We start from the raw sequence: 60,948 nt of genomic DNA on the forward strand, positions 1-60,948 counted from the left end.
TGTTGTCCCCAGGTAATCAATGCCATCGAGCAGGACTACCGGTTACCACCGCCCATGGACTGCCCAAGCGCCCTGCACCAGCTCATGCTGGACTGCTGGCAGAAGGACCGCAACCACCGGCCCAAGTTTGGCCAGATTGTCAACACGCTGGACAAAATGATCCGCAACCCCAACAGCCTCAAAGCCATGGCGCCTCTCTCGTCCGGGTACGGCCTGCCCTGGCCCTACCCCTTTCTGGGGCCCTCCCCTTTCCTCCTGGCTTCACCCTGGCAGGCCTCCTCTGGGTACCAGCCCTGGCCCCGCCCCTCCTCCTGGCCCCGCCCCTCCTGGGATCTCCCACCCAGGCTGCCTCCTGCTTCAGGCAGACACTCTCTACTGCATCTTGGAATAGGGAAGGAAAGGACTGGTGTTTGTCGGGCGTCCACTCTGCCCTAAGGGTGCAGGGGAGCACAGGGCTCAGACTGCCCAAAAGGGAAGGACATATCCTGTGTGGGTGGCAGAGAAATCCCTTTATAAAGCATGGGCAGAGAGGACATCTAAGAAAAGCTGCCAAGGGCCAGGTGTGGATTGTAATCCCAGTACTTGAAAGGCTGAGACAGGATGATTACAGGTTAAAAGCCAGCCTCAGCGACTTAGTGAGTCCCGGTTTCCAAATAATAAGACAAACAGGGCTGGAGGTGTAGCTTTGAGATAGAATGCACCAGGTTCAATCCCCAGGACAGGAAGGAAGGAAGAGAAAACCTGCCAAGGGATCTAGAATGCTGGTGAGGAGCTGTGCTCGTCACCGAGTTTCCTCCCTGGCTCCCTCACACTCAACCCAGGACCTCCGAGGTCCTCGTCCTGATTTGCATCCCTCGTGCCTGCTCACACACACATGCACACACGCACTCACTAAAGTTCTGCACACATACGCATAATATGCACAAGTGCTTCCTCACTCACACTTATGCACTCCCGTGCTTGGGTCCACGTCCTGGGCCAGAGACGGGCTGAGCCCATAGCCGCAGGCACGCTGGAGCCCCTCCCCTCGAGGTCCCAGGGCGTGTCGCTCCATCAGGCCACGCTCACCACTGCCTGCCTCAGGCAGCTCCCAGGCCACACGGCTGCGGACCCTGCACTGCACACCCTTTCTTCAGGACCCACAGTCCCTCAGGGTGCTGAGCGGCAGCCGGCAGGTGTCCTCGAGATCCAGCTCTGAGCCCAGAGACTCCCTGAGCCAAACTCCTCCATCCACCAAGTTCCTGTGGCCTAGAGATCCTCATGCTTGCATCCATGTGTCACTCCTCGCCGTGACCCTGCACCTCCTTGTCATCCCTCCTGACTGTGAACAAAATTGCTCTGAGTTTTGAGCCTCATGAAAGCCATTGCACACCTGGCCTGCCAGGAAGCCATCCCCCTGGCTCCACCAGTCCTGTCTGGATTTGGGGCACACATTCCACAAGCTCAGCCTCCTACAGCAGAAACCACAGTAGAGAAGAGCAGAGAGTGGCCCTGCGGGCAGCAAAGGTGAATGGCCACCACAGTCAGCGCAACCTGAGTCCTTCCTCCTGAAACCAAGAGGGAGCAGTGTCTTTCCCATCTCATGCCTGGGGTCCAGCGTCAGCAAAGCCTCCCCCGGACCGTTCAGGTCACCGGCTTTGAGTCCTGCACACACGCTCACGCTCACCTACTCACACATAGGTGCGTGCTGCGTGCGCATTTACATATGTTCAGCCTCATGCCCACGCTTACACTGGAATGCACATTTGCCTGTGTTCACTCGGTACATACACACGTGCACACATTCACACAGCCTGCAGGCAAGCCCATGCACGTGCTTACCCGCACAATCCCTGCAAACACGCGCCCTGACCATCTCTGTACCCACCCCCAGCATCAACCTGCCATTGCTGGACCGCACCATCCCCGACTACACCAGCTTCAACACGGTGGACGAATGGCTGGAGGCCATCAAGATGGGGCAGTACAAGGAGAGCTTTGCCAACGCCGGCTTCACCTCCTTCGACGTCGTGTCCCAGATGATGATGGAGTAAGTCCCTGGCTGCTTCCACTCCCCACAAGCCTGGGTAGGGGTTCTGGAGGGCAGACAGTGCCCTCAGGGACGAGGGGGCCAGGGGACCTGACAGCCAACTCTGGAGTCGCACCCAGAGGCACATCCAGGTCTGCCTGCCCCCTGCTGGCCATGTGACCCTGGCCATGTGACCCTGGGCAAGTCTGTGGTTCCCCGGCCTCAGTCCAGGGCTCTTCCAACACACCACGGTCACTCCCGCTCTGATCCCCTCACCCTGACACCCTCTGCCGTCAAGCCCTTGGGGAAGCCCAAGCAGCTCCTACCTGGCCCAGAGCCCCCTCCGGCCCCATACTCCCTAACACACATGCTTCTCTCCCAAAGGGACATTCTCCGGGTTGGGGTCACCCTGGCTGGCCACCAGAAAAAAATCCTGAACAGTATCCAGGTGATGCGGGCACAGATGAACCAGATCCAGTCTGTGGAGGTTTGACACTTGCCTGCCTCGGCTCCTCCAGGCCCGCCCCCTCTGCCGCGGGTGCTCCGTCCCCTGCAGGGTCAGCCCCTGCCCGGAAGCCAGGGGCCACGGGAAGAACCAAGCAGCGCTGCAGCCGCGAGAGAGACACGCGTCACCAAGAACACAGGCGTCTCCAACGATGGAATCAAAGGGAATGGGGGGAAAAGAAACTAGATCTGGGAGGGGGCGGGAAATTCAAGGAATATTTTTAAAAGAGGATTCTCATAAGGAAAGCGATGATGGTTCTTAGCGTGGGGAAAAAAAATAAGGGCTTGGGAGAACCCTGCGGTTAGTCCAGTCGGAGACCAAAAGCAGCCTCTCTCCAACTCCCTCTGGGTAGGTGACCTGGCCAGAACCAAGAAACACTGTCCAGAAATCAAATGTGAAGGGGAGAGACAGGGGCCACCCTTCTCTCCTGTGCCCGAGTTGCTCTTGGGGCCTCTGACAGCAGCCAGGCAGCAGGTGACAGGGCAGGTGGACAGACAGCTGCCCCAGGAACCAGCCTGGCACAATCTACCTGCCACTGGGAACACAGAAGACGTTTTCCGTCTTTGGAGAAGATTTTAGAAACTCCGGTGAGAGAGACTGTTTCTGCTGTGAGTTCATGGGGCTCAAGAGAGGCGCTATCCTCCCCGGTCAGGGCACATCGGACGGGCCAGGCTTCCTGAGGACACTGGGGCCAGCTCGGCGGCTCCACGGCACACAGCCCAGCGGCCCCACCAGGCCAGGCACCGGCTCCCGCCAGCCCCCACCTCCCGACAGCGGCCGCGGTGACGGTCATCAGCTACGACTGCCACTGAGAAGGGGTGATCTTGCATCTGGGTTTGTTTACAGCGATTCGTGGACTCCGGGGTATTTTGGTCAGGGGAGGTTTGGTTTGGGGGAGGGGGTTGTTGGTTGTTTTGGTTTTGTTTTGTTTCATTTTTTTTTATGACAATGAAGTGACACTTTGACATTTCCTACCTTTTGAGGACTTGATCCTTCTCCAGGAAGAAGGTGCTTTCTGCTTACTGACTTAGGCAATACACCAAGGGCGAGATTTTATATGCACATTTCTGGATTTTTTTATATGGTTTTCATTACCACCCTTCCCTCCTCCCACCAGACCTCACCAAAGCCAACTGCCACAGGCCACCTGGGCCATTCAGAGACTGGAGTGAGATTTTGGGAGGGTGGGAGGCACCAAGGCAGAGGAGCCTGCCACCCCAGACTGTTTGCAAAAGTGGCAGACTGAGCGGAGTGGCCTCTGGGGCTGGAAGGCCTTGCCGCTTCCCACCACCGTATCCCGTACTTCCTAGGCAAAGAGGCCCTTCTGAGGTTCCTGAGTGGCCTCAGAGGGCCAAAGCCCAGTTTCACCTCTGGGAGCCTGAACCAGGCTGCATGAGAGGCCAGGACCTGGATCATTCACTGTGATGTCCCAGCCCTCCAGAGGGGTCCTCGGAGACGTGGGCAGGCACGCTCCTCGCCTTCCCAGGGAGAAACCGTTGCGGCTTCCCCCAACCTCTTTCCCTCCGCCAGGCCTTTGCCCGGGCCTTTGAAGGCCTCGGCCTTGGGGTGACCATCAGCCGAGGGGTCTGGCCACAGACTCCCTCCTGTGGGCAAATGCAGCCCCCCCGAGCAGAACAATCGGTTAGTGAATTGAGTGGAAATAAACGCTTTAGTTACAAAATGACCCTGTTCTGTGTAAGTTCGAGAGGAGACCCTGGCACCCTTGGGACATTCCAAGAGTGACTCATAATGTTCTTCCAAGGTACCCTTCCTCTCTCGGGATTATAGGGGCCTCTAGAAAACACATGAAAGACAAAACAAAACGAAAAAATCCGTGTGGCCTTTCCAGTTCTGGCTCATGGAAAGCACTGGCAGCAGGAGAAGCCGGTTGGGCGTGGCCCAGAAGCCAGCGCCGGGTGCCCTGGAGCCGGGGAGCCGCTGCGTGTACACCAAGAGCAGGGAGTCAACAGGGCTGCATGCATACCTAGGCCTGAGGAAGGAGCTCTGGGTGTCAGGTGAGCTGAGGAGGGGTGTGCCTGACAGTGGAGTGTGTGGCCCCAGAGTGCCCATGGACGTCCACAGCCATGATGACCTCAGCCAGGCCCGTGCTGACTTCCTCCGGGACTGGGCTTCTCCTCAGTCCAAGATGGGAATTCTTTGTGTGGCAGGCAGGCGGGTGTGCTCTGAACATCAGGTCTGGCTGCAGAAGGAAGCCGAGGCATCCCATCTCAGGACCCTTCCCTTTGTCCAAAGAGCTTCTCTAAGAAGCCGTCCCGGGGAGCATGGTTCAGGCCACAGGCCACGGGCTAAAGGCCCCACATACAGCACAGAGCAGCCTGCCGTCTGTCGCTCACCTGTTCTCAGAGTCTGACGCAAGAAAAGGAAGGGATTAGACAGGAGCCTAGCCCCTGGGGGCCAGCAGAGCCAGCCACAGGGAAAGCTCTGGCAGGCTGCCCACAAGCCGCCCGCAGTGGCCCACTGGCCATCCCTCTGTGCCCCAAAGACACCCAGCACGGGTGGCAGCTGTCCCGGCACACAAGGTCACCTTCTGGCAGGAGCTGCCCCTGAGCTCTGTAGATTAGCTCTGTCTCCCCAGCCCACCCCCTCTGCCGTGGGTCCCCACAGGGGGCTGGCAATCGGTGCTTCCGTCAGATGGCTTCCTGTCCTAAGCCGCTAGGCTGGTGTCTGGTAGCCAGCAAGCCTGCTTGTCCACCCTCCAGGGCCAGAGGTCCTCAGTGGCCCTGAGCCCCAGCCTCCCAGACCATGGGTGCTATCCAGACCCCCTGGCTCCTCTTCAGGGTATCAGACAGACATCACTGTGACTGTCCTGGGGTGCAGGCACCGCTCCCACCTCCTCCATGCTGGTGCGGCCCCCACCACCTCTCACTGACTGCTCAGCGGGGATGGCAGGTCACGCTGCCAAGCGCCTTCCACTTACGCTACCCGCTCGCCTGGGCACCCGGCTTGAAGCTTCTTGCTGCCTGGTTACTAATCCTTTCCTGGCTCAGCCTCCCCCAGAGTCAGCCCCCTCCTGCCCAGTTTCCGGCTGCTCGACACACAGTTGGTTCTTAAGGAAGGAAAGCTGTCTGTGAACCTGGGCCAGGGCACCAGGAAAATGAGGCCAGCTGCTCTGGGAGGGTGTGGCTGGCAGAGCTGAACAGGGCCAGGCTGGAGAGAGAGCCACACCGCCACCCCCCCACACTCCTGCCCCAGAAGCCCCCAGGTGGACCGCTCATTGTTGGCTATTAGCGGCAGGCTTCTTCCTGGCAATGATATTCAGAATACCTTTCCTCTGGGAAGACACGGGCAGACCAATCAGAATAAGTGATGGCTTAGTGCTGGGCCCAATGCCTCAGAGCAGGGTGACAGAGGCCGTTGGGGACCTAAGAGACTCAGGGCAAGGCTGTTTACTACTCCGCCGGCCTCTTACCTTTCGCATCCTTATACTTGGTCCCCACCTAATCACGGTCCGAGGCTCTCCTGCGCCCCCTTGTGGGAAGTCACTAGCCTCGCACACCTCACAGATCAGAGGCTCCCACACCTGGCTGAAGTGCAGGAAGGACTTGATCCCCAGACCACCACCCACCCACCCCCTGTCCTCAGTCACTCCTGGCTCTCTCCAGCACCCTGTAGTTCCAAGATGGTACCCCAGATGAGACCCTCTCCAGGGAAAATCATGTGAATGCATGGTGAGGGCAAGATGCCACCTGATGCACCTAGACCCCAGGGTGGCAGCTCACTACTGTCACTAACTGGAGACATGGATCCGGGGAGGTGCTGCCCCTCACTGAGCCTCAGGTCCCCATCTGTAAAGCGAAAGCCCTGGGCTGGGTGAGCCAGGTCTGCAAAACACCTGGATCCCGTAAGGAAGGACTATTTTCCTCTTATATGTAAAAGAGAAACTGAGGCTGGGAGTGGCGTAGCTTGCTCAGGACCACACCTCCAGGGAGGAGCAGAGTGGGGCCGGGAGCCTTGACTTTCTCTGCTTCTAATGCCCACTGTGCCCTGCTCAATTAGACGGCATGAAGCACTTGGTGTCTGTCACTGGCTGTTAAGAGAAGGTTAAGCTTAAATGGGCCGGGGCTTTCAGAGAGGACTTCCAAAATGACGGTGGTCAAGGGAAGGGTTGTTCCAAGACGTGGCAGCTAGAATGGGCCAGGACAGTGAGAACTTGCCTCTGGGTGGATCAGTGCGGATTGACAGAAGGGGAGGCTGAGGCAGCTTGGGCGTGCTTACGGTTCAGTCGCAGAGTCCGCTGAACAAAGCAGTATGAGGGCAAGCATCAGTGCGGATTGACAGAAGGGGAGGCTGAGGCAGCTTGGGCGTGCTTACGGTTCAGTCGCAGAGTCCGCTGAACAAAGCAGTATGAGGGCAAGCATCAGTGCGGATTGACAGAAGGGGAGGCTGAGGCAGCTTGGGCGTGCTTACGGTTCAGTCGCAGAGTCCGCTGAACAAAGCAGTATGAGGGCAAGCATCAGTGCGGATTGACAGAAGGGGAGGTTGAGGCAGCTTGGGCGTGCTTACGGTTCAGTCGCAGAGTCCGCTGAACAAAGCAGTATGAGGGCAAGCATCAGTGCGGATTGACAGAAGGGGAGGCTGAGGCAGCTTGGGCGTGCTTACGGTTCAGTCGCAGAGTCCGCTGAACAAAGCAGTATGAGGGCAAGCATCAGGTTCAGAGGAGAGGAGTCGGCCCGGCCGTCAGAGGCCTCCCTGCTTGCCCGCTCCCCCAGGAGGAAGAGGCCCTGGCACAGCCCTCACCCCCTTTCCGTCCTCACTGATGCGGGTGATGCAAAGAGTCACTTCAGCTGCTGGGGCAGCAGGGCTGGATTTGGCTACCTGACTGTAATGCAGCATGTCCGTCCACCTTGTCCCTCCAGACCGCTCTGAGTGGTGCTGAGGCTAGTGGAGAGAGCCGAGCCTGGACGCTAGGCAGGTGGCCTGAACGCCAGCTCAGAAGGCCCATCTTGGCCTCATTACCTGGCCCTGGACAGCTCACCCAGACTCGCTAGAAGGAGCCTGGGGTCCTGTTCTGCTAAGAGCATTTGCACTGGGGAATCCAGAGAGTCTAGGGAGCCTGAGTGTGCTGTGTGATGCTGCCCACCCACCCACACGCTCCAGCCTTGACCCAGGCTCCAGAAAAGGCTCTTCCCATAACAGTTAGGGTGGGGCATGCCTTGGTGCTGTCTGGTCTCCCCTTCAGGGAAACTGAGGCTGGAGTCTCAGGAAAGGACCTGGCCTTTATCCTTCAACATGGGAAGAGGGCAGGCTCAGGGCATTCCCCTCTTGGAACGGTCTGGTCTCGGGAGGTTGAAGCCACAGGGATGGCGATGATAGCTGAACACTTAGCCTATGCAGCTGTTAGCCTCCCTGCTTTACCAACAAGGAGACTGGAATTCCCAGAGGTGATCCCAGAGGAACCCAGGCAGCCATCCACCTGCTGTCTTCCTCCCTCCCCACCACCTAGCAGTTCTCGAAACATTTGCCATCACCCACCCGGACCAGCCTCTCCCGTGCAACTTAGTGTTTAACTTTCAGATTCCCGGGCTCCACCCTGGCCCTCTAGTTCAGAATCCTCCAAATCAGGCCCAGGAGCCTCCCTTTCTGACGCCGGGAGAGTCCCCGGTCCTGAGATGCTCACTTCACTTCTGCCAGGACCATCTTTGCCCCAGTGTCTGCAGAGGGTCTGACACAGACAGGAACTAGGAAAAAGGTGGATATTGTGAGCTAAAAATGCCCAAACTCAGACACACACTAGGACCCTGGGAGTAGAGGGAGTCAGGCTGACCCTCAGGAATGTGTTCAGACTGAGCTAAGATTTCAGGAAAATTAGACAAACCCCCAGGCTCAGAGTCCATCTGAGTTTAGCTTCCCAGCATGAAGGCTGCCTCCAGAAAGCTGATAGAGCAAGAAGAAGCAGGAATTTAATACATCAGAGGGGCCGGCAGCCCAGCCAGGGCCGCCCTGCGGAGAGCAGTCAGGCCTGCTGTCACTCAACACCTGGCCAGGTGGGCCGGCAAGGGCAGGGCGGGGCTAGCAGCCCACCAACCCCTTCTCCCCAGATTGACAGGGCTTCCCCTGGAGAAGGCAGAGGGAGGAGGGCAGGAGCCCTCTGAGCAGAGGTCAGGGCCAAGGAGCTGAGCCTGCCAGAGGCAGAGTCCTAACATTCCGTGCATGAGAGATTCCAGGGTCCTAGCCGCAAAGTGCTACCATTCTAAGATGCCAGGGGAAGGCTGCCGTGCTCTTAAGATTCCGCCACCAAATGATTCTATGCTGCTTGTTCTTGGAATTTCAAGTTCCACTGTTCCTTGCTGGTCCCCAAGGCCCTGACAGTTCCAAAGCACAAGGTGGGGGGGGGGGGGGCAGTAGCCAGAGAGGAGGGGGCAGGGCACAGCTAGAACAATACTTAGAACAGGCCGGCCTTTGGAGGCTGAGGTAGAGAGGGGCCTTGGCAAGGGCCACGGACCCTCGGGAGCACCATGCTGGTCTCCTGCTAGAGGGGCAGAGCCTTCCCCGGTCCTCGCGGGACTAGGGGTCCCTGTGAGACGGGTACAATCATCCCAGGCTGTAGCTAAGGAAAGCCCCACACAGACCACAGCACCCGCTGGTTGGGGACTCTGACAGCCGAACCCAGGGCCAGGCTAGGGCCTTCCGACCTAGGGTGGGGAGGAAGTCATCTCACTCCAGAGAAGAAGCTGGAGGGCCAGGGATTTGCCTTGGGATTGCCCGCAAGGTATGTCCCCAGGCAGCGGGCATTCCTGCTCAGAGCCAGAGTCTCCACACTGGGCATCATAAGGGGCATCTGCAAACACCAGAGCCAGGTTCCTCTCCCTGCTCGGGAAGCAGCTCCCAAGGCTGCTGGCCCTGCCTCATCCCAGGGCCCCTTCTTGCCTTTCAGTTTTAACCACTGCCTACTAGAACTGGAGCCAGCCCCAGGAGGCCTGGAGGCCGCTCAGAGCTCAGCCGTCAGCCGGGCTCTTCCGCTTCCATGAACAGGGCCACCAACTCAAGCCCCTGAAGCCGACCCAGGGTGGGCGCGACGGGGACCCTCCCTCACAGCCAGCCTCCCTGGACTCCAGAGATGAGTGATGCCCAGCTGGTCCTAATCATAGCTGCTATTTCTCAAGCACCAACAGTGTGCCAGGCACTGTGCTTAACCTTTTATATGCAGTGTCTTGCTGAATCCTCATACAACCCTGTGAGACAGGTACAATCATCCCTCCCCTTCCACAGACTAGGAGGCTGTGACGTGCTGGCTCCCAGGTCACTCAGCCCGCGCGTGGCCTCTGGCCCCAGCACCCACCCTCTTCATCACTGTGCTGCTACCCGTGGACCACTCAGCCCTCCACCGGCCAGACCCTTTGCAAGTCAAAGCCCAGATACCTGGGGGACACACCCACCCTCTTTCTTATGCATGGCCTGAGCTTGTGGGCAGTGGGGGTGAACGCCTGGACTCCCCTCCCTCCCCAGGTGTGCCTCCAGCCTCAGCCACAAGCTACTCGCAATCAGGGCGCCAGGGCTGTCTGGCCGGACTTCACAGAACCCCACTTCCTCTGGTCATAAACGTGGGTTTGCCTGACAATGTGGAGAGCAGGGAGCGGTGCAGCTGGGGTTCTGACGGCTGTGGGTCATAGCCAGCTCCCCAGGTCCCCACTGCTGTGACGGAGGAAATCTCCCCAGCTGTATCTAACAGCACCCCCGACCCTGTTACTCCGATGCCTTTGTAGGAGTATTTTTAGCAGAACTTTTTCTTTTCCAAAATAAATGTGAATTGTAAAAATTATTACTTGGACTCGGTATTTTCTTTTGCTAAGGTTTATTCCTGAACAAACAAATAGGGGCTCCCAGAAACCCTGAGTGGGGGTTCTGAAGCATGACTGGGAGCTCAGGGTTGGGCGGGGTGAGGTGCTGATTTTGAGCACTAGCTGCTGCTCTAAGGACATTCATTTGTATTTGAAGGTTTTCCATGTGTTAGCCACGCGTCCTCACGGGGACCACACTGCCATGTAAGCCCTGTCTTCCTGTCTGTAAGATGGGGGCACCAACAGCTAACTCCTAGAGCACAGATGAGGGGTAAACAAGACGAGGCCTGAGAAGGGCTTCCCTGGCAGGCAGCCCACGGTGGGGAGGCCTGGCCCGTGCCCGTCACACACCCTGCAGGGCCACACCAGGGCCATGTCCAGCTCACACCACACACTCCACCGATGCTTGTCAAATAAATGTCAGCTGATGTTCTGCTAAAAGTAAAAGAAAGTTGGGTGTGGTGGTGCACACCTGTAATCTCAGTACTTGAGAAGCTGAGACAGGAGGAAGGCAGGTTTGAGGACAGCCTTGGCAACATATTGAGATGCCCAGCAACCTAGCAAAATCCTGTTTCAAAACAAAACAAAAAAATGGATGTATGAATACAATGCACCAATAAAATACATATGTAAATATATATATTTATTGGTGTATTGTATTCATTCATCCATTTACATTTGGCTGGGGTTGTGGCTCAGAGGTAGAATGCCTCTGGGTTCAATCCCCAGTACCACGGAAGAAAAGATGGAAGAAAGGGAGGGAAAGAAAGAACAGCCAGGTGGGGTAGCCCACGCCCATAATCCTAGTACTTGGGAGGCTGAGACAGGACGATCTCAGGCTCAGGGCCAGCTTCAGCAACTTAGCACAACCTTGTTTCAAATTTTAAAAAATAAGCCAGGTGTTTTGGCACATGCTTGTAATCCCAGCATTTGGGAGGCCGAGACAGGAGGATCACAGTTTGAGGACAGCCTCAGGACAGCCTTGGCTACTCAGTGAGGCCCATTCATGGCAGCGCACGCTTGCAATCACAGCGCTTGGGAGGCTGAGACAGGAGGATCGCACAAGTTCGAAATAGGTTTGGGAGTATAGCCCGGAGGTAGAAAAGCCCCTGGGTTCCACCCCCAGTACCACCAAAAAAAAAAAAAAAAAAAAAAAAAAATCCAAAGCCAGGCATGATGGTGCACACCTGTATTCCCAATAAGTGGGAGGCAGAAGTCAGGATGAAGCCATAAGAAAAATCAGTGGGGAAAGGCTTTAGGGAATTCTTGAGAGAGCTTGCAATTTTTTTGTTAGTTTGTTTGTTTTTTTGGTACTGGGGATGGAACCCTGGGGCATTCTACCTCCGAGCTAGACCCCCACTCCCTATTTCTTATTCTTTATTTTGAAACACAGTCTCACTGAGTTGGAAAGAGCCTCGCTAAGTAGCTTAGGCTGTCTGCAAATCACAACCCTCCTGTCTCAGCCTCCCGAATGCTGGGATTACAAGCGTGCGCCACTTGAGCCTGGCTAGCTGGCAATTTTAAAACAGAGAGTGGTTGGACACAGGAGAGCGTGTAACCTAGGATCCCACTTTATGAAGATCAGCCAAGTTAATCAATGGTGATGAAATTCAGCGAAGTAGTTACTTCTCTGGGGTGGTGCACACCTGCAATTCCAGCTGCCCAGGCGGCTGAGGCAGGAGGATCACAAGTTCAAGGCTGGCCTTGGCCACTTAGTGAGCCCTTACCTCCAAAAATAAAAAGAGGTGTGGCTCACTTTGGAAGCCTCCTTCAAAGCTACGGTGCTTGCTTAGCGTGTGGGAGGCCGAAGGGTCAATCCCAGTAACCAGGGGTTAAAATAAAAACTAGTTACTTCTAGGGTATGCGGACGGGAAGCTTGTGAAATGCCAGAAATGTTCTATTGCTTGATTTGCTGGTGGTTCCACAGGTATAGGTATCGGCATATGGAAAAACCAAGTGTAAAGATGTGTGCTCTCAGGGGGAGCCTCGCCGAGAAGAGGGCTGGGCAAAGAAGAAGCCGCGGTGGTAAGGGAGCAAGCGAGTGCTCATGGGAAAGAGCTTCCCGGCCAAGAGGACAGACAGCAGAAGCAAAGGTCCTGAGGTTGAGGGTGCCTGGCATCTTCAAGGAGCAAGATGGAGGCCAGGTATTTGGAGCAGGAAGAGCCCAGGGAAAACCAGGAAGACTGTGATAAGAACTCAAACTCTCTCAGCATGAGATGAAAGCCCATGGAGCATTCGAGAACCCAAGTGTGGCGGTCTGACCTTTCAAGGATCGCTCTTATTGCCCTACAGGGAGTTGGTGTTGTGTATCCGTCAGGCTCCTCCAGAGAAACAGAACTAGTGGGATATATATTAAGAGATTTATTTCTGGAGATGGGTTTAGACAACTTGGCTGGAAAAATCCATAATCTGTCGGGCAGCCCGGCGGGTGGGAAAGTCTCTGGCAGGAGCGGGGGCCCCGTCCATACGTGGGACTTCTTCTTCCTTCCGGAAACCTTGATTCTGCTCTTAAGGCCTTTCACTGATTAAATGAGACCCATGCAGATTACAGAGGATAATCTTCAGATGATTTAAGTCAGGGAGATTATCCTCTGTAATCTGCTAATCACATCCACAAAATACCTTCACAGCCACACCTGGACCTGGGTTTGCACCCCCGGGGCTCGCAGCCCAGCCAGGGAGGGCGAGGGCAGAAGTGGGGAGGCAGGAAGTCAGCTGCAGTCCCGGAGGGAGAGAGAAGATGGCGGCTGGGAAGGGGCTTGCAGGAGGAGCGGCGGGGAGAAGCTATTGGATTCCGGACAGAGTGGGAAGTAAAGCCGACATGGTTTGTGGGTGGACTGGATGGGGCATGGAGAAGGCCTCTGAAGTGTCCATCCTGAGCGACGGGGCGGCTACAGGAGAAGCGGGCAGCAGGGGGCTGAGGGCGGGCCGGGGGCTCCATTTTGGACCAGTTAGAGCTGCTGCTGCTGCTGGGTATCAAGTAGGCAGCCAGGTGTAGGGGTCTGGGGCTAAGGGAGCGATCAGGTGCAGAGACCTGGGAGACAGCCTTGGCCAGGTGAGTCTGGTCAAGTGAGAACACAGGGCTGAGAGTAGAGCAGGGGTGGCCACAGCAGTGCTGTCCGCAGGGCCAGGGGAGAGCCGTCCACGAGGATCTTAACGTGACCTATGAATATAGGGAGTGTTGGTTGGAAATTGGGAATGTGTGTGTGTGTGTGTATGTGTTTTACGGGGGATTGAACCCAGGGGCATTCTATCTCTGAGCTACACCCCCAGCCCTATTTTATTTTTTATTTGGAAACAGGGTCTAAGTTGGTGAAAGCCTCTCTGAGTTGCTGAAGCTGGCCTCAAATCTGTGATCCTCCTGTCTCAGCCTCCCAAGAACTGGGATTACAGGCATGCCCTCACACACCTGTCTGGAAATTGGGGGGGGGGGATTCTTAAGGTAGGGGCTTGACCTTCTCTGTGTGAAGGGAAGGACCGTGGAAGGTAGGGTGGATGGCAAGTCAGGAGTCAAGGATCTGTAAGACAGGAGGTTCGCCTGACCTGAGATAGAGCATTGCAAGGCTTTCAGGAGGGCAGACGAGGACCCAGCCTGGCACCCAGCAGGGCTTGGGAAGTGAGGCTCCCTGACTACCCCGGGAGGCAGGGAAGGACCAAAGGCCAAGCTAGGCCTTCCTTACATGGAGCCGCTCTGCCTCAGCAGAAGGCGTAAGCTGAGCCCCAGGAAGGAAGCCGTGGCATCCTGACGTCGCAGGGCAGCCAGCTGGCAGGGATCCAGACCAAGGTGTGAAGAGGTAAGGATATGGGCGGTCCCAGACTTGTGATGGTTCGACTTACAATTTTCTGGCTTAAAATGGCGTGAGCGCCGTGTGCATTCAGCAGAAATGTACTTTGAATTGTGAGTTTTGATCTTTTTCTCCGTGTGTAGTACAATACCCTCTGGCAATGCTGGGCAGCGGCGGCAAACCTAGCTTCCAATTACCCACTTAATCACAGGGAAACAACCAGTCTTCGACGGTGCCCTGTGCTGATGAGCCGTGATGCTCCGCAGGTAAGGCGTATTAAGCGTATTAATCTTCAGCTTATGATATTTTCAAATAATGACAGGGTTATTGGGGACGGGAAGCAGAGAGGGCTGAGTCAAAGGCTATCCCCTTATCGGCTGCCCTAGATACTCCTTTAAAACCTTCCTCCTGACTTATTTATAACACCGTCTCAGACCCAGCTGCCAGCCTCTGGATTTCTCTGCAAGAAGAACTCGACCTAACTGAGATGAAGGACTAGGAAACTTGTCTCATGGCTGTAGTCACCTGGCCAGCCTGCTATTTGCCTTTGGGTTGCCAGTATAGTGGAGAGGGCAGGGGCAGCTGGTAGAGAATGCCCCCTCTCATACACATACTGTGTGTGTGCGTGTGTGTGTGTGTGTAGCACTGGGGATTGAACTCAGGGGCATTCTACTACATCTGAGCTACACTCCCATCCCCATTTTTAATTTTTTTAATTTTTTTTTTTTTTTTTTTTTTTTGTGTGTGTGTGTGGTACTGGGGTTCCTGGAAGCCCTTCTACCTCCGGGCTACACTCCCAGACCTATTTTTACATTTTTATTTGGAAACAGGGTCTCCTAAAACAGCGCGCGCGGCTGGCTTCGAACCTGCGCGATCCTCCTGTCTCTGCCTCCCAAGCGCGGGGATTACAAGTGTGTGCCACCACGCCCGGCTCACATACCCATTTTTAAACAGTCCAGGCACTTTTTTTTTCTTTTTTTTCTTTTCTTTTCTTTTTTCTTTTTTCTTTTTTTTTTTTTTTTTTTGGTGGTACTGGGGTTCGTGGAAGCCCTTCTACCTCCAGGCTACACTCCCAGACCTTTTTTTTTTTTTTTTTAATTTGGAAACAGAGTCTCTTAAGCCAGCGCAGCTGGCTTCGAACCTGCGCGATCCTCCTGTCTCTGCCTCCCAAGCGCGGGGATTCCAAGCGTGCGCCACCACGCCCGGCCCATACATTTTTTTTTTTTTAATCTCTGAATGCTCACAACTTTGTACAGGATTTATATGTTGAAAATCACAAAATCCCATGAAAGAAATCAAAGATGTAAACAAATAGACATATTGTACTCATGGGTTGGAAGACTCAGTATAGAAAAAAGAAAGCCACTCTCAAACTTAGATACAGATTTGAAGAAATCTACAAAAATCCCAGAAATATTTTGGTGGTTTTGGTTTATTGTTTGTTCTTGTGGTACTAGGAATTGAACCCAGGGGCACTCTACCTCTGAGCTACATCCCGAGCCCAATTTTTTATTCTTTATTTTGAAACAGGGTCTCATTAAGTTGCAGAGGGCCTCACTAAGTAGCTGAGGCTGGCTGCAAACCCGGATCCTCCTGTCTCAGCCTCAAAAATATTGGGATTACAAGCATGTGCCACCACGCCAGACCCCAGAAAAACATTTTGTAGATGTAGACAAGATCATTATAAAATTTATTTCAAAGCTGGGTGTGGTGGCACACAATTGTAATCCCAGTACTTGGGAGGCTGAGACAGGAGGATAGCAGGTTCAAGACCATTTCAAAATAAAAAAATAAAAAATAGGGCTGAGGGTAGAGGTCAGAGGTAGAATGCCCCTGGGTTCAATCAAAAATAAGAAAAGTAGCCGGGCGTGGTGGCGCACGCTTGTAATCCCCACGCTTGGGAGGCAGAGACAAGAGGATCGCGCAGGTTCGAAGCCAGCCGCGCGCGCTGTTTTAGGAGACCCTGTTTCCAAATAAAAATGTAAAAATAGGTCTGGGAGTGTAGCCTGGAGGTAGAAGGGCTTCCAGGAACCCCAGTACCACCAAAGAAGAAAGAAAGAAAGAAAGAAAGAAAGAAAGAAAGAAAGAAAGAAAGAAAGAAAGAAAGAAAGAAAAGTAAACTAAAAAATGATAAAACTTTTAGCAAGCCAGGAGTGGTGGTACTCGCTTGTAATCCCAGCATTTGGGAGGCTGAGACAGGAGGATCACGGTTCATGGACAGCTTCAGCTACTACTTAGTGAGGCCCATTGCAACTCAATGAGACCCTGTTTCAAAATAAAGAATTAAAAATTGTGCTGTTGGTGTAGCTCGGATATAGAATGCCCCTGGGTTCCATCCCCAGTACCAAAAAAAAAAAAAAAAAAAACTTTTAGCAAACACCATAGGATAAAAATCTCTGGGAGCTAGGGCTAGGTAAAGAGTCTTTAGACTTAGCATGACAAGAATGATCAACAAATAGGAGCAGTGATTCATTAGAATATTTTTTATTTTTGTGCTTACTGTAATAAATTACTGCAAAACTGGTGGTTTAAAACAACAGAAATATACTCTCCCCGTTCTGGAGGCGGGACTCCTGAATTCAGGCCCACTGGGCCAAATCAAGTGTGAACAGGGCCGCGCTCCCTCTGCTGGATGCAGGAGAGAATTCATCCCTGACTCATGTCCCATGGCTGCCTCCGTCCCTTGGCTGGCGATCGCATCATTCCCACCTCTGCCTCTGTGGTCACACTGCCTTCTCTTCTGAGTTGAATCATCATCAACAGCTCTTACAGGGATACTTGCGAGGATCCATCCCAGTAATCCAAGATAATCTCATCTCAAAACCTTTAATCCATCTGCAAGTGTTTGCTTGGCAATGTAACATTTACAGGTTCCAATAATGAGCATATGTACCTCTTTTGAGGGACATTATTCAGTATACCGCAGCAGGGCTTGATAAAAAAATTTAAACTGTTGTTCTGCAAAAGCTCCTAAGAAATTTGGGCATGGTGGCGCATGCTTGCAATACCAGCATTAAGGAGGTGGAGACCGGAGGATCGTGGTTTGCTGACAGCCTCAGCTACTTAGCGAGGCCCTTCGTAACTCAGTGAGACCCTGTCTCAAGAATAAAGAATAAGCTGGGCGTGGTGGCGCACGCTTGTAATCCCTGCGCTTGGGAGGCTGAGACAGGAGGATCGCACGGGTTCGAAGCCAGCCTCAGCTACTTAGTGAGGCTCTCAGCAACTTAGTGAGACCCTGTTTCCAAATAAAATATAAAATAGGTCTGGGTGTATATCCTGGAGGTAAAAAAGCTTCTGGGTTCCACCCAAAGAAAGAAAGGAAGAAAGAAAGAAAGAAAGAAAGAAAAGGAGAGAGAGAGATGAATCCAGGTGTGGTGGTACACACTTATAATCCCAGCATTCAGAAGGCAGAGACCAGAGGGTCGTGGTTCTCAGACGGCTCAGCTACTTGGTGAGGCCTCTTGCAACTCAGTGAGACCCTATTTCTAAAATAAAGAATTAAAAATTAGGGCTGGAGGTGTCTCTCAGAGGTAGAATGCCTCTGGGTTCCATTCCCAGGACCACAAAAATAAATAAAAATAAAGAATAAAAAATTAGGGCTGGGGCTGTTGCTCAGAGGTAGAATACCCCTGGGTTCCATCCCCAGTACCAGGGGAAAAAAAATCCTAACAGAATCAAGACGAGCCACTAGCCGGGCGTGGTGGCGCACGCTTGTAATCCCCGCGCTTGGGAGGCTGAGACAGGAGGATCGCACAGGTTCAACTTAGTGAGACCCTGTTTCCAAATAAAAAAAATAGATCTGAGGGTCTGAGAGTATAGCCCAGAGGTAGAAAAGCCCCTGGGTTCCACCCCCAGTACCACCAAAAAAAAAAAAAAAAAAAAAGACAAGCCACTGACTAGAAAATATTTGCAAACTATTTATATTCAACAAAGGACTATATAGGGTATATGTAAAGAAACTTCAAAACTCAACAATTTTTTTACAATGGAGATTAAATCCAGGGGCATTCTTCCTCTGAGCTATACGCTCAGCCCTATTTCATTTTTATTCTTTATTTTGAAACAGGGTCTCAATAAGTTGAAGGCTTTGCTCAACTACTGAGGCTGGCTGTGAATCTCCAATCCTCCTGTCTTAGCCTCCTAAGTACTGGGATTACAGCCATGTACCACAATGAGTTTTAGCTTTGCTAAAACTTCACACTTTAAAAAAAAATAACTAGAGGCCGGGCGTGGTGGCGCACGCTTGTCATCCCTGTGCTTGGGAGGCAGAGACAGGAGGATCGTGCAGGTTCGAAGCCAGCTGCGTGCGCTGGCTTAGGAGACCCTGTTTCCAAATAAAAATGTAAAAATAGGTCTGGGAGTGTAGCCCGGAGGTAGAAGGGCTTCCAGGAACCCCAGGACCACCAAATAAATAAATAAATAAATAAATAAATAAATAAATAAATAAATAATTAGAGCTGGATGTGATGGCACATACCTGTGATCCCAGTAATTGGGAGGCTAAGACAGGAGTATCACAGGTTCAAGACCAGCCTCAGCAACTTAGCAAGACTTCTCAGCAACTTACAGAGACCCTGTTTCAAAGCCAAAAAAAAAGGGGGGCCAGGGTGTGGTTCAGAGGTAGAACACCCCCAAGTTCAATCCCCAGTACCATAGTCACACACACACACTCAACTAGACACAGGCAAAGCACATAGAGAGCTAGTCCCTGAAGAGGCAACACAGATGAAGAATGATCACATGAAAATGTTCAATATCATTAGCTGGTAGGAAAAGGCAAATTAAAGCCACTATAATGTATTATTACACATTCACTAAAATAACTAAAATAAAAAATAGTGACAATGCCAAATTCTGGAGAGAAAGATTTTTGAGAAAAACAACCACTCATGAACTGCTGGCTGAAAAGTAAAATGGTCCAGCCACTCAGGAACACAGCTGGAGTCTCAGCAAAAGCCAAGCATGATGCCGGGCATGGTGGCGCACGCTTGTCATCCCCGCGGTTGGGAAGCTGAGACAGGAGGATCGCACAGTTGCAAAGCCAGCCTCAGCTACTGAGTGAGGCTCTCAGCAACTTAGCGAGACCCTCTTTCCAAATAAAGCATAAAATAGGTCTGGGAGTATAGCCCAGAGGTAGAAAAGCCCCTGGATTCCACCCTCAGTACCACAAAACAAAACAAAACAAAAAACCAGCATATAACTGCCACTTGATCTGTCAATGTACTTCTGCACATTATCCCAAAGGAATAAAAGCAAGTCCACATATGGATGCCTACAAACAAATGTTTGGAGCAACTTCATTCATAATAGCCCCAAACCGAAAACAACTCAGATGTCCTTTAACGAGGGAATGGTTAGATTGGGCTACATCCATCCAGGGAACTGCTACTACCGATGGAGGGTGGCTGGCAGAGTTAAGTGCTGGGGTCGGCAGCTCTCCCCTGGCTTCTAGGTCAAGACTGATTTGGACCCGGCGGCGTGGTGGTGCGTGCCTGTAACCCCAGTACTTGGGAGGCTGAGACAGGAGGAGTGTAGGTTCTAGGACACCCCTCCCCCACCCCACAAGTAGTGAGACTCATCAACCTAGTTAGATCCTGATTCAAAATAAAAGTAAAAATTGGGCTGGGAATGTAACTCAGAGGTAGAATGTCCCTGGGTTCAATCTCCAGTAACACACACACACACACACACACACACACACACACTGATTTGGGATTCCAAAGAGGGATTGAAAATAGACCAATCAAGGCCCAGATTTAAGGACCAATCAGGTCCAGTGTCTAAGGGCCAATCAGAGGAGTTGCCAGGATATATAAGCTAGCCCTCTGAAAGCAAAAAAGAGCCACAGAAGAGCTAGAGAAGCAGAGGCCAGCACAAGCGCCCTAGCAGGGAGCGCTCGCGTGCGATGCTTACAGAGCGTCAGTCATAGTGGTCTGGTGGTGCCTCCTCTGCAGCAGTGGCAGCCAAGGCCTAGTTCAAGCACCAAGCACAGGAATCCTTCCCCTCTGCTGGAGCCCTGCTGCTTTTCTCTATCTCCTGTTAAACACTGTACCTTGATTCCTGCGCCTCCTAAAGCTAAATTCCCTCTCTCCAGCCTAACCCTTGGCCATTCCTAGTTCATACCACACTGAAAAAAAAAAAAAAAAAAAAAAAAAAAACCTGCAACAAAAAGAAACATGCAACAACATGAAGTGACTCTCCAGAGAATTGTGTGTGCATTGGGGGGATCCCAAAAGTTTACATACTGTCTGACTCCATTTACATAATATTCTTGAAATGACAATTTTCAAAAGTGGAGAACAGATTGGTGGTTGCCAGGGGCTGAGGAAAAGGCAGAGTCGGTGAGTAAATGGATGTGGCTAGAGGTAGGGAAGGAAGGATTCTCTCAATAATGAAAATGTTCTAGATTTTGACTATATCATTAAAAAGTCTTTTTTCTTTTTTCTTTTTTTTTTTTTTTTTTGACACTGAGGATTGAACCCAGGGATATTTTGCATCAAGTTATACCCAAGCCATTTTTATTTTTTTTATTTCTTTTTTTTTTTTTTTTTTTTTTTGGTGGTTCTGGGGTTCCTGGAAGCCCTTCTACCTCTGGGCTACACTCCCAGACCTATTTTATATTTTTGAAACAGGGTCTCTTACGCCAGCGCGGCTGGCTTCGAACCTGCGCGATCCTCCTGTCTCCGCCTCCCAAGCGCGGGGATTACAAGCGTGCGCCACCACGCCCGGCTTATTTTTTTTAATTTCTAAATAGGGTCTTGCTAAATTACTGAGGCTGGCCTTCAACCTGTGGTCCTCCTGTCTCAGTCACTGAGTACTAGGATTACAGGAGTGCACCACCATGCCCGACTATATCAATGTCTTGCTTTCAGTAGGTTTTTTTGTTTTTGTTTTTGTTTTGTGTGTGTGTTTTTTTTTGTTTTTGTTTTTGTTTTTTTTTTTTTTTTTTTGGTGGTACTGGGGTTCCTGGAAGCCCTTCTACCTCGGGGCTACACTCCCAGACCTATTTTTACATTTTCATTTTGGAAACAGGGTCTCCTAAGCCAGCGTGTGGCTGGCTTCGAACCTGCGCGATCCTCCTGTCTCCGCCTCCCCAGCGCGGGGATTACAAGCGTGCGCCACCACGCCCGGCGCTTTCAGTAGTTTTGAAAGTTGTTTCCCCTGGAGGAAATTGGGTAAAGGGTACACTGATTTTTTCTTACACTTGCTCTTCAAAAGATACCCCTAAAGATGGGCAAGGTGCTATATGCCTGTAATCTCAGTACTTGAGAGGCTGAGACAGGAGGATCACAGGTTCAAGGACAGCCTCAGCTACTTATTGAGACTCTCAACAAGTAGGAAGACCTTGTGTAAAAGAAAAAAGCTGGGGGATGTGGCTCAGAGATAGAATGCTCCTGGCTTCAAGCCCCAATACCAAAAAGAAAGAAAGAAAGAAAAAGACAACATTGAGAAAATGAAATGTCAAGCTAAAGACTGAGGAAAATATTAGCAATACCTATACCTGACAAAGGATTTGTATCCAGAATGTGTAGAGACTCAATGCCGACGGAGCCAGCAGCATGGGCAGGAGAGCAGGTGCGGGCTGCCCCTTGAGGACGTAAAGTGTTACAAGTGCTTCGGAAAACCGCCCGACAGTCACACCTGGGAATTCACCCAAGAGAAACGAAAGCGCTCATTCACAGAGAGACGCGCACAGAAAGGTATTTTCATAATATCCTCGATCTGGAAACAACCCAAACGCCCATCAACAGATGAGAGGATAAGCAAACCGTGGCACGTCCACACAGTGGAATAAAAAGGCACAAGCCACGGACGCACACACAGACAGGAGCCTCAAAAAGGGCATGCTGAGCCGGAGAAGAGAGCCACGAAGCCTGCGCTGTGTGACCCCCTTGGCGGAGCATTCTTGCACAGGCGAAACTAATCTCTAGTGACAGATCAGTGGCTGCAGGGGCTGGGAGAGGGGAGGGGACCGACTGCAAAGGGATAGTGGGGGGGAGGCTTGGGGGTGCTGGAATGCCCTATATCTTGATTCTAATGGCAGGTATAAATATGTCACCATCATCCAACTGGGACTAGACATGAGGCTCAGAGATAGGCCTCCTGCCTACCTTGCCCAAAGCCCTAGGTTCCATCCCGACTACTGCGAAAAAGAGAAGTAATGATAAATCCAACTATACCCTAATGAAGTGTTTCATTCTAGAAAAGCTGCAACTCAATACGGTTGATTTTTAAAAGACAAAATGCAGCCGGGCGTGATGGCGCACGCTTGTCATCCCAGCATTCGGGAGGCCGAGACGGGAGGATCTCCGTTCACGGGCAGCCTCAGCTACTCAGTGAGGCCCTCTGCAACTCAGTGAGACCTGGTTTCAAAATAAAAGAATAAAAATTAGGGCAGGGGGTGTAGCTCGGAGGTCAATGCCCCTGGGTTCCATCCCCAGACCCGCCCCCCCCCACACACACACACAAAGACAAAATGCAAACACACGTTTTGTCTCCACAAACATAAAAACATTGATGCTTCAATTTCCAAATGCTTCTGAGAGTCTCTAATGGCTTACTCTAAATTTCTGTATTTAATCCCCCCCCCAATAAGGAACAGTTCGCAAACTGCCCCCCATCCAAGGACCAAGGGTCCGGGGATGGAACCCAGGGGCATTTGACCTCCGAGCTACACCCGCTGCCCTATTTTTTTTTTTTTATCCTTTATTTTGAAACAGGGTCTCACTGAGTTGCAGAGGGCCTCACTAAGTAGCTGAGGCGGTCTGCGAACCGCGATCCTCCAGTTTCAGCCCCCCAAAGGCTGGGATTGCAAGCGTGCGCCACCAAGCGGCTCCAAGGACCACACTTGAGTAGCTCGGCCCTATCCCGCCCCGCCATCCCCCCCACCCACCGGGGCAGGCCGCAGAGCCCAGGCCAGGGGGTGGCCGGGGTCACTGGGGCTTGAACACGGGCTGGCGCTGCAGCCGCAGCACCCCGTAGGTGTTGAGGCCGGGCACGTCGAAGCCGGGGGACAGCCCGTGCCGGTCCAGGGGGTAGAAGCTGACCAGCTGGCCGTGCTGGGCCTCGAGCGAGAGCCAGGCGTCGGCGAGGGGCAGCGCGCAGGGGAAGCGGCGCGCCACGTGCAGCTGGAAGACGCGGCCCCGCAGGTGGCGCAGCGCCAGCGTGCGGAAGGCGGGCGGCAGCAGCGCCTCCACGCGGGGCCCGAACTGGCGCAGCCGCAGCTCGCCCGCCGGCCCCGCGCGCACCTCGTAGAAGGTGCGGTTGGCGAAGGAGAAGTAGCCGGCGAAGGGGCGCGCGCGGGGCGGCGGCGCGGGGCGGCGCTCGGCCTCCCGCAGCGCGCGCTCCATGGCGGGCAGCAGCGCGTCGTAGGCCCGGGCCACCACGTCGGGCCCGGGCGGCCGCGGCCCGGCCAGCAGCAGCACGAGGCCCAGGCGCAGCGCGGGCACCAGCGAGAAGGTGGCGGCGTAGCCGTCCAGGTCGCCGTCCTTGCGCACCACGCGGTAGCCGCGCTGCGCGTGGATCTCCCAGGGCGTGCCCGTCTCTTGGGCCAGGTAGGCGCCCGGGCAGGCCAGCAGCGGCGCCAGCAGCGTCCTGGCCGCGTCGGGCCGCAGCAGCCGCCGGGGCCCGCCGCCCAGGAGCGCCACGGCCAGCTTGGCCAGGTCGGCGGGCGTCGAGTACATCTGGCCGGACGGGCGGTACCAGCCCAGGTCGTAGAGCGGCGCCGGCCGGCCGCTGCCGTAGAAGCCCGCGGCCAGGCGGGTGCGCACCCGGGCCGTGAGGTCGAAGCCGGTGTCCGCCATCCCCAGCGGCTCCAGCACGTTCTCCGCGATCCAGCGCTGGTAGTCTCCCTGGGCGGTGTGGGCTGCCAGCACGTGGGCCAGGAGCGAGAAGGCCAGTGTGCTGTAATGACACCTGGAAGGAGCGCGGTGACGCTGGGATGAGGCCCGGGACGAGCATCTCCAGACCCTGATCAGTCACCCTTCGGTTTGCTCAAGCTGTCTGGAATGTCTCCCGCGTCTTTGGGCCCGGTAGAGCTAGGGAGGAAGGATGGTCAGGCCCAGACGAGGCCTCGGGAGGCGCTGGCTGTAACTGAGCTCCACATCCGGGAAGGTTAAGGCCTGGAGTGGAGCAGGGACTTGCCCGGGGTCACGCAGCAGGTTGGAGGAGAGGGGGGCTCGGCAATGCACGTGCAAAGTGCTACGATGAACCCTACGGGTCCTCCACAACTCTCCATGACCTACGCTATCAAATGCAAGGTTAAAGCCTTTGACTGGTGGAGCCCAGGGGTAACAAGTATGGGGCAGGGTCTCACCACCCTTCTCCTCCAGATGTGGCCTTCAGCAGCCATCGGTAAGAGCAGATGCAGCTTCGGAATCTCTAAAGTAATGTCAGGAAGGAACGGGATGGATGGAAATTCTCACACCTGAGGCTCTCCTGAACTCTACGCCCATCTCCTGGGCCTTGCAGACGAGGAAGGTGAGGTTCTCGAGGTGAAGCACCTGACCCAGGGCGCCCAGCAGGTTGGAGCAGAGCCAGGACTCCAGCCCGCAGTGCCCAGCACCTCCTCTCCGCATCACTTGGGATCTTTCTTCCTTAAGGGCAGTGGGGCCTGAGGTTGAGCATTTGGAGAGGCAAAGGGGATCTGAAAGAGGGCCCCTGCCCAGGGCCGGCAAGCCTGGGGGGGGGGGGGCCGCTAGGGCAGGAGTGTCGACTGTCCCCTGTTCAGACCCACAGCCCGCTGCTTCCAGAGCTGGGTGGCTTTGTTCAGCGGTCACCCAGCAATCCACTCCCAGTCATCGTATCCCATTCATTTATTTATTTTTTCTCCCCTTGGTACTACTGGGGGTTGAATCCAGGGGTACTCCACTTCTGAGCTGCACCCCCCCCAGCCCTTTTCATTTTTTTATTTTGAAATAGGGTCTGAGTTGCGGAGAGTCTCGCTAAGTTGCTGAGGCTGACTCGAATCTACAATCCTCCTGTCTCAGCCTCCCGAGTGCTGGCATTACAGGTGTGCGCCACCACGCCCAACTATTCTGTTATTTGTTCGCTGTTTCTCCTTCATCAGAGTGTGCAAACTCCCCAGGGAGGGACTTGGTTGGATTTGTTCGCTGCTGTATCTCAGTGTTTAGCACATTCTGGGCAGAGTAGGTGCATAATAAATGTTGAGTTATGAATGGAAGGATTCCCGCGGAACTGGGTTCTGAGCCCAGCTCTCCTGCCCTGCCCTGACAGCCTCTTTCCAGCGGTAGGATGGAGCTGTAACCAGTGGGCCCTGAGTGTCTCCTGACTGACCATGCGGCATGGAGCACTCTCCCAAGGGTGTGTGTCTTCGGGATGTGCCTCACACCCGGCTGGGCCTGGGCACACTCCTCACCTGGTTCCTGGGTCAGCCACCAGCACGTCGTCCTTGAGTAGACTCAGGGCCTCCTGGGTGCTGCCCCTCCACAGCAGTGACGTAGCGCGCAGCCTTCTGGGCAGCCCTAGGGAGCGGCAGTGGTGAGACCTGCTGGGCCTGGGTTTCATTGGGAGTTACTGGACTTCTGTGAGCCCCAGCCTTTTATCTCCAACAGCAGGGAAAGAATTCCTGTCTCCTGGGGCCGGTGTGAAGATGAGATGGGATCTGCACATGCTAACTGCTCATAAACAATTGTTAGGAGTTGGGGGTGTGGCTCGGGGGTAGAGTGCTTGCCTGGTGTACGTGATGAGGACCTGGGTTCATCCTCAGCACAGAAAATAATGATAATTGTTATTAACTGTTGAAAGTTTAATTTGGTGTGTGTGGGAGGGGGTGCTGGGGATTGAACCCAGGAGCCTTCTACCTCTGAGCTACACCCCCAGCCTGATTTTCTATTCTTCATTTTGAAACAGGGTCTCACTAAGTTGTGGAGGGCCTCACTAAGTAGCTGAGGCTGTCTGCGAACCATGATCCTCCTGTCTCAGCCTCCCAAATGCTGGGATTACAAGCGTGCGCCACCACACCCAGCTCATCTTTTTATTTTATTGCAGGTCTGGGGATGGAGCCCAGGGGCATCTGACCTCTGGCTACACCCCCTGCCCTATTTTTTATTCTTTATTTTGAAACCAGGTCTCACTGAGTTGCAGAGGGCCTCACTAAGTAGCTGAGGCTGTCCACGAACCACGATCCTCTGGACTCAGCCTCCCGAATGCGGGGATTACAAACATGTGCCACCACGCCCAGCTTTGTCTTTTTATTTTTTGAAACAGGTTCTCAGTGAGTTGCAGAGGGCCTCGCTACGTAGCTGAAGCTATCCACGAACCGTGATCCTCCAGTCTCCGCCTCCCAAATATTGAAATTACAAGCATGAGCCACCACACCCAGCCTGATGCATATTTAAACTAAATTATATATTTATATATATTATACATACCTGTTGTATAATATGTATATTATGCATTCATTATGTCTATATTCATATATACGTTGTATATGTATACTTTAGTTTTATTCTCCATTTGTATGGTAGCATTCTGTATATGCTGCTATAAAATCCCTTCCTACTTGCCGGGCGTGGTGACACACGCTTGTAATCCTTGCGCTTGGGAGGTGGAGACAGGAGGATCGCGCAGGTTCGAAGCCAGCCGCGCTAGCTAAAGAGACCCTGTTTCCAAATAAAAATATATTTTAAAAAATAGGTATGGGAGTGTAGCCCAGAGGTAGAAGGGTTCCCAGGAACCCCAGTACCACAGGAAAAAAAAAATCCTTCCTACTTAATGTTATATCTTTTTCCATTTTATTACAGAGTATTATTATAATTTTATGGCTATGTGGTATTTTATTGTCATCATTTACTTCACCATTCCCCTACTGATGGACATATTTCCCCCGCTGATTCCCATATCAATGGACATTGTTTCCATCTTTTGCTATTACAAACTGTGCTGTGCTGAAGAGCTGCGGACATACTTCATGCTACCATGGGTGAGGGCATCTGTGAGAGACTTTCCTGGAAGTGAAATTCTGAGTCAGGGCCTATACTTTATTTTTGCTGCAGGGAAGCTGGGGCCATGTGCATGCTCTGCTCTGCCACTGAGCTGCACCCCTAATTCCTACATTTCTGTGTGTGTGTATATGGGTGTATGTGTGTATGTGTATGTGTGTGTGTGTGTGTGTGTATGTGTGTGTGTGGGGGGGTGCTAGGGATGGAACCCAGGGGCATTCTACCTCCCAGCTACACCCCCAGCCCTATTTTTTATCCTTTATTTTTTAAACAGTTTCACTAAGTTGCAGAAGGCCTCCCTAAGTAGCTGAGGCTGATGGAGAACCTGCAATCCTATTATCTCAGCCTCCCAAGTACTGGAATTACAAGCATGCACTACCTAGCTTAATCCCTGCATTTTGAGTTGTGATAAATACTGCTGAGGGACTTCCACACTGCTCTGTCAACATAAATTTCCACCCTTAATGTGTAAGAGGACCTGTTTCACCATGACCTCACTGCCTCACTGTGTGTGTGTGTGTGTGTGTGTGTGTGTGTGTGTGTGTGTGTGTGTGAATGCTGGTGATTGGATCCAAGGCATTCTACCTCTGCGCTATAGCCCGGCCCTATTTTATTTAATTTTATTTTTAATTTTGAATCAGAGTCATCTCACTAATTTGCTTCCGGCTTTGCTAAATTGCTGAGGCTTTCCCAAACCCGCAGCCCTCCTGTCTGAGCCTCCCAAGCACTGGGCGCATAGGTGTGCACCACCACTCCCAGCTTTGGAGCAGGATTTTTATTTTATTCTGCGTTTCTTTTGTTATGAGACTGCGCATCTTTGCACTTTCCAAGTATTTTTAAGAGCCTTTTCTGTGAACTATTGATTCTGATCCTATCCTTACCCATTTCCATCTGGATTCGCAGATGATCTTTATATGTATATCGAGGGACACTAGATCTCTACTGTGGAACTGCTTACACACTCTAACTTATTGGCTTGCTGTTGGCCTAAGAACCTGATGTCGACCTGCAAACTTGATGCAGAGCTGCAGACCGATTGTCTATTTGATCTGAATTCCCAGCCTCGCCTTGCTTTTACCTTCCGAGATCCTTCTACCCCAGTGCTGCAGGTAAGGAAGTGTGGCCCGTTCAGGAAGCAGAGCAGGGCCCCCTAGGGTCCCCATCTGAAACGGTTTGTGTGGTGCCAGGTAAGTTTTGAGACTCACCTGAGAGCTGGCTGGCCATCCTTCGGAGGGTGACGGGCGAGGGCCTGGGCGCTGGACCCACCTCCTCCAGCCCCTCCTTTTGGCCCTGCTGCTCAGGGGCTGGTGCCACGCCCAGCGGGTTGCGGATGGTGAAGGTGCTGGCGTACCGCTCCAGAGGGTCGTCGAGAGAGGCCACGGTGCCCTCTTCCCACAGGCGGTACAGCATGAGCACGGGGAAGATCTTGGAGACGCTGGCGATCCTGTAGGCGTTGCAGCACGGGGGCAGAGGCAGCCTGTTGGCCCACAGCCACTCCCGCCCTCTGCCCACCCCCGCCTTCCACCCTGGCCATCCTCTGAGGGGGACATTCTCCAAAGACAGGGGGGCTGGGCTGGGCATTTTGTTTTGTTTTGTTTTTTGTGCTACTGGGGATTAAACCCAGGGGCATTCGGCCACTGAGCTACATCCCCAGCCCCATTTTTTTTTTTTTTAATTCTTTATTTTGAAACAAGGTCTCACTAAGTTGCAGAGGGCCTCACTAAGTAGCTGAGGCTGGCCGCCAACCTGCAATCCTCCTGTCTCCCCCTGGCTGGGATTACAAGTGTGCGCCTCCATGCCCGGCTTGCTTTGTTTTTTTGGGGTTTTTTTTTTTTTTTTTTGAAACTAAAATTGAACACTCCCAAGCTTATTTTTTTTTTTTAAGTATGAAACAGGGTCTCCCTGAGTTGCTTAGGGTTTCACTAAGTTGCTGAAGCTGTCATCCTCAAACCTGAAATCCTCCTGTCTCAGCCTCTCAAGTACTGGGATTATAGGCATGCACTGCCATACCTAGCTGGGTTGAACAAGTGTGTGTGTGTGTGTGTGTGTGTGTGTGTGTGTGTGTGTGTGTGCGCGCACACACGTGCGCATGTGTGTTGCTGGGGATTGAACTCAGGGCATTGGGCAAATTACTAGCTCCACAGGTTGTAAGAAGGATTGAAGGAGAGTGTATGTGCAAAATGCTAGTCAACACACCTGGCAGGGGGTAAGCGCTCAGGAAGTGACAGCAAATGGAATCGCTGGCACCCCGCCGGGCACTAAGCGGGTGCAGGGTGAAGGCTAATTCCCTCTGGACCCCTGGCCTCCCACAGTATTCCAGGGAATGGAGGAATTCACTTTGCATTGGAGCTTTTTGTTTTGTTTTGGTATTGGAGATTGAACATAGGGGCGTTCTTTCTTTGAGCTATGCCCCCAGCCATTCTTATCTTTTTAAATTTGACTTGCTAAGTTTCTAGGGCTGGCCTCAAATTTGTCATTCTCCTGTCTCCGCCTCCCAAGAACTGAGATTACAGGCGCCACCACACCTGGCTACTTTGTGGGCTCTGAGGGTCCTGCAGGCAGCACCCAGGGGGAGGATCCTGGGTATGCAAGCGTCCCGAGGTGCTTTCCTCTGAGCCACTGCTGCCGGCTCGCGGGGACCTAGAGCTAAGACTAGCATTATGGTTCCTGCGTGGCTCATGGAAGAGGTGGGGAGACAGAGGGGGCCTTTTCTAGTCTGAGAGGTTTGAGACCAAGGGCTCTAAAGGAGACCCCTTTCTCGCCTGTGTCCACTGTGGTGAGACATTAGACTCACTGACTGCTCTTTGAACTCCACTCTCCTAAGAATAGTCAGTGATAAAGGATAAGGGCTTAGCCAGCTGCAGGCCACTCTCCCTGAATTCTAGGTCAAGACTGATCAGAGATTCCAAAGAGGAATTGAAACGGACCAATCAGAGCTCAGAGCCAAGGACCAATCAGAGGAATTGCAGAGATATATAAGCTGGCCTCCTGGAAGCAGAGGAGCTGAGCAGTGCTGAGCCGGAGGAGCAGTAGTAAGGGAGGAGCGTAGCCACGGCCCTGGTGGCAGCGGTGGTAAGGGCGGTAGGCAAGCTCACGGAGCCGCAACGCCAGCGGACAGAGCTGCAGCCACAGATATTTGACCGCGCTCCCTGGCAGCAGGGTCAGCCTCGGCCTACTGAGCACCAGTGCGGCCACCCTCTCGAGACCCCTCCTCTGCGCTAGAGCCCCGTGGCCTTTCCCTGTCTCCTCCTGTTAAACGCTGTGCCCTGGTTCCTGTGTCTCTTAGGCTAAAGTATTTTGGCTCTTGGGGATGAGAACTGAGGTAGGTCACGGGTCTCAGACTGAGACCTTCTCACCCCACCCCAGCTGGTTTCTCTTTCATCAGGACCTAATCATGGCCCCCGGCAGCTTGGACCCCCAGCCATGATTTTCATGGGCCTGCCTGGCTCCTAAGTCCCTTGCCCCCTCCCGGCACAGGACCCTGGGGGTGGCCCAGCTAACCGGTACATGGTGTACTCATTGGGGGCCCCAGAATTGGGGTCTGAGCCATTCTTCTTCCCGAAGTTGCCCGTCCAGAGCACAGTGTCATTGTGGATGACGACTGCGGACATAGCAGCCAGGCCCGGGGCAGACATCGCCTGGCGCAGGATCCCATCCACCTTGAGGGAGGAGAACAGGAGGCTCAGAGTCACAGCCACACCCTGCACACAGCACCCAGTGATCCTCAGGCCCCAGGTCTCCAAGCCACGCCCATGCGGTGGCCCCAGCCTCACTCAGAGCCCCCCCAGAAGTCTGTTTTGACATCGGGCCGCGTCAGGAGATTCTGCTCAAGGAAGCATTTCCTTGGCAAAATAAAAAAAGGGAGAGAGGGGTTGAATCTAGATTTAATAGAACTAGAGATTGAACTAGGGGCAGTCTACCTCTTAGCTACAGCCACCCCTCTTTATTTTTCCGTTTCTGAAACAGGGTCTCTCTCTAGGTTGCCGAGGCTGTCCTCAAACCTGCGATCCTCCTGTCTCAACCTCCCAAGTACTGAGATTACAGGCATGCACCACCACACCCAGCCAGGGATTCACTCTTTATAAAGGGCCCCTGGGCCCCTTGGAAATGTTGAAAATGGCTCACTCTTTTCAGTGCTGAAGTATAAGGGTGATCCCACTGACGTTGCTGGATTGTGCCAGGCCTGGCTTTCCACTCATTAGTCCACGTAGCCTCACAGTAAGTCAGTGCCACTTCTCCCCACTTAACAGATGAGGACACTGAGTCCGTGGGATCTCGCATGACTTGCGCATGTGGCTGACGGCTGGCGGAATCAAGATTGGATCCTGTGCTGAGTGCAGCCCCCATTTTGCTGGTGGTGGTACTCGGGGTTGAACCCACAGGCACCTGCTATGTTCTTAAACTACCACGCACCTTGGGGATGCTCTTACGTACGCTGGGTGGGCCCTGGCTGCCTCCGGCTTCCGCCCCTGTGCCCTGAGCCTCACTGTCCCCCTGAGGACAGAGGCAGCCAGAGCCCGGCCAGTGCTCGGCAGCAGGCAGCTCTGGTAGTATTTATTGCTTGGGCGTTTGCAGACGGCCATCACATCCACAGTGGCTCTCACTGCTCCTTCCATGAGCTCCTCTCCCCTCCCTACCACCTGTTCCTCAGAAGGCAGTTTCAAGCCCCCCCACCACCACCATACTGCTGCTCAGAGGCTCCTGATTGGTTTCTTTTGTCTCTGTCTCCTAAGGCGACCAGCCCAGAGCAGAGCTGTCTTGTGGTGGGAAAGCCCTGCTGTGTGCGCCCATGCGTGTTTGATTGTATTCCAGTGGCCCCTGACATGGCTCTCATCCTCCCCCATCTCCTCGCTCCTCACCTCCACCTGTGGCCCCTGGGTACTCTGTGTGCAAGGTCCTCACCCCGCAGCCTCCGGGCCTTTGCACGTTCTGTTCCCTCTGCCTGAGCTCCCCTCCCACCCCACCCTGCGAGCTCCCTCACCACACACATGCCATCTGCGTGTCTCCTGCTTGTCAAGGTCCGAGCCAGGACACACTTCTTCCAGAAGCCCTCCCTGACTGCAAGGCCAGCTCCTCCATTCCCCCACAGCCCGTAAACTTTCCTGATCCTCACTCCTTCCCCATCACAGGAATATTTGCTGTCCTGACTGGTCCCTTTCACTACAGATCAGTGTCTCCCTCCCTCATCCCCTGGGCCAGGCACAGAGTAGGTGCTCAAGAAACCTTTGGAAGCCAGGTGTGGTGGTGCACACCTGTAATCACAGTGCCTGGGAGGCTGAGGCAGGTAGATCGAAGTTTTGGCCAGCCTCAGCAACTTAGACCCTATTTCAAAAAAAAAAAAAAAAAAAAAAGAATAGCCAGGTGCGGTGGTGGTGGTGCACATTTGTAATCCTAGTACTTGAGAGGCTGAGACAGGAGGGTCACAAGTTCGAGGACAGCCTCAGCAGGTAGTAAGACTCTCAGCAACCTAGTGAGACCCTATTTCTAAATAATAATAAAAAGGAAGCCAGACATGGTGGCACATACTTGTAATCCCTGTACTCGAGAGGCTGAGACAGGAGGACCTGCAGGTTCACAGCCAGCTTCAGTTACTTAGTGAGGCCCTCTGCAACTTAGTGAGACCCTGTTTAAAAATAAAAATAAAATAGTTCCGGGGGTGTAGCTCAGAGGAAGAATACCCCTGGATTCAACCCTGAGTGCTGTAAGTAAATAATGAAGATTAAAGATAAAAGAACAAAGCAGATTTGGGGGATGTGGCTCAAAAGTAGAATGCCCCTTGGTTCCATTCCCAGTAGCACAAGAAAAAGAAACACATTGAATGAATGAGTGAATGAATGAATGAATGAAGGCCACATTCAGCACGGAGGTCGTGCGCCTCCCCCAGGCCTCGCCCACAGCCCAGATCCCTCCTGGTCACCACTGACCTTTTCCAGGGCTTCCTTCAACACAGGGAGGGGGTGGGCCAGGGGCACGGGCTCAGGGTGCCGGGGACACATCCTCACCGGGGCGGAGGTCGGCTGTGGACCCAAGGGACCTGGACGGAGGGAGATCGCCTGGTGAATAAGGGCTGGAAATCGGGGCAAGAGACTGACTGGTCATCCTGGATGAGGGCAGCTGGCAGCCTGGGGACAGACCCCCGGAGCCAACAAGAGCCCCATCAGCAGAGGTTGGTATGGGGCCTGGTGCAGGCGCCGAGGGCAGCGGGCAGAGCAACAGACTGTGCCAGGAGGGGGAGGCCGAGGCCACGCTGGCCCTCCAGGTTCCCCTCCGGCCACAGTTCCTGGCTGGCAGCTGCCGAGCCCCTCCTGCTTAGCCAGCTTCCTATGGGTGTGGTCCTGGGCTCAGCTCTGGGGCAGGCTCTGCCCCTCTGTCTGTCTGTCCCTGGTCCACATGCTGACTATCCATGTGCGGGTGGAGAAGTGGACTTGGAGCCACAGCTAGGCTTCAGGCCTAAGGCGCCTGGACAACCCATCCCCTCGCCAGAGTGGGCAGCGGGCTGGGTCCCATCCTGCCTTTGCTCAGGCGTGGCTGTCCTGCAGCTCAGGGAAGGAGGCGGGGTGTTGGCCGCAGCATCACCCCAGCAGCCTCAGACCTCACTTTGTTTGTTTGTTTGTTTGTTTGTTTGTTTGTTTGTTTGTTTGTTTTGCGGTGCTGCAAATGGAACTTGGGGCCTCAAGCATGATAGGCAAGTGCGCTTCCCACTTCCCGGGAATCTGTCTGGCTTTGCAATTTAACAGCCAGATAGGGCAACTTTTGAAGCACGGCCTTAAGGGACTTGCTCCCTGGAGACACCGCCACCTGGTGGACAGGACTGGGATAGCAGCCTTGAGAAGAAACAGGCCCTGCTCCACAGGTTGCCTGATAGGTGGGAGGAACCCAGGTTAGACAAGCTGTAAAACTTCCAGACAGCAGGCAGAATTGAGAAACCGCAGGCCAGGAGGCTTGGAGTGCTGGTTACTGTGGGGAAGGAAGCGCTTTCAACAAGTCCACAGCATAGGTTTAATAATCAGAGGAGAAGCTGTGTGTGTGGTGGCTTGTGTTTGTAATCCCAGTACTTGGGAGGCTGAGAATGAAGGATCGAGGTTCGAGGCCAGGCTTAACAACTTGTGAGGCCCTCCTTCTGCAATTTAGTGAGACCTTGTTTCAAAATGAAGAATAAGCCAGGCGTGGAGGCCCATGAAGGATGGAGGTTCATGGACAGCCTCAGCAACTCACTGAGACCCTGTTTCAAAGTAAAATGTAAAAAAGGTCTATAATCAGCCGGGCGTGGTGGCGCACACTTGTATAATCCCAGCACTCGGGAGGCAGAGACTGGAGGATCACGATTGGGTTCATGGGCAGTGATCGCTGTCCACTTAGCGAGGCCCTTCACAACTCAATGAGACCCTGTTTCAAAAAATAAAGACTTAAAAAATAGGCCCCTACTAAAAATAGGGGTGTGGCTTGGAGGTAGAATGCCTCTGGGTTCCATCCCCAGTACTGCCAAAAAAAAAAAAAGGTCTATAATCCAAGTACTTTAGAGGCTGTGACAGGAGGATCACAGGCTCGAGACCAGCCTAAGCAACTGAGCAATACCCTGTTTGTTTGCTTATTTTTTATTTATGTATTTATTTATTTATTTTGGGTAGTGGGGATTACGGTTCGTGGACAGCCTCAGCTACTTTGCAAGGCCCTTCACAACTCAGTGAGACCCTGTTTCAAAAAAAAAAAAAAAAGACTGAAAAATAGGGCTGCATGTATAGCTCAGAGGTAGAATGCTCCTGGATTCCATCCCCAGTACCACACACACACAAAAAAAAAAAAAACAGCCTAATAATTCATTTTATGTACGTATAGTAATACCATTTCACTACGAACTGGTAATTTATTTATTTATTTATTTATTTATTTATTTATATTTTTTTTTGGTGGTACTAGGGGTGGAACCTAGAGGCTTTCTACCTCCAGGCTATACTCCCAGACCTTTTTTTAAATATTTTATTTGGAAACAGGGTCTCGCTAAGTTGCCAAAAGCCTAAGTAGCTGAGGCTGGCTTCGAACCTGTGCGATCCTCCTGTCTCAGCCTCCCAAGTGCGGGGATTACAAGCGTGCGCCACCATGCCCGGCACGAACTGGTAATTTAATATTTTGTAAAGAACAGCCCCAGGGGACAGGCCAGCCCACCCAGCTGGGGGCTATTTTCTTAAGGAACTAAGAAGCCCCTCATCAAGGAATGTATCTTAGAAAGGGATGAGGTGGGAGAGGAAGGAATTGGCAAAAAAATAAAAATAAAAAGAGCCTGGCATGATGGTGCACACTTGTAATCCCAGCGCTTGGGAGGCTGAGACAGGAGGATCGCGCAGGTTCGAAACCAGCCTCAGCTACTTAGTGAGGCTCAACAACTTAGTGAGACCCTGTTTCCAAATAAAATAGAAAATAGGTCTGGGAGTATAGCCCGGAGGAGAAAAGCCCCTGGGTTCCACCCCCAGTACCACTAAAAGAAGAAAGAAGGAAGGAAGGAAAGAAAGAAAGAAAGAAAGAAAGAAAGAAAGAAAGAAAGAAAGCAAGCGAGCCATGTCTGCGAGGGAAAAAAAAAAAAGCGACAGCCCTTTGGAAATCCAGGGTGCTCACTGAGCTCTGGGGCCTCCGTCACCCAGAGTGAAGATGGGCAAAGGCATGTTACCCTGAGAGACCCAAGGCTCTGGACCATCCGGGATCTCAGCAGGTTGGAGGTCCCCGGGATGCTATACCCACAGAGACATGCTGTTCATCCCCAGCAATGGTGAGCCCTTTGCTGGACCTTGACCAGTTCAGGAAGGAGAGAGCCTGCAAGATACAGCATCCTCAAGTCAGGTGTGGTAGCGCAGGCTTGTCATCCCAGTACTTCAGAGGCTGAGACAGGAGGATCTCCCAAGTTCAAAGCCAGCCTCAGCTACTTAGTGAAGCCCTTTGCAAGCAACTCAGTGAGACCCTGTTTCAAAATAAAGAATAAAAATAGGGTTGGGGGTATAGCTCGGAGATAGAAAGCCCCTAGGTTTTATCCCCAGACCCACCAAAAGAAAGAAAGAAAGAAAGAAAGAAAGAAAGAAAGAAAGAAAGAAAGAAAGAAAGGGAAAAGAAAGAGCAGCCTCTATCCATGGATACCTGAGTTGTCCTCAGGGTCTCTGTTTTGGAGATGGAAGGGTCTTTGAAGAGGGCAAGGACCCCAAGATCCTATCAGGTTTGTTGTTTGTTTGTTTGTTTGTTTGTTTGTTTTAGTACTGGAGGTGGAACCCAGAGGCTTTCTACCTCCGGGCTATACTCCCAGACCTATTTTATATTTTATTTGGAAACAGGGTCTCACTAAGTTGCTGAGAGCCTTACTTAGTAGCTGAGGCTGGCTTTGAACCTGTGCGATCCTCCTGTCTCAGCCTCCCAAGCATGGGGATTATAAGCGTGAGCCACCACGCCCGGCCTAGGTTTTTGGTTTTTTTGTGGTACCGGGGATCAAACCCAGGGGCATTCTACGTAGCTCTGAGCTCCACCCCCAGCCCTATTTTTTATTCTTTATTTTGAAACACGGTCTCACTAAATTGCAAAGGGTCTCACTAAGTACTTGAGGCTGCCCAAGAACCTGCAATCCTCCTGTCTTAGCCTCCCAAGTACTAGGACTACAAACATGCACCACCATGTTAGTTGAAGGCCAAGCAAGAAAAATACTTTTCTTGTACTTTTAAGGGTCCCTGAGTTTTATCTCCAGACTGGGTGCCTTGGGGAAACCCTGATAGCATCGAGGTCCTCACTTTATACACAAGAGCATCAAGGCCCAAAGAGGTCATACAACTGGCTCAAAGATGCACGGTGAGACCCAGAGTGAGGCTAGAGGCCAGAGCTCTTGAGTCTAGATCTTCTGGTCCTCCCTGGATCCCAGCCCGGTGGCAGCTCAAAGCCTAGGAGCCAGGCAGCACTCACTGTTGTTCTGTTGTTTCTTTTTTCCTTTCTTTTCTTTCTTTCTTTTTTTTTTGGGGGGGGAGGGGGTACTGAGGATTGGAGCCAGGGGCATTCTAGCCCTGAGCTACACCCTAGTCCTTTCCATTTATTTTGAAACAGAGTCCCACTGGGTTGCTGAGTCTCCCTACGTTGCTGAGGCTGCCTGCAGACCTGAGATCCTCCTGACTTAGCCTCCCAACTACTGGGATGGACCACTTCAGCACTCACCTGTCTGCACCTTGGGGAGGTGATACTGCCACAGGAAGCAGCCAGTCATGACCACCGAGAACAGGAAGAGGAGGCCACTGGAGATGGGGAAGAACCACCTCTTTTTCACTTTTGGCAGGTGGAGCTGCCAGCCTGCCTGGAAGGGAAGGACACAGGGCAGCCGTGGGGGTCAGCTGTAGGAAAGAGAGAAGGACCCCACCCAACACCTCCTGTGCCTCAGGTTCACCCGGACAGGACACCACGAGAGCCTGCAGCTCCAGACCCCCTCAGCGGCTCGCCCCTGTGCACACTCATGCCAGCCTTTGTTCTTGTCCTCTTAGTATCTCTTTCCTGCCCACCCAGCAGACACCAGGTCCCTGGGTTCTGCAGCGAACCAGCCTCTGGAGTCTCCATCCTCAGGCAGCTGGCATAGTGGAATCCAAGACCTGTCCCTCCTGGCTGGCCCAGCAGAGCAGGGGAAAGTTCCCTTCTGTCCACAGCTGTATCTCCAGTGCTGGCTCAGCCGCTAGCGCATGGTAGGTATCGACACACACTAGTCTACCATGTTCTAGGATTGTTCTAAGCAATTCATGAACATTACTTCATTTAATCCTTGCAACTGAATTCAGTCAGATACTAATAGTTCCTGGCTCTCAGGAAATGTTTTCAAATTTTATTTTGTCCCACGAGTTAAAAGACTCAGGTTCAAATCTCAGCCCTACCTCCTAAGCCCGCTATCATCCTGGGTAAGTCCCTTCCCCTCTCTGGGCTTCTGTTTCTTTGGTTGTTGAGAGGGTTGAGATATCTGTAGAGAATTTACTTTTACATCTGGAAATATCACTGGATTTTAAAAGTATCTTCCAGCTCTAGAGTTTGGGGTTCACAACAAAACATTCCCTCTCTCTCTCTCATTCTTATTGTTTATTTTGGTTTGGTTTTTGCAGTACTAAGGATGGAACCCAGGGGCATTCTACTTCCAAGCTACACCCCCTGCCCTATTTTTTTATTCTTTATTTTGAAACAGGGTCTCACTGAGTTGCAAAGGGCCTCACTAAATAGCTGAGGCTGTCCTCAAACTGAGATCCTCCGGTCTCAGCCTTCCAACTGCTGGGATTACAAGCGTGCACCACCGCGCCCGGCTCCTTTTTATTTTTTATTTTGAAACAGAGTCTCTCTAAGCTGTTAAGTCTGGCCTCAAACCTGCAATCTTCCTCTCTCAGCCAAAGCCATTCTTTAATTTTTGAAGGCCAGAATCAAACCCAATGTCCTCCAATTGGTGAATAAATACACAAAGTACAGTGGATCCAAACAATGGAAGGCCGCTGAGAAACACCGCAGGGCGGATGGATTTCGTGTGTGTGTGTGTGTGTGTGTGTGTGTGTGTGTGTGTGTGTGGTTCTGGGGGTGGAACCCAGGGGCTTTCTACCTCTCAACTGTACTCCCAGACCTTTTTTTTATTTTATTTGGAAACAGGGTCTCACTAAGTTGCTGAGAGCCTCACTAAGTAGCTGAGGCTGGCTTCGAACCCGTGCCATCCTCCTGTCTCCGCCTCCCAAGCGCGGGGATCACAAGCGTGCGCCAACACGCCCAGCTGCAGATGGATGTCTACAGTATGATACTAAGTGAAATAAGCCAGACTCAAAAGGCTACATGATACAGGATATATAACATTCTAGAAGAGGTCAAACTAGAAGGACAGAAAACAACTCTGATTGCCTGGGGCTGGGATTGGGGCTGGGGCTGGGGCAGCTACAAAAGAAAGAAAGGAACTTAGGAGGTGATCAGGTTGTCCAAGCTAGCCGTGGCGGTGCTTATGAAACTGAGTGCACTTGTCAAAACTCATCAAACTTTGCAAATTTATTATTTCTAAGTGACAACTCAGTTTTTGTTGTTTGTTGTTTTGTCTTGAGGTACTGGGGTTTGAACACAGGATCTCCTGTGTCTAGGCAGGGGCCCCACCACTGAGCTGCATCCCCTAGCCCTTTTTATTATGAGACAGGGTCTTATTAAATGGCCCATGCTGGCCTCAAACTTACAACCCGCTGCCTCAGCCTCCCAAGTAGTTGAGATGACAGGGGAATACCGCTGCTTTTGTTTTGCTTTGTTGTGGTACTGGGGTTTGAACCCAGGGCATCTGCTTCTGAGCTATGTAGCCATATATATATATATATATTAGTATATATGCTATATATGTCCCATCACCATGCCTGACATCTGGTTTAGGGTTTTTTGTTTTGTTTTGTTTTGCAGTACTAGAGATGGAACCTCGGGGCATTCTACCTCCAAGCTACATTCCCAGGCCTACTCTTTATTTTGAAACAGGATCTGGGTTGCAGAAGGCCTCACTAAGTAGCTGAGGCTGTCCGCGAACTGCGATCCTCCTGTCTCAGCCTCCCAAGTGCTGGGATTACAAACTGCGTCACCACGCCCAGCTGCTCAGTTTGTTGTTGTTGTTGTTGTTGTTGTTGTTGTTGTTGTTTTGTTGTTTTGTTTTGCTTTTGTTTTTCACGGGTCTGGGGATGGAACCCAGGGGCATTCTATACCCTCTGCCCTATTGTTTATTCTTTTATTTTGAAACAGCGTCTCACTGAGTTGCAGAGGGCCTCACTAAGTAGCTGAGGCTGTCCTTGAACCACGATATCCTCCGGTCTCAGCCTCCCGAATGCTGGTATTACAAGCATGCGCCACCACGCCCAGCTGCTCAGTTTTTATAAAAGGGGTTCATTAAAGATCCCAAGAGGTGGACTTGGTGGTGCACGCCTGTATTCCCACTACTTGGAAGGCTGAGACAGGAGGATTGCAGGTTTGAGGACAGCCTCATCAAGTAGTGAGACTCTCATCTCAACCTAACGAGACCTTGTTTCAAAATAAAAATAAAAAAATAGGGCTGAGGATATAGCTTGGAGGTAGAATGCCCCTTGATTCAATCCCCAGTACAAAAAAAAAGAAGAAAAACAGGAGATCCAGACGTGGTGGCATGTGCCTGTGAACCTAGTATTTAGGAAGCAGGAGACTCCTAGGTTCAAGAACAGTGTCAGCAACTTAGTGAGACCTTAAGAAATTTAGCAAGGTCCTGTCTTAAAATGAAAAATACGCCGGGCGCGGTGGCGCACGCTTGTAATCCCCACGCTTGGGAGGCGGAGACAGGAGGGTCGCGCAGGTTCGAGGCCAGTCATTCTGGCTTGAGAGACCCTGTTGCCACATTAAAAAAAAAAAGTACAAAAATAGATCTGGGAGTGTAGCCTGGAGGTAGAAGGGTTTCCAGGAACCCCAGTACCACCAAAAAATAATAAATAAATAAATAAATAAATAAATAAATAAAATAGAGCTGAGCATGTAGCCCAGAGGTAGACTGCCCCCAGAACAATTCCTAGTACAAAAAAAAAGCAAATCCCAAGAGCACTAGGAGGCCTCACCTGGGAGTCTGAGGAGTGGCTCCAGGCAGACTGTACCTCTGCGCTCTGCGTATGAATCTGCTGCCCTGTGGGGAGGCGCCAAGAGCCGTGGGCCAGGGCCAGCAAGACAGGTGCCCCGGCTTGACCAGGCACCCCAGCTCACTGCAGCCCAAGAGTGACATTCAGACCTTCAGGCTGAGGCTGTGGGCAGTGGCTCGAGCTCCGTGCTCTGTGCCACCCACCCCACCTCCACATGCAGGGGGGGCTGCACCCCCACTCTGCAGCCCTCCTGAGCTCAGCCTCATCTTCCGTCTGTGTCCAACCTCAGGATTTATTCCAAAAAGCAGAGTCGGGATTTAGCCTCTAAGCCCTTCGCCAGCTGTGGGAGCCACGGGGAATCGCCCTCCTCTCCCAACCCCCACAGATGGCCCCCCTGCGCACCCCAGTGGCCCTCACCCCCTCTCCTCTTCCTCACAGCCCACTCGGGAGCAGCACCTTTTTGTGCGTGCATGCATTCATTCAGAAAACAATCCCCAAGGACCTACTGCGGTCCAGGTGGCACCTTCCCCCACAGAGGGTGGGACCGGAGGGAGGCAGGACCGGATGGGCTCTGCCCTTTCTAGCTTGGGTCAGAAGACTCCACCTCGTGAAATCTTAATTTTCTCATCTGCATAATGAGGACAACAATCATTCTGCACCTCCAGATCATTCTATCTCACAAATGAGACTGTGTCAAAGCCCCAAGAAACCAACACCGATTGGTCGCTAGAACTGTCAGAGTTTCTCTGAGTGAGCCAGACAGAGTGTGGAGGAACTTCGCTGGGTGTGGTGGCTCACACCTGTAACCCCAGCAACTGAGTGGCTGAGACAGGAGGAGCTCCTGCTTTGAAACAAGGGAAGGGCTGGGGTATAGTCCTTTCTATCTCCCTGTGGGTTTGATCTCCAATACAAAAAAGAAAGCACAGAGAGGGCCGGGGCAGGAGGGGGGACGTCTCACTGAACAGGCAGCTGGGGAGGAGCTGGGGTGCGGCCAGAGGTGTGGAAAGGGAGACCAATGGCTTCCGGTTGGCAATTCTCAAAGCCATTCTTGTTGACAATGACGACATGGGATGAGGGTGACTCGGGCGATGCCTCAAGGCCCCTCAAGCCTGTGCCTTACCTGGGTCTTCATTCTCTCCAAGGCATGGAAGATTCTGGTGCCTTGAGGACTGGGGTCTACAGCCCAGGAGACCCTGTGGGCCAGAAACTGAGTCATAAGGGTAAAGACACAGAGAGGTCCTGCGGCGCTGGGAAAGAGAGAGGGGGCAGGGAGCTACCAGAAGACAGATGAGGGCTGGAAACAGGGCCCCGGTTTCACGTTCTCCACCCCCAGGACAAGGTAGCATGGCGCCCCCACCCAGCCACCAAGGCTGTCCTGCTTTTAACAGAGTCCTGTGTTCCCAGAAACCCCTGGGCCCAGGCAAACCAGGACAGCTGGCCACCCTACCCACGCGCACATCTGATTCCAGCTCTTCTCCCCCCTCTAGCTTGCTCGGAAACACTCCCCTAGGTCCCCGGACTCTTCTCTCAGCCACAACTTACCTTGGTCCAGAAAGCTCAGGGAGGACAGGTCAGCGCAGGCTCCGCCAAGCTGCGCCCCCTGCGTCCCAGGGAACGGGAAAGCACGCTGGGCTCGGCACAGGCTCTGCCTGAGCTCTCCAGGGTCCAGCAGATGTGCCGGCGCATTTCCCCAGCACTAATCCCTCCACGTGCCCTCTGCCAAGGGGATTAGTCCCTGGGATCCCTGAGCAGCAGGAAAGGGGCAGATTTGTCAGGGCACTGGGGGCAGCACATGGCCCGAGATGCTCCAGGCTGGGGGCAAAGGCACGCTCTCCAGAGGAGTCTCTGCCAAACCCAATGTGGAGGAGAGGTGACAGGTGGCAGCTGCCAGAGTACGACCCACAGGGCCTCCTGGACCCCATCCAAAACCCCACACCAGCTCCTCACACACCTTGAGGAATAGAGGATTCCCAGGAACACAGTTTGAAGCTTTGTTTCTTTGTTTGTTTGTTTGTTTGATTTTTTCAGTACTGGGGATGGAACCCAGGGGCATTCTACCTCCAAGCTACACCCCCAGCCTTATTTTTATTCTTTATTTTGAAACAGGGTCCCATTGAGTTGCAGAGGGCCTCACTAAGTAGCTGAGGATGTCCTTCAACCGTGATCCTTCTGTCTCAGTCTCCAAATGCTGGGATTACAAGTGTGTGCCACCGTGCCCAGCTTCCAATTTTATTTTTCATTTGGAAGCACAGGCTTGCTAAGTCGCTGAGAGCCTTGCTTGTCGGGGCCCATTCGGCTGGACCGAGATGGCACCCAGGCTTGTTGCCAGCGTGGACTCAAGATGGCGCCTAGGCTTGCAGCCAAGTCACGAGGCTCACGAGGCTGGCGGTGCCCTGAGCCTGCGCAGTGAGCCCTATCAGGCGCCCTAAGGATGATCAGTGACGCAGCGCCTCGTGCTACCACCAGCCCGCCTATGAGAGGGTTAGAAATGCGCATGCCCTAGCTGTGGGAAGCTTGGGATTGGTGGAGTGATGAGGGAGGGGTTATGAGACTGATATATATTTGCCTGCTGTGCGCATTGGCGGCAGCAGCAGCAGTAGCAGCAGCATTATTATTGAGAAGGAGCATTAAAAGAGGAAGTAGCTTCATCAACAGAGTCGGCGTTTGTTTGTTTCTTCCCTAAGGCTCTGCTTGTCAGAGCCTTAGGGATGCGATACTTGCTAAGTGGCTTCGAAACTGTGATCATCCTGTCTCAGCCTCTCAAGTACTGGGCTTACAAGCGTATGCAACTATGCCTGGTTTTGGATTATAATCTTATTGCTGTTCCTCAGGACCTGATATGTGTATGGGTAGAGGCATATCTTCTGGGTCTCCTTCTGTAGCCCCCTTGACCGAAAACCTGGATGGTTTTGCCCAAACTCCACATTGTGTAGCTGTTGAGACAGGCTCAGAGAGGGAAAATGACGGGGTGAGGTCACACAGCAAGTTTAGTGGCAGTAATAAAGCCTGGAGCCAGGTCTTGTCCACTGTGCTTGGCTGCGAGGTTAGGCATCCCTGTAGCTCTGAGGGGGTCAGGCAGCCTGCCTCAAGGCGCAGGTGGGGACAGCATGCCAGATTCAGAGCTCAGGGACGCCTGTTTATCTACACCAAAGTCCCACGCAGCGGGCTGTCGTCTGACCATCGTGCATCCAGGACACCTGCAGCTCAGAGGAGTGAGTGTCCAGGAGTGGCAGACTTGGGGCCCAGCAGTCTTGATGTTCCCCGGACACACAAGGGCCTCGCCGTCTTGTCCCTGGGGCATGGACAGCATCTCAAAGCTAGTGCTGGACACCTGCCTCAGTTGTTCCACTCCAGGGTCCTGAAGCCTCCCCTCAGGTCACCCACTGGGAACCTCTCATTTGTTCTTGTGCCAGCTACCAAAGTAGCCAAGTGTTATACCTCAGACAGCAACTTAAGTTTAGCCCAACCAGAATCCATGACCTGTCATACAAAATATGGCCACCAGATGGCAGCAAACACCCACGTGTAAAACCTTAAGCACAGCAGGCAACACCCACCCCCCCACCCCACCCCCACCCCACCCCCACCCCCCCGGGACTGGGGCTGGGGCTGGAACTCAGGAGCATTTGACCTCCGAGCTACATCACCTGCCCTATTTTATTTTTTATTCTTAATTTTGAAACAGGGTCTCACTAAGTTGCAGAGGGTCTCACTAAGTAGCTGAGGCTGTCCATGAACCATGATCCTTCAGTCTGAGCCTCCCAAATGCTGGGATTACAAGCACGCGCCACCATGCCCGGTAGGCACCACCTTCTAAGGATCATTTTACTCTAGGGTGTGGTGGCATGCACCTGTAATCCCAGAATTTGGGAGATTGAGACAGGAGAATCATAGGTTCATGGCTAGCCTCAGCTACCTAGGCTCTCTGCAACTTAGTAAGACCATATTTTTAAAAAATAAATAATAAGACTAAAAGTGTAACTCAGAGATAGAATGCCCCTAGGTTCAATCTAAGTACTACAAAGAAAAAAAAAATAAAAGGAAAAGGAAAAAATATATGGCTAAAAAGATATCAAGGAAAATTTAAACCTTACTAATTTAGAAAAAACCTCTCAAAAGGACACATGAAGATCTTTAGCAGCCAGGCATGGTGGCACATGCTTGCATGGGAGGCTGAGACAGGAGGATCGCAGGTTCACGGACAACCTCAGCTACTTAGGCCCTGTTTCAAAATAAAAAGAGTGGTCGGGCGTGGTGGCGCACGCTTGTAATCCCAGCATTTGGGAGGCTGAGACAGGAAGATTGTGGTTTGCGGATAACCTCAGCTACTTAGGTGAGACCCTCCACAACTCAGTGAGACCATGTTTCAAAATAAAGAATAAAAAATAGGACAAGGGGTGTAGCTTGGAGGTCGAATGCCCCTGGGTTTCATCCCCAGACCAGCAAATAAATAAATATATATAGAGAGTGAAAAACAGGGCTGAGAGGTCTAGTTCAGAGATAGAATGCCCCTGGCTTCAATACCCAGTACAGAGAGACAGACAGACAGACACGTGCTATGGAAAAATAGATAGCCCTGGTCAGAGGGCAGATCAGAACGAAGTCAGCTGGTCAGGCAGCCCCACTGAGAGCCTGTTGCCCTAAGAAAGTGAAGGAGTCAGCTGTAGGAACAGCAGAGGAGGAGTGCTGGGGGCGGGGAGCAGGAGGACCAGTGTCTGGAGCTCACGAGCTGGGCAGAGTCGTAGATGAGGTAAGCTAAGGCTGGCAACAACCCAGATCAGCCTCCCAAGTACTGAGATCACAAGCATGTACCACCACACCCAGCTTTTACTTCTTATTTTGAAACAGGGTCTCACTAGGTTGCTGAGTCTCACTACTTGCTGAGGCTGTCCTTGAGCCTATGATCCTCCAGTCGCAGCCCCCCAAGTACTGGGATAACAGGCGTGCGCCACCACGCCCAGCCAACTGCTATTTTATAGACAAATGTGAGGTCATTCTCACCAATAAAGAAACCTGCCAAGCTCAGGAACTAGGGCAATTGCCTGTGGCCCAGAGGACGCCAAAGACCCTGTGGGACTGGAGACCGGCTGGAGTCACTTCTGCCTTAAGGAAGGGTCCCCTCCCACAGCCCCCCTGCTAGCTCATGGCTGGGACCCTGAAGGGAGCCGCCAAGGTCTTCCGCCACCGTGCAAATTGTTTCTCCAAGGTCCATCCCTCAATGGAGGAGAGAAGCCCATCAAACAGGCCCACTCTACAGGAGTAGAAACCAGCAGGGCTGATCATGGGATTCCAGGGGCTGTTGGAAAGCAGGGGAGACCGTGTAGACAGAGGCAGGCCTGGAGTACAAAGCCCATCGTGGGGGCCTGCGCCTTCTGGCCCTGGAGCCCACACCAAGGCCGAGGAAGGAGCCTGGACCCAGCTGGAGGAGCAACTGGGAGCCGCTGGGCTTCCTCGTGCAGTATCTATCTGGGCTTCCTGGCTTGGCAAAAGGCCCAGAAACAGCAGGGTCACTGCAGTGTGGCTCCTCTCCAGCAGTATCTCAAGCCACATACCCAGCACGTGGATTGAGCTGAGGATTCATGGCAGCCTGAGCCATTGTGGATCACGGGCTGTGCCTGTCTGTAGGATGAAGAGCTGCATAAATGTGAAATCCATGTACTGAATGCCCAGGAATGTCCCGTCGGTGCGAGAGTGCCTGTGCCCGTGGGTTTCAGGCTCTCATGAAGGCTCTTGTGCAGGAGTGCTATGTCCAAGCAATGAAAGACCTACCTCCAGAGCTCAGGCAAGTCCTGGAGAAACAAAAGCACAGCCCAACACCTGGCCAGCGGGGCCTCGACGTCACCGTGCAGAGGGGAGAAGCATGGTCACGCTGGCCCCGGGCGCTGTGGCTAGCTAGGAACAGTGCCCCTAGCCTGGTCAGAAAGCGAGACACCAGCCGGTGTGGTGGCACACACCTGTAATCTCAGTACTTGGGAAGCTGAGACAAGAGCATTGCAGGTTTGAGGCCACCCTCAGCAACTTAGTGAGACCTTATTTACTGGGTTCAGTCCCCAGTAAAACACACACACAGGCACACACACACACACACACACACACACACACACACACACACACATGCATGTCTCCTGAAGCTGGGTACAGTGGGGGGGGGGTATATTCAGTACAGTAATAGGTTGCTGCCTGCCTCAGCAGCAGTGAAATGCTCTTCCGCGGTGCCCGCCAAAGCCATTAGAGGGCACAGCAGGTCATTCACCCTCCCCGATCTCCATGTTCTTGCTCTGTCTGCTGGTGTCCATCATGTCCCCAGAGCAGCCAGCCCAGAGCCTTGGCCTCTGTGGAGACCCAGGGTCGCCATTCTGCCCTCACAGCCAGCCTCTGGAGACCACAGAAGGTGACTGCAGGACAGAGGCCTGCTGCACAGGCAGTGACCACAGCAAAGTCCCCCCTTGCAGGGCTGGTGGATGGTACATAGACAGCGTCAGCGCTGCCTGCCTAGAGCCATGCCCAGCAAGTGGTCCATTGGAAAAAAACACTTCTGATGTCCACCACGGAGGAACCAAAGTCACGCTGACCCAGTAATTCTTCAGAGGGAGCAGTTCTTTCTGCTCCCGGTGCTGCAGCGTGGATAAGGTGCGTGGCATGCCTACTCCTGAATCAGCACAGCCAGGCAACCTGCAAGTGGTCAGGGTGGAGGAGCAGCGGCTGCTCGTTGGCAGGGCCGCCGCTGAGCGGCTTCCATCCTCAGAGGTGTCCTAGCGGGACGTGTAGCCCCGGCAAGGACGATAGTCAGAGCCCTGACAGTCTGGGCGCCGTCTCCCCGTGGAAGAGAACAGCCCCACACGCTGAATTTGTGTCCATGGTGGTCAAATCCATCTTAACTGTGGCCAGTCAAGAACCACACAGGCTACTGAGAACAGCACGGGCTATCCCACCTAGCCCTCCTTGAGCTACAGTCCAGCATTACTGGCAAGTCTCACACACACACACACACACATGTGTGCGCGCATGTGTGCACAGTTTGTAGTTGGGTTGCTGGATTCGTTTCCACAGCGGGGTTACCTTATGGATGTTCTTGTGGTCCAGCTCTGGGTGGCCTAGAGGCCTGACCATTCAGCATAACTATCAGCAATGGCCTGCAATGCTGTGGGAAAGGCGCCAGTTACAAGGGTCTGAGCAGGACACAGGGAGCCCACAAGGGATTGCAGCAGCCCTGAGCAGGTGACCTATGGGGACGGTGGGCCCAAAGGGAACCAGAAGGAGAGAATTATGTAGAGAGAACTCCCTGGGCTCTTCTAGCCCCACACGAGCTCAAGGAGCGCCCCCAGGAGGGAGCTGGGGAAAGAAGTTCTTCAGCGGCCCCTTTGCCTCCAGCCTTCTAGAGAATCATTGGTGAAACCCACTGGCCAGAGCTATGGGGAATGAACCTGACGCTCCCTCCACACAGGGCCCTGGGCGGAAAAGCCAGGAAGCAAAGGAGAGCAGACCACGGGCAGGGAGGAGAGGAACCACACAGAGAGGGTTGGGGGTTTGGGGGTTTGGGGTTGGTTGTTGGATTTTGTGTATATATGGTATTGGCATGAACACAGGGGCATTCTACTTCTGAGCTCTATCTCCAGCCTTATTTTCTTATTTTTTTTTATTTTGATACAGTCTAAGTTATGTCACTAAGTTGCTGAGGCTGGCTGTAAGCCTGCAAGCCTTTCTTTCAGCCTCCCTAGTTCAGAGATTATAAGTGTGTACCACCATGCTCAGCTGTTTTTGTTTGTTTGTTTGTTTGTTTGTTTGTTTGAAACAGGGTCTCACTAGGTTGTTGAGAAAGTCTTACTACATTGCTGAGGCTGTCCTCAAACCTGAGCACCTCCTATCTCAGCCTCCCAAGTACTGGGATTATAGGTGTGCACCACCAGGCCTGGCTAGGGTTGTGGAGTTTTTGTTTTTGTTTAGTTTTGGTACTGGAGATTGAGCCCAGGGGCATTCTACCTCCGAGCTACACCCACAGCCCTATTTTATTTTTGAAACAAGGTCTCGCTAGGTTGATCAGTCTCACTACTTGCTAAGGCTATACTCAAATCTGTGATCCTTCTGTCACAGGCGTGCACCTCCATGCCTGGCTGGGTTGTGGGTTTTGTTTGTTTGTTTGTTTGTTTGTTTGTTTGTTTGTTTGTTTTGCAGTACTGGGGATTGAACCCAGGGGTGGTGAACCCAATCCTCCTGTCTCAGCCTCCCAAGTACTGGGATTACAAGTATGCACCACCACGCTCGGCTATTGTTTTGTGTGTATGTGGTTCTGGAGATTGAACCCAGAGGTATTCTACCTACAAGCTATACCTTCAGTCCCCTTTTTAATTGTTTTGTTGTTGTTGTTGTTGTTGTTGTTGTTTTGTTTTGTTTTGTTTTGTTTGCAGGACTGGGGATAGAACTCAGGACTATTCTACCTTTTTTGGGGGGGTACTGGGGATAGAACCCAGAGGCATTCTCTGAACTACACCCCAGCCCTATTTTTTATTATTATTATTATTTTTTTAAACAGGGTCTCATTGAGTTGCAAAGAGCCACACTAAGTAGTTGAGGCTGTCTTCAAACCATGATCTTCCTGTCTCAGCTTCCCAAATGCTGGGATTACAATCTTGTTTTTTTTTTGTTGTTTGTTTGTTTTTGTTTTTTGGTGGTACTGGGGTTCCTGGAAGCCCTTCTACCTCCAGGCTACACTCCCAGACCTATTTTTACATTTTTATTTGGAAACAGGGTCTCCTAAGCCAGCGCGCGCGGCTGGCTTCGAACCTGTGCGATCCTCCTGTCTCTGCCTCCCAAGCGCGGGGATTACAAGCGTGCGCCACCACGCCCGGCTTTTGTTTTGTTTTGTTTTGAAATAGGTATCACTATGTTGCTGAGAGTCTTGCTAAATTGCTGAAGCTGGACTCAAACATGCAATCCTCCTGTTTCAGCCTCCAAAATGCTGAGATTACAGATGTGTGCCACCAGGCCTGGCTGAGTTGTCGTTTTTTATTTATTTTTTGTGGTACTGGGGTAGAACCCAGGGGCTTTTCTACCTCCGGGGTTTACTCCCAGACCTATTTTATATTTTATTTGGAAACAGGATCTCACTAAGTTGCTGGGAGCCTCACTCAGTAGCTGAGGCTGGCTTCAAATTTGTGCAATCCTCCTGTCTCAGTCTCCCAATCACTGGGATTACAAGGATGCGCCACAACACCCGGCTGAGTTGTGATTTTAAATAGAAAGGTTAAGGTCACTACAAAATACTCATTTGAGTGAGGATCTGGAGGGGTGCAGTAACTCCATTTTTTTTTTTTTTTTTTTTTTGGTGGTACTGGGGTTCCTGGAAGCCCTTCTACCTCTGGGCTACACTCCCAGACCTATTTTATATTTTTATTTGGAAACAGGGTCTCTTAAGCCAGCAAGGCTGGCTTCAAACCAGCGCAATCCTCCTGTCTCAGCCTCCCAAGCGGGGGGATTACAAGCGTGCGTCACCACGCCCGGCACTCCATCTGTTCTGATGTGAATGTGTTCCCCAAATTTATGTGTTGGAAACCTGATCTCCCATGCAACACATTGGAGGCGTAGCCTTTCAGGAGCTAAGTCACAAGAGCTGTGTCCTCACAAGTGGGTCAGTGCTGTCAGCAAAGGGCCTGGCAAACGCTGTCCCTTCTCTTTTGCCCCCTGCCTTCTGCCCTGTGAGAACACAGAGTTCCTGCCTCTGGGGGATGCAGGGTCCCAGGTGCCATCTTAGAAGCAGAGACCAGATCCCCGCCAGACACTGACCTGCCCGCACCTCCATCTTGGACTTCCCGGACTCTAGAACTGTGAGAAATAAATTTCTGCTCTTTTACAGAAATGTGAGGCGTTTCCTTACAGCCTCCCAAAGTGGACCAAGATAGAAACCGATCTCGGAGAAGTGAGGCATTATAACAAACACCTCAAAACATGGAAGCAAGCCAGGCGTGGTGGCTCACATTTGTAAATCCAGTGCTTGGGAGGCTGAGGCAGGAGCAGCCCAGGTTCGAGGCCACCCTCAGCAACTTAGACCCTATTTCAGAATAAAAACTAATAATAGGGCTGGGGGTGTAGCTCAGAGGTAGGGACATCCCTGAGTTCAATCCCAGTATATAAAAAAATAAACAAATGGAAGCTTTGGGATGGGTAATGAGTAGAAGCCCAGAGACGTTTGAAGACTGTGCTGGAAAAGCCAGCCCTTCAATGAACAGAGTGTTCAGGACAGTGCTGGAAGGGTGCAGAAGAGCGGAGCGGTAGGAAAAGCCCTTTCTCCTCCGCGATTACTTCTGTGGCTGTGGCGGTGAAGAGCACTCCAATGAGGACCCAGACAGAGACGGGGAGCGAGGTGTCGGAGCCCGTGTGAGGAGCGGTGAGCCGGCTGTCCTAGCCACTAGGGAAGGCGGGCCTGGATGGATGGCCGGGTGTGGGTGGACGGCCCTGGAGCCACAGCCGCAGGACACCGCCTGGCTTCTCTTAATTCATTATGCTACAGGAGAAGACAGCAAAAGGATTGAGAGAATAATTTATAATTAGAAAGGAAGTAGGCTGTAAGACTTCGATATATCCCAACCTAGCTAAGCAAACAAAGAAATGTATTTAGGAAAGAAAATCAAGGCCTTGTGCAAACAACTTTTTATGAGCCGAGCGTGGTTGCACACGCTTGTAATCCCAGCATTTGGGAGGCTGAGACAGGAGGATCTGGGTTCGCGGCCAGTCTTAGTGAGGCCCTTTGCAACTCAGTGAGATCCTGAGACCCTGTTTCAAAATGAAGAATAAAGCCGGGCGTGGTGGCGCACATGTAATCCCCGCGCTTGGGAGGTAGAGACAGGAGGATCGCGCGGGTTTGAAGCCAGCCGCGCTGGCATAAGAGACCCTGTTTCAGAAATATAAAATAGGCCTGGGAGTGTAGCCCGGAGGTAGAAGGGCTTCCAGGAACCCCAGTACCACCAAAAAAAAAAAAAAAAAAAAAGGAAGAAAAAGAATAAAAAATAGGGCTGGGGGTGTAGCTTGAAGGTAGAATGCCCCTGGGTTCCATCCCCAGACCCGCAAAAATAAATAAATAAATAAAATTAGGTATTTTATGGTGCACACCTATAATCTCAGGACGTGGGAGGCTAAGACGAGATCCCAGGTTTGAGGCCAGCCTCCAGCAACTTAGTGAGTTTAGCGAGGCTCTCAACAACTTAGTGAGACCTTGTTTTCCAAAATAAAAAAATAAAGCCAGGTGTGGTGGCACACACTTGTAATAGCAGTACTTGAGAGGCTGAGACAGGAGGATCCAGTTTCCTGGTCAGCCTCAGCTACTTAGTGAGGCCCTCTGCAACTTAATTAAACCTTGTTTCAAAATAAAAAATAAAAAATAGGGCTGGGAGGATAGCTCAGAGATAGAATGTCCTATGGGTTCCATCCCTAATACTGCAAATATAATAATAATGATAATGATGATGATGATAATAATAATAATAATAATAATAATAATAATAATATAGTGCTGGATTATAGCTTGGAGGTAGAACACCTCAGGTTCAATCCCCAGTGCTCCCCCACACTAAATAAATAAATAAATAAATAAAATGTTTTGTTATAACAGCACAGACAGACTAAGATACCCTCAAATCTCAACAACTCTTGCTCTATTTTACAGTTGAGGAGACTGAGGAAAAGTAAGAATAAACAGTTGAGTTCCCCAAGATCAACCGGGCATTGTGGCACACGCCTGTAATCCCAATACTTGGGTGGCTGAGACAGGGGATCACAGTTTCAAAGCCACCCTCAGTAAGTAGCGAGACTTTCAGCAACCTAATGAGACCCGTTTCAATAAACAAATAAATAAAAAGGGCTTGTGATATAAATCGGAGATAGAACGCCCCTGGGTACAATCCTTAGTACCAAACACACACACACACACACAAAAAAAAAGTTGTCTAAGATCACACAGCGGAGAGTTGGTAGATTTTTTTAAAGACAGTTTCAGAACTAGCCTCGGCAACTTAATGAGACCCTGTTTCCAAATGAAAAAAGAGAACTGGGGTGATGGCACGCGCCTGCAATCCCAGCACTTGAGAGGTTGAGGCAGGAGGACTGCAGGGTCGAGGACAGCCTCAACAAGTAATGAAATTCTCATCAACCTAGCGAGATCCTGTTTTAAAATAAAATGTAAAGCCGGGCGTGGTGGCGCACGCTTGTAATCCCCGCGCTTGGGAGGCAGAGACAGGAGGATCGCGCAGGTTCGAAGCCAGTCGCGCGCGCTGGCTTAGGAGACCCTGTTTCCAAATAAAAATGTAAAAATAGGTCTGGGAGTGTAGCCCGGAGGTAGAAGGGCTTCCAGGAACCCCAGTACCACCAAAATAATAATAAATAATAATAATAATAATAATAATAATAATAGTAAAAAAAATAGATATATGACTACAATGCACCAATAAAAATAAAATTAAAAAATAAAAAAAGGGCTGAGGATGTAGCTTGGAGGTAGAATGCCCCTGGGTTCGATCCCTGTAGCAAAAGATGGAGAGGGTGGGGTAGGGCACGCAAACATGAAGCTGTCACTAACAATCATAGATGTTATTTATGGAGCACCGTCTCTGGAGTAGCCACTGTGTTAAGCGCTGGGGTCAGGGTGTACAGATGAGCCTGATGCGATCTATTTGACCTTAAAGAGAGAGAGTATCATCTAATTGGAGGTTGGGAAGGAAACAGAGGCATGCGTACAAATGAAAGCCCAGCCGACTGCGGCAGGGTCTACTACGCAGCTACGAACAAGTGCTGCGGAACACCAAGGAAGGATGTTCGCGCGGCCAGGGTGAGAGCAGCTTCCCAGAGATGGTGGCTTTGGGAGAAATGAAGAATTATAACCGCAGAAATAGGAAAGGAAGGAGGTCTGGCAAAGAAAGCATGTTGAGCAAAGACAGGGATGCCTCCGGGGGATAGCTTGGACATCTGGTTTGGCTCAAATGCATGAGATTTTTGCCAAGAGACAATTTTTGGTAGCACATCAACGTGGCATTAGTTCACACGGAATCTCAGTGAGATGATCTCCCTTCTAATTCTCCTTATGGAGGGAAATCTCAGCATGGTACTAGCTGGTCTCTCAAACTTTTGTTTTGTTTTTTTGTAGTACCAGGGATTGAACTCAGGGACATTCTACCTCCGATCTACACCTCCGATCTACACCCCCAGCCCTATTTTATTCTTTTGTGTGTGTGTGTGTGTGTGGTTCTGGGGGTGGAACCCAGGGGCTTTCTACCTCCAGGCTACAGTCCCAGACCTATTTTCTATTTTATTTGGAAATAGGGTCTCAGTTTCTGAAAGCCTCACTAAGTAGCTGAGGCTGGCTTCGAACCTGTGCCATCCTCCTGTCTCAGCCTCTCAAGCGCGGAGATTACAAGTGTGTGCCACCATGCCCAGCCCTATTTTATTCTTTATTTTTATTTTGTTTATTTATTATTTTGGGGGGGGTGGTACTGGGGTTCCTGGAAACCCTTTTACCTCCGGACTACACTCCCAGAACTATTTTATATTTTTATTTGGAAACAGGGTCTCTTAAGCCAGCAAGGCTGGCTTCGAACCAGGGCGATCCTCCTGTCTCTGCCTCCCAAGCGCGGGGATTACACACGCCCAGCTTATTCTTTATTTTGAAGCAGGGTCTCACTAAGTTGCCGAGGGCCTCACTAAATAGCCGAGGCTGCCTGCAAACCTGCAGTCCTCCTGTCTCTGCCTCCCAAGCGCGGGGATTACAAGTGTGTGCCACTACCCAGCTTCATCTCACTTTTTAGCCCCCAATTTACAGGCTCTGATCCTTCAGTGGGCAATCAACATCTGGGTAGAACTTAACATGGGTTGTTTTTATTGCTTTTACTTTTACAGCTATGTACTATTTAATTCAGTGATTTTTAAAATATGGCTTTAATTTACAGAAAATTTGTTAATTATTTATTTTCCCTTACAGATGAATTAAGAAAATAAATTATTTCTGTGGTGCTTGGGAAAGAACCCAGAGTCACTCTCCCACTGAGTGTCACCCCCAGCCATCATCATTATTATTATTATTATCATCATCATCATCATCATCATAAATTTGGTGTTGAGGATTGAATCCAGGGGCATTCGTTCTCTGAGCTGTACTTTTTTATTGTTGTTTTTAAAATGGTCTCTCTATGTTGCTGAGCTGTTTTTGAACCTGCGATTCTCCTGTCTCAGTCTCCCAGTACTGGGATTACAGGTGTGTGGCACTGTGTCCAGCTAAAAACTGTTCATTTATAGCTGGGCGTGGTGATGCACACTTGTAATCCCAGTACTTGGGAGGCTGAGACAAGAGGATCACAGGTTTATAGACAGCCTCAACTACTTTTGCAACTTAGTGAGACCTTATTTCAAAAATAAAGAATAGCTGAGCATGGTGGCGCACGCTTATTAATCCCAGCATTGGAGAGGCTGAGACCAGAGGATCTCGGTTCACGGCTAGCCTCAGCTACTTAGTGAGGCCCTCTGCAACTTAGTGAGACCCTGTTTCAAAATAAAGAATAAAAAATAGGGCAGAGGGTGTAGCTCAATGCCCCTGGGTTCCATCCCCAGTATCACAAAAAAGAAAGAAAGAAAGAACGCAAGGCCTGGTGGCGCTTGTCATCCCAGCGCTTGGGAGGCTGAGATAGGAGGATCGCACAGGTTCGAAGCCAGCCTCAGCTACTTAGTGAGCCCCTGTTTCCAAATAAAGTATAAAATAGGTCTGGGAATATAGCCTGAAGGTAGAAAAAGCCCCTGGGTTCCACCTCCAGTACCACACACACACACACACACACACACACACACACACAAAGCAAGAAATAAAGAATAAAAATTAAGGCTGGGGGTATACATTGGAGGTAGAATGCCCCTGGGTACCATCCCCAGTACTGCAAAAATAAACAAATAAATAAGTAAACCATTGATTTAAAGGGGTCCTATGAAGGCTGAGGGTGCATCTCAGTGGTAGAATGAATACTTGCCTAGCATACACAATGCCCTGGGTTCAATCCCCAGTCTCCCTCTCTCCTCTCTCTCTCTCTCTCTCTCTCTCTCTCTCTCTCTCTCTCTCTCTCTCTCTCTCACACACACACACACACACACACACACACACACACTACTGAGGCACACACTCAAGTGGCTCATTTGCTGCCTGGTCGACGTGCACGTATGGGTGTATTTTCCCCTTGGTTTTCACTGGGTGCCATGGCTTGTAAAGCTTGTCCCCAGAGGTTTGTGTGCTGAGGTTTGGTGTCTACTGGAATGGCATTGGGAGGTAGTGGGACCTTACAGAGGTGGAGCCTATGGGAGGCGATAGGTCATTGGAGGCACCACTCCCAGAGGGTTAATGCCCCACTCCAGGAAGTAGATTGGGTCTTATGGGACTGGATTGGTTACCTTTTAGAGAGATTTATTATAAAGCAAATTCAGCTTTCTTGGCTTCCTCTCTTACTTCCTCTCTCCAAATGTGACACTTTTCACACACTTGCCCCTGCCCTGTGATGCTATCTGCCATGACACTCTCAGGAGAAGCTGATGCCAGCACCATACTTTTGGACCTCCAGAACTGTGAGTTATATAAACCTTTTTTCTTGATAAAATTCCCAGTCCCAGGTATTTTGTTACAGAAAAAAAAAGACTAGGCCAGGCGTGGTGGCGCTTGTAATCCCAGCATTTGGGAGGCTGAGACAGGAGGATCTCGGCTCACAGACAGCCTCAGCTACTTAGTGAGGCCCTTTGCAACTCAGTGAGACCCTGTTTCAAAATAAGGAATAAAAAATAGGGCTGGGGGTGTAACTTGGAGGTAGAATACCCTTAGGTTCCATCCCCAGTATCGCCAGAATGAAAAAGACTAATACACTGAGTCAAGATAAGGTGGGCAGAGGTTAGTCCACCTCAGGCTCATTAGATGGGGGAATTGGAACTACAATCAGAGATGGAGAAAATCGACTCATGCCTCCTTATTCTGTGTTTCCTTGAGAAATTCCGATGTCTGCTTGGCCGCCGGTGGTGATTCATTTTATTCCACATGATGAACATCTGGTTTTCTAAGACCTTCAGCTTTAGCTCACTGAACAGAAGCCGCTCGAGGATCTTGTCCTGGAGGGCAAAGCAGGCGTGCAACCTCTCCACTTCTTTGGTGTTGATGGCTTGGTTGTTGTCGTTGCTGCTGGGTTTGGCTTCTTCGGGAGCCTTTGGTTTCTCTTCCTCCTTCTAAGCTCCCACCACCGGGAAAAAGAAAACATTGGTTAGTTACGATCGTGGATAATCGCTTCCACCGTGGATCACCTGCTCCAGCCTTCATCTCCATCTCTTCTCACGTCTGCCTCCAGGGAGCAGCATCCTTCTTGCCACATTTTGTTGGTGAGAGAATTTGGACCCAGCTAGGGAAGGTCACTCTCTCGGTTCACAAGGGCCCCAAACTCCCCAGAGCCAGGGTTACCTTTGGGCCGTAGGAATCACCTGCCAATCATAGCAAGAGTGGGATCGGAACTTGCAATGCGGCATGCACAGAGAGATGGCACAGAAAATAAAATCCAGATGCTTCCCCTAATTAGCAAGAACTAGGAGGAAAGGGGTAACAGGAGGAGGTCGAGTAGTAGAAAGGGCCCTATTGAGAAGCAATTAAGGTGACCAATCAGAGGGGAGGGGATGGGGGAGGATGGAATCTCTTTAAACTCATGTGGTATGTAAAGAGTTATATCAAAGATACCAATTAAGCATGGGATCGAGGGGAGGGAGGGAATGAGATGGGGATTGGATGAGGGCTTATTGGATGATATATGCTTGTATATCCTCTCAAGTCTTGTATTCCAAAGGGATGGATGATTAAAAAAATAATAAATAAATAAATAAGATGTAAAGCCCTTAACCCAACTATGTCTGTCTCCAGAGTCTTCATTTTTCCAGTGTGTCTCTCTAAGCACTTTGGTCCAGGGAAACCTCAGCCCGCAGCCTTGGTTTGGTCTCGTGGCAGGCTCTTATCTCTTGAGTCCTCATTAATCCTCACCTGTCCCTCTACCCCCCTTTAATAATCACACTTTATTTTTTTTAATTCAAGTAAAAACTACAGGTTTTTTACAGAGCATTTTAAAATTAAATATTTCAGGCATGCGCAAAAAAAGTAATTAATAGAACAAATATCCATGTTCCTGCACTGTTCGAGAAGTAAAATGTCATAAATATAATTGAAGTCCCATGTGGGCCTCCCTTCTATTGCTCCCTGCCTGCAACATCATTTCTTCAACTGTAATCCTGAATTTGGTATTTTTTTCCAGGAATTTTTTTTTTTCTAATGGGAGGCTATTTGTTCTCCCAGGGATTTTTGGCAATGCCTAGGGATATTTTTCTTTGTGCAGGGGTGATACTGGTGTCGCTTGAGTACAGGCTAGCAGTAGTGGTCAACTCCTAACAATGCACAGGATGGCCCCTGCAACAAATTATTCTGCCCAGAACGTCAGTAGAGCCATGGTTGAGACATCTTGCCTTAATTAGTATTTTCATTACACATATGCATCCTAATTTTTTGTGTGTGATACTGGGGATGGAACCCCGGGGCATTCCACCTCTGTGCTACACCTCCAGCCCTATTTTTTATTCTTTATTTTGAAACAGGGTCTCGCTGAGTTGCAGAGGGCCTCACTAAGTAGCTGAGGCTGTCCGCGAACCGCGATCCTCTTGTCTCAGCCTCCCGAATGCTGGGATTACAAGCGTGCGCCACCACGCCCAGCTCAATATAGGATATTTTTTTGCATGATTTTAGACATTATGTAAACGATATCTGCTATAGCTTGGATCTGGAATGTGGACCAGAGGCCCATGTGTTAGAGGCAGTGCTCTTAGAATGTGGTAGATCCTTTTTGAGGGGATTATAAAGGGAATTGTATGGCCATGGCTTTTTAACAATTTTTTACTTTCTGGCTGTGAGGTGAGTGATTTTATTCCACTACACTCTCTACTGAAAAAGCCTAAAGAATGATGGGTATCCCCAGTCATGAAGTTCTAAATTGTGAGCCAGAATGAATTTTTTTTCTCTTTAGAAGTTGATTGTTTCAGGTATATGCTATAGTAATGAACTGTTGACAAAATGTAATTTACGCACATTTCTGCTGTCTTCAATATATCTTAGAGCTGTGTCTATATCGATGCATGTATCTCTAATCATTAAAAAAAAAATTTCACTCCAAAAAGTTGATACTAGCCGGGCATGGTGGCGCATGCTTATAATTCCCCCCCCACTTGGGAGACGGAGACAGGAGGATTGTGCAGGTTCGAAGCCAGTCTCGCTGGCTTAAGAGACCCTGTTTCCAAATAAAAAAGTATAAAATAGGTCTGGGAGTGTAGCCTGGAGGTAGAAGGGCTTCCAGAAACCCCAGTACCACTAAAAAAAAAAAAAAAAAAAGTTGATACTAGCCGGGAATGGTGGTGTACACTTGTAATCCCCATGCTTGGGAGGCAGACAGGAGGATCACACAGGTTTGAAGCCAGTCTCACTAGCTTAAAAGACCCTGTTTCCAAATAAAAATATAAAAAATAGGTGTCTGGGAGTGTAGCCCAAAGGTAGAAGGGTTTCCAGGACCCCAGTACCCAGTACCACAAAAAAAAAAAAAAAAGAGCCAGCCATGGTGGCACACGCTTATAATCCCAGCATTGGGGAGGCTGAGACAGGAGGATCGCACAGGTTTAAAGCCAGCCTCAGCTACTTAGTGAGGCTCTCATCAACTTAGTGAGACCCTGTTTCCAAACAAAGTATAAAATAGGTCTGGGAGTATACCCCGGATGTAGAAAAGCCCCTGGGTTCTACCCTCAGTATCATAAAATAAAATAAAAGCAAAAAGTTGATACTAGCTGGGCATGGTGGCGCATGCTTATATTCCCAGCATTGGGGAGGCCGAAACTGGAAGATTGCGGTTCACGGACAACCTCAGCTAATTATTAATTAGTGAGGCCCTGTTTAATTAATTAATTAGTGAGGCCCTGTTTCAAAATAAAAAATAAAATATAGGGCAGGGGGTGGAACTTCGAGTTTGAATGCCCCTGGGTTCCATTCCCAGACCTGCAAAAAAAAAAAAAAAGTTGATTCTGCCAGACATGGTGGCTCACGATTGTAATCCCAGTGGTTGGAAGTCTAAGACAGGAGGATCGCAGGTTTGTGGCCAGCCTCAGCTACTTACTCCGCAACTTAGTGAGACCCTGTTTCAAAATAAAGAATAAAAAACAGAGCTGGGGGATGTAGTTCAGAGGTAGTATGCCCTTGGATTCAATCCCCAGTACAATCAATCAATCAATCAATCAATCAAAAGTTGACACTGTTGTTGAAGCAGGTTGACAACAAACAGGCCGGAGGAGAATCTGGGATGGTCCCCGTGGTATAGCTAAGACCACCAAGGCCTGTGGATAGAAGTAATCTTTTCCAAGTCTCCCCAACAGGAAGCCACAACACAGACTGTGATGACACTTTCTCTGTTCCCCACCTTCCCATCTAGAGGACTATGTCAGGGAATAACCCCCAGCAGACGCTAAGCCCCCTCTTGCTCACCTTACAGGGCTCTGGGGGGGTGGCCTTGAAATCAGACTTGACCAGCCAGTTGCTAAGCAACAGCAGAAGGAAGAGGAACCCAAACACGGCTGGCTTATAGCTCATCAGCCAGGCCACCACTGCGCCCATGGTGCCCGAGGAAGCAAGTACCCCATGGAGACTCCTAAAGAGAAATATCAGTTGCCCCAACATTATGGCATGAAGGCACACAGGCCCAGGGCCCCTGCCTCAGTCTCCCCCATGGCAGGAGTCACCCTCTCCTCTGGAGTCATAGCCAGCTCCTCCCCCGCCCAGCCGCATAACAATATCAATCACTCCTGTGGCTTTGGCACCCTGGGTGTCCAGACTCTTTGCAAGCGTCATCCAATGGCCTCACAAGAGCCAGGTGATGTGGGCCTTAGTGGTGCCACACGCATTCAGCAGTCCTGGGCCTGGCCTCTGGAGGTGAAAGGACCAGTGGTGTAGAGAGAGTGGGGATGCCAGTGAGGAAGAGAATATCCACAGTTCAGAGATGAGGCAAGATTGTTATTGCTTGTACTTTTATTGTTTTTTGGGTCTAGATGGAACCCAGGGACATTCTACCTTTGAGCTATACCCCCAGCTATTTGGAAACAGTCTCACTGAGTTGCAGAGGTTGATCTGGAAACTGTGATCCTCCTGTCTCAGCCTTCCAAGCACGGGGATAACAAATGTGCACCACCACGCCCTGTTTACTGCTTGTACTTTGACAGTCATACTAGAATATTGT

At 51.4% G+C, this 60,948-nt stretch overlaps 3 protein-coding genes across 5 annotated transcripts in view; 1 reads left to right on the forward strand and 2 right to left on the reverse strand.

The window, feature by feature from the left end:
* EPHB2 (EPH receptor B2) overlaps positions 1-2,501 on the forward strand; it is a gene marked incomplete at both ends in the record, with an annotated part of 175,173 nt that extends 172,672 nt beyond the window's left edge. For all 3 annotated transcript variants that reach the window (XM_080691939.1, XM_080691940.1, XM_080691941.1), the window contains 3 exons: positions 13-206; positions 1,874-2,029; positions 2,393-2,501. In XM_080691939.1, coding sequence (XP_080548065.1) covers positions 13-206; positions 1,874-2,029; positions 2,393-2,501 — 459 coding nt within the window. The remainder of the gene's footprint in view (positions 1-12; positions 207-1,873; positions 2,030-2,392) is intronic.
* A 20,529-nt stretch (positions 2,502-23,030) lies between these two features.
* On the reverse strand, positions 23,031-41,694 carry LACTBL1 (lactamase beta like 1; the record flags this gene model as incomplete). The annotated part of the gene is made up of 8 exons (XM_080691342.1): positions 23,031-24,012; positions 25,475-25,580; positions 28,265-28,503; positions 30,561-30,718; positions 32,984-33,093; positions 37,236-37,371; positions 40,631-40,695; positions 41,607-41,694. The coding sequence occupies 8 exons, from the start codon at positions 41,692-41,694 to the stop codon at positions 23,031-23,033; spliced, it is 1,884 nt and encodes a 627-aa protein (XP_080547468.1).
* Positions 41,695-47,742: 6,048 nt separating this feature from the next.
* TEX46 (testis expressed 46) lies at positions 47,743-60,392 on the reverse strand (the record flags this gene model as incomplete). The annotated part of the gene is made up of 4 exons (XM_080691343.1): positions 47,743-47,871; positions 50,268-50,467; positions 56,590-56,761; positions 60,201-60,392. 4 exons carry the CDS (start codon positions 60,390-60,392, stop codon positions 47,743-47,745), a joined length of 693 nt encoding a protein of 230 aa, XP_080547469.1.
* Between the last annotated feature and the right edge of the window lie 556 nt (positions 60,393-60,948).

Source organism: Muscardinus avellanarius (genome assembly GCF_963383645.1).
Source record: "Muscardinus avellanarius genome assembly, chromosome: 3".
Taxonomy (NCBI): Eukaryota; Metazoa; Chordata; class Mammalia; order Rodentia; family Gliridae; genus Muscardinus; species Muscardinus avellanarius.